Below are 71,899 nucleotides of genomic sequence, written 5' to 3'. Positions count from 1 at the left end.
GCAAAATCTCTTGTTTTGTGGTGATAGTCCTTCTCTCTGTTTCCCTGCAGAACGATGATTGCAGTGCAAATACATATGCAGCTCTTGAGCTCAAGTCCAGATCATCTGACCTCTACAACACACTCACAGTAAGAGAAATATCAAAAACTACATGTGCAAAAGAGTTTGTTCAAAAAAGTCAAATAATCAATAATAAATGTGTTTTTGCTATAGACTGTCCATCCCAGACCTGCTGTTCACCAGTTGGGCTCTCTTGAATATGAGAATCTTTCCCTGAGTTTCTCAAGTCTTCTCAATTTCATCAATAAAAAAATGAAATGTCCTCAGTAGTCAATCAACTAGTCAGATACTAAACAGTCTTTTCTTTCTGTTACGAGATGGATTATACGAGTCAATTCACTGACAAAAAATATATATATTTTTTCTGAGATTATTTGTACCATTTGTAGTGTTGATTTATGTAAATGTGTGTCTTATTTCTGTTGTAGCCACAGCAAGACGCCACAGTAAGATGAAGCACAAGCTAAACTTTACTCAACTTTTGTCTCATCGCTGGACACATCCACATCACAACTACTATACTGGCTTCGTACCCAGCAAGCTAAACACATTCACTCAATAAACAGTCTTGACACCGGAGTCGTAGTTCAGATTTACTGAATAAATGTGTAAAACAATAAAAAAACAAAAAGAATACATAAACTGTCACAAATGATGAGTCCAACAATGTACAACTGGAGAAAATAATACAGAATGTTCACACAATATAACACAGAATTTTGAAAACAATTACTTTTATATGCACTCCCTCATAAACATACAAAATGCCAAAATCAAGAATAATTAAACCCCACTTACAGGCAGTGCCTCGTTTAAGTGTTGTTGTTGCTATGGACTGATGGCAAATTCCACATGCACTTGTTCTTTTGAACCCAACCCCCGAAACTGAATAAAACCAATCAGTGCAGAATATATAAATACCAGCAGGGGGAACAAAAACGCTAAAATAGGCAAAGCCTTCTTTAAACGCATCTTCAGAGTTTCCATTCTGCAGAAAGCAATGGATTATATTTGTGTGACATTAATAAACAGTCAATGTGTAATTAATAAATGAGTTTAGAGTTGTTTCTGTAATATTTTATACATTTTATCTGTGTATTAAAGAGTGCATGTGACAGATTTATTCCTTTTCAAATAAAACATTAAATGATAAAAAGGTACGAAGACTCAACATTCTGTTTCATATCTGTGTTTTAAAGTGCGTATTAAACTGGCCAAGGCACGTGATTTCAGAAAACGAGGCTTTGTTAGGTCATACAATGTGAAACGAAACGAAACGAAATTTTAAACGAAACGAATGTTGACATGTCTAAGTTATAAATGAGATATAAAACCAAAAAGAGAAGTTAAAGGGTTAGTTCACCCAAAAATGAAAATTCTGTCAGTAATTACTCACCCTCATGTTGTTCCACCCCCGTAAGACTTTAGTTCATCTTCGGAACACAAATTAAGATATTTTTGATTAAATCTGAGAGCTGGATCACACTAAGGCATTATAACTTGCTGGCCCAGAAAATGTATTAAAGACATTGTTAATATAGTCCAAGTGACTACAGTGGCTCAATCTTAAGTTTATAAAGCGACGAGAATACTTTTTGTGCGCAAAAAAACCCAAAAATAACGACTTTATTCCACTATTCATTTCCTTCTCTCTGGGCCTCAAGTTTTTTCACGTAGTGTTTTAGCGCAGCGCTTCTGTGTTGTACGTCACACTAGGGCTGTAGTCAAGACCACCTTTGTCGAGTCCAAGACAAGTCCAAGACCAGGACTAGTCGAGTCCAAGTCAAGACCGAGTCCAAAGAGGTTCGAGTCCGAGTCAAGACCGAGTCCAAAAAGGTTCGAGTCCGAGTCAAGACCGAGTCCAGGACAGGGAAAAAAAAGTCTGCTAAAAAAATATAGGCTAGCCTATAGAAATTAAATCATTATGTAATAATGAAATAATGAATCATTTTAATTTTATTTAAAATAATTGACTAATTCAAAGAACAACAAAAAAATTATAATTATACAGGCCTAAAGGAGCACTAAACATTCGTTTCGACTGTCTGATCAGTCTTACATTCTGTTCCTGTCAATCATACACGCGATGTCAACCAATTAAACTGCATGAGGGAGGACCGAGACAACTCACAGACACGCACACACACACACACACAAGAGATGCGGATAAACCGTGGATCGGGCGGATGACGTGACGAAAAATAATATTTTAATTAAATTCGGGCGGGTGGCGGCTGAAGCAATCAAATGAAAAAAGTTAGCCAATAAGCAAACCTGCAAGTTATGAGCTGGGTTATTTTGTTTCGAATTAGCTATATTTTAAAACAGCCAGTCATTGCGCCTACCACTCGTGGAGGCAAAGAAAGAAAGGTAAGAAAAAAAGTCGGAAAACTTTGCCCATTAATTAGATGTGCAAGGCAAGCAGGCTAGTTTTCGGGGTGTTATGGACAATTAAAAATATGAATATTCACGTTGCACTAGCGGTGGACTTTCAGCAAGTTTATTTAAACATTTATTTTTTAAAGAGCCGTTTGTGAGTCAAAAGAGCCGGCTCGTTCAGTGAGCTGAGTGAAACGAGCCGGCTCACGAAAAAGAGCCGAAATGCCCATAGTTATTAGGTGGCCAGTGTTTCACTTTCCCTCCAATAATATATTGTTTTAATATCGCGGCGACGTATGTGTGATTACTGGGAACATAATAAAGAAACCTGGACTCGGTCGAGACCAAAAGCCATATTTGGCAAGACCAGTGGCCGAGACCGAGACAAGTCCGAGTCCGGATACCAGCGAGTCCGAGACAAGTCCGAGACCATAGAAAAGCGGTCTCGAGTCCGGACTCGAGTCCAAGACCGGACTCGAGTACTACAGCCCTACGTCACACGCATACACACATGACCAGCGTCGGCCAATAGTGAGCCTACGTGTGACGTACAACACAGACGCGCTGCGCTAAAACACTACGTGAAAAAACTCGAGGCCCAGAGAGAAGGAAATGAATAGTGGAATAAAGTCGTTATTTTTGTTTTTTTTGCGCACAAAAAGTATTCTCGTCGCTTTATAAACTTAAGATTGAGCCACTGTAGTCACTTGGACTATATTAACGATGTATTTAATACCCTTTATAAGCTATAAAACGATACTTGGTTACTCACGTAACCTCGGTTCTCTCTAGAGAGGGAACGAGTATTGCGTAAGCTGTGCTTACGCAGCGGGAAAAGCCTTCTTTTCTCGAGATACTGAAACCAAAAATTATCCTTAATTTCATATATTGTCAACGCAGTGCGGCTGCAGGCAGCTGAGCTAGAGCGGCATACTGCGCGCTCATTGGCTGCCGCGCGGCAACTGCTTAAGCCTACCAGTGAGCCTGGCGTGACGTCACGCCCAATGAGGGCGCGCGCGACCTCGCGCGTCACAGCCCGCCAGAATGGGCGGCGTCAGAGCGTATATAAGGAAGGCTCGTAGGCTATATTCTCTGTTTTCTGTCGACTGAAGCGACACGAGCGATAGGCTCAGCACGGTCAGGGAACGCAATACTCGTTCCCTCTCTAGAGAGAACCGAGGTTACGTGAGTAACCAAGTATCGTTCTCTTACGAGAGGTTCTCTCGTATTGCGTAAGCTGTGCTTACGCAGCGGGAACCCTTTGTCCACGCCGTGCGAGCCTAACAATCACATATGACTCATAGAAAAAACATAGAGGTGATTAAAACAGGTGGCCAGCGGTGCGGGCCAGCGCATGTTCATAAGCACACATAGGGAAAAAACACAGAACGGCACTGCCGGTTCATGTAACTGATACCCTGAGCGTGCAGCTCAACAGACAAGCTAATCGGTAATACAGCCTGACCCTTGGGCAGGACATGAAACACGACTAGACTGACAGAAGTTTAGCCTGCATAGCGGGAACTTCCAGGTTATAAAACCTAACAAATGTGGAGGGGGACGCCCAGCCCGCCGCCCTACAAATGTCGTCAATGGAAACCCCACTGGACCATGCCCACGATGAGGCCATGCCTCTGGTGGAATGAGCCCGTATGCCTAACGGACATTGCAGGTCTTTGGACGCATAAGCTGCTGCAATCGCGTCTACTATCCATCTGGATAGTGTCTGTTTCGAAGCGGCGCGACCCTTGGTGCGCCCGCCAAACGAAACGAAAAGCTGCTCTGAGAACCTGAAGGCTGCAGAGCGCGTCACATAACACCTTAACGCCCTGACCGGGCAAAGGCGGTTAACCCCTTCCTCACTGCTGGAGGACGGCAGGGCCGATAGGGTAACGACCTGAGTCCTGAAGGGAGTGCCTAACACTTTGGGGACATAGCCGTGCTTCGGTTTGAGAATGGCTAACGAGTCGTTAGGTCCAAACTCGAGGCACGACGCGCTGACGGACAGCGCATGTAAATCTCCCACACGTTTAACTGAAGCCAGAGCTAGCAGAAAAACGGTCTTAAGCGTTAAGTATTTCAACTCCACAGAGTCCAAAGGCTCAAAGGGATGCGCTTTTAAGGACTCCAGGACCAGAGACAGGTCCCAAATAGGAACCGACGGGGGCCGCGGAGGGTTCATTCTCCTGGCCCCGCGTAGAAAGCGGGTAATGAGTTCATTTCTGCCCAGTGCACGGCCGTGCGCCGACTCAGCGAACGCTGCTATGGCCGCGACATAAACCTTGAGCGTGGAGGGGGACCTGCCCGCGTCCAACATCTCTTGGAGAAATTTCAATACCTGTGGAACTCCACAGGTCCGAGCATTAGAACCCATATTCACACACCACTTGTTAAACACTGACCACTTAGACGCATAGAGCCGCCTCGTCGAGGGGGATTATCGTTGATTATCCACGCATGCAGAGACCAGTGCTCTGGATGGGGATGCAGAATCGAGCCTCGGGCTTGAGAGAGGAGATCTCTCCTCACCGGAATCGGCCATGGGGCTGTGTCTGCCAGTCTCATTAGCTCGGGGAACCATGGTTGGTTTACCCAGCGCGGGGCTATGAGGAGCACTGCGCAGTTCGCCTCCCTGATCCTCGCTAGCACTTGAGGTAGCATCGAGATCGGTGGGAACGCGTACAGCGGAGCGCTGGGCCAGGTCTGGGCCAGTGCGTCCTCCTGTTTCGAGAAAAACCTCTGGCACTGAGCGTTCTCGCTCGTGGCGAAAAGGTCGATCTCCGCTTCGCCGAAACGACGCCAAAGCGTCTGTATCGTCTGGCGGTGTAAAGACCATTCCCCTGGGGGAACGTTGTCCCTGGACAGTCTGTCCGGGCCGTCGTTCAAACGACCGGGTACATGAGCTGCCCTTAGGGAGCGCAACGGGCCTTGAGCCCAGGATAGGAGGCGCTCTGCGAGCGCGCACAGGGTTCTGGATTTGATTCTGCCCTGGCGGTTCACGTACGACACCACTGACATGTTGTCCGAGCGAACTAGCACATGGTGTCCCCGTAGAAGCGGTAGAAAGTGCTTCAGCGCTTTCTCGACCGCCAGCATCTCTAGACAGTTTATGTGAAGGTCTTTCTCCGTATTCGACCACGGGCCGCAAATCGGACTGCCTTCGTGAGTCGCTCCCCAACCCATGTTGGACGCGTCTGTCGAGATCACTTTGCGGTGTGCGATGGTTCCCATCGACACTCCCCGCTGATACCATTCGGCCGCCAGCCAGGGCTGCAGGGCTGTAACACAGCGCTGAGTCACTCTGATTGGAGCACGGCCTGAAATCCATGCTTTGCGGGGCATTTCCGTTTTTAGCCAGCGTTGAAGCGGACGCATTCGGAGTAAACCCAACCGCAGGACAGCTGCTGCTGATGCCATGTGGCCCAGCATCCTCTGAAAAGTTTTCAATGGAAAAACTTTTCCCTCCTGAAAGGAGGCGGCGAGGTGTCGAACACAGCGCGCGCGCTGTGCAGACAGTCTGGCCGTCATCGCCGCCGAGTCCAGATCTATACCCAGAAAAGTGATAGACTGGCTGGGGGCTAAAGAGCTCTTGTCCCAGTTCACGGAAAGACCCAAGCTTTGCAGGTGACCGAGAAGCGCTTCTCTGTGGGAAACTAGTTCCTCCGCTGAGTGCGCTATAATGAGCCAATCGTCCAGATAGTTCAGGATTCGCATTCCCCTCGATCTCAGGGGTGCGAGAGCCGCATCCATGCACTTCGTAAATGTACGGGGTGCCAGGGATAGGCCGAACGGCAGGACGGTGTACTGATATACCTGGCCGTCGAAGGCGAATCTCAAGAATGGCCTGTGACGGGGTATAATCTGAATCTGAAAGTACGCGTCTTTCAGGTCGAGAGATATGAACCAGTCCCCCGGGCGAATCTGCGCGAGGATTTGACTGGTTGTGAGCATTTTGAACGGCCGTTTCATAAGCGTTTTGTTCAAATATCTCAGATCCAATATAGGTCTGAGTGCTCCGCCCTTCTTGGGTACGAGGAAATAGCGGCTGTATACGCCTGCCTCGGAACCCGGAGGGAGAACCCGTTCTATCGCCCCTTTGTGCAGCAAATTCGCTATTTCTGTGTGAAGCAGATGCGCTGCATCCGCTCTCACTATAGTCTCGGCCCGAGCGCGATAGCGCGGAGGGCGGCGAGCGAATTGAAGCGAATAGCCCTTTATCACTGTGTTCAGTACCCACTTCGACACTCCCTGAATAGCTTTCCATGCATTCGCACTCATAGCTAGGGGTCGAATCGCCTCTGAGTCTCGCCCGCCGCACAGCGCGGGACGGGGGATCTGTGGCGGTGTAAGCGCGAGTCGCGCAGTGGCAGTGAGGGGGAACGGGGGTTCGCTGATGGCGGCAGCCGGCTGAACGGCGCTGTGAGAGAGCGTTGTGTGTGACGGCTCGCGGCGCGGAAGCGGGGCGGGCTCGCGCATGTTTATCGGAGAGTGTGCGTGCTGTAAAGCGGGCACAGAGCTCTTTATTATCACACAGCCGGTGGCTGACTCGTACGTGTTTACATGAGAGTGTGCGCGCTGTGTAGCGGGCACAGGGCTCTTTATTAACACACGGCCAGTGGCAGAATGTTCTGGTCCCCAAACGTGTGAGACAGAGCGAGCACTGTGTAGGTGTGAGCGCTGAAGTGTGGGCACGTGACCTACAGTTATCACTCGAGCGGCCGTAGCGCGCTTTATGTGAGTGCACTCTGTGGGGTACACAGGGGGATTTGTGCTTGTGTGTAGTGATGAGCACTGGGAAGTGGGCAAGCTTACTACACTCATAACACTGACGGCGTGAGCCGACTGACCAGATATTACACTCTTTATTCGATTTATCTGGGTCGCCGTAAAAACGGCGTTTGTGTGCAGGCGAGAGAGTTGAAAAACTGGCTCGTTGGCTGCTGTGGGCACTACTGCAGTAGCCTTCGATAAGGGGACTGGCAGAGGGATACATTTTAGCTTTGACGGTGGTCCGGCCGCAGCGGGACTCGACCGTCTTTTCCTCCCGGCGGATGCTAGGAGGACTTTGCAGGCTCGGGCTTCAGCGTTACCTTAGGCCGAGGCCCACGCGGGGGCGGCGGCCTGTGCTGGCTGGTGGAGCGGGACCTAGGGCGGCCGCGCTGGCGCTGCTGGGGGGCTGGAGGTCTAGATGGCCGTTGTGCGGAGCTGCGTGCAGGAGGCTGGTTAGAGCGGCCTGCAGCGGAGCTCGAGCGGCGGGGCAGGAAGAGGTTCATGGCCTGTGACGCTTTCTGTACCTCAGAAAAACGGTCCACGAGGCCACTCACTGCGGGGCCGAAGAGACCAGTAGACGAGAGCGGGGCGTTCAGGAAGACGGACCGCTCTTGTTCCCCCATGTCGGCTAGCGTTAACCACAGGTGGCGCTCAATGACGGTCAGCGAAGCCATGGATCGACCGATAGCTTGGGCCGCTGTCTTCGTCGTGTGAAGGGAAAGGTCCGTCGCACTGCGCAGGTCGGTTAAGGCCGATCTATCCAGTTCTCCCTCGTCGAGCTGGCGGAGGAGGTCCGCTTGGAGAACTTGAAGGACCGCCATTGTGTGCAGGGCTGAGGCGGCTTGCCCAGCGGCGGAGAAGGCGCGGCTGGCGAACGCCGAAGTAGTCCTGCAGGCTTTAGACGGGAGGGCAGTCTTTGAGCGCCATCTCTTGGATGGGGGGCAAAGATGCGCTGCAACCGCCTGTTCGACCGGTGGAATCCGGTCATACCCCCTCTCCGTGGCTCCGTCCACGCGGGAGAGAGTCGAAGAGGCTGGAGAACGGAGTCTGGCCGAAACTGGAGCGTTCCACGATTTAGCAAGCTCGTCGTGAAGCTCAGGCAGAAACGGCGCTGGTCTGGATGCTAGGGCCTGGCGACCGGAGGTCAGGAAGCATCCATCGAGCCTGTTAGGCGGGGGTACCTCTGGCGGTGACCACTCGAGGCCCAGGCGCTCGACTGCCATAGTGAGGAGGCGGAGAAGCTCGGCCTCCACCCCGGCGGGAGCCCTGCTGGAAGCTCTGGTGGAGGAGGCGGATCGGGCGGAGCCGGACCACACCTCGCTGTCCGACGCCATCAAAGAGCACGTGTCCAGTCGATCGTTGTCATCCGCTTCATCCGCTGTGTCGACGGCATCGAGGGCGAGAGCCGTCGGCTGCGCGTCGGGGAGCAGGGGCGGAGAGGGAGAGAGCGAGGCTCGCGGGAGAGGCTCCGGCGAGGCCTTGGCTCGTGTCTCAGGCTCCGGAGGGCGTTGTGAGCGGCGTTTCTTTTTACGCGGCCCAGCAACGGCAGGAGCGGTGTCTGTGAAGAGGGCGAGTCGAGCCCGCAGGGTCGACATCTGCAGCTCTTCGCAGAATTCGCAGCCGCCCGAGGACAACGCGACGGCTGCATGGTCCCGTCCCAGGCAGAGAGCGCAGAGGAGATGACGGTCTCTGTCGCTGAGCGGCGAGCGGCATGAGCCGCACGTGGTGCGAGGCATTTGTAACAACGCCTCGTGCTCTTTTAGAGTGCTGCGGAGAAAAGGCAAACACACACAAAAAGAGCTTATTAATGAAGGATATGTATCGCCGGATAGCTGAGCTGGCACGGCAGGTTGAAGGCGGCGAAGAGATCGTCCGGCTTCCTCAGGCTGTCCTAAGCTGGCTCGTTAGCTTGATCCAAGAAGGCCACGGCGACGGTTTCCTCTCAGAGATCAGCGATGCGAGTGCTTCGCTGAAAAGACAGAAATCAGAGAATATAGCCTACGAGCCTTCCTTATATACGCTCTGACGCCGCCCATTCTGGCGGGCTGTGACGCGCGAGGTCGCGCGCGCCCTCATTGGGCGTGACGTCACGCCAGGCTCACTGGTAGGCTTAAGCAGTTGCCGCGCGGCAGCCAATGAGCGCGCAGTATGCCGCTCTAGCTCAGCTGCCTGCAGCCGCACTGCGTTGACAATATATGAAATTAAGGATAATTTTTGGTTTCAGTATCTCGAGAAAAGAAGGCTTTTCCCGTTGCGTAAGCACAGCTTACGCAATACGAGAGAACCTCTCGTAAGAGAACTAATGTATTCATAAAATATCACACTTGCATATTAAGTTCTGCACATTCTGCAAATATTCAGCAGTGTATTTAAAGATATTGTGCTCTTTTATTAAATTGTATTGTATTATTTAGCTTGTTTCAGGTCTTTCCTTTGCAAATTTACATGTGCGATGAGTTTTCACTGTAGCGGCCACCTTGGATTTATTGATCAAGATGCAGAGAGTTTCAAACGGGTGTCGATTTATTTTTCCCTCTCTAAAAGCACCATGCACCACAAGCACCATGAACACTGTGAAAACTACAGAAGAAACAGAAGAAATACAAAATGGTTCTATGTAGCTTCACAAATAATTTGCACATAAATCGTGTTCACATATTAATCATGTTTACAGCCAATACAGATCATTTTAACATTTTAAATAATAACCAATATGAAATGTTTTTTAAGCCTTTATGACAAATAAAATATCACATATATATTGTTTTTATATTGATGACGTGCAATTAACCCATAAACAAATGAAGTAATGACATAATAATAACAAAGTAATAATAAAGTAAATCATGTGTAAACTCTTTCTTTACAAGATTCAAATGGATGAACATGATAACTAACGTGTTTACAAGTTTTTACCACATTGTGAAGAGAGAGTAGCAGGAACTTTAGCATCACAAAAACATCAGAAGAAGAAAAACGGCACTTTTCAAAATAAAAGCAGAATAGACAACACTGTAAAAAAAATCCCGTAGTTTTTACGGAAAAAAACTGGCAGCTGGGGTTACCAGAACAATTCCGTAAAATATACAACAAAACAGTAATTGCTTTTACCGAATAACATGTACATTTTACAGTTTAAACCAGCATATAACACACTGGAGTTCTGTTATATTTACTGGTTTAAACTGTAAAATGTACGTGCTATTCTGAACAACATGTCAATTTTACAGTATAATCCAGTAAATATAACAGTAAATTTCAGTAATATGATATAAAGTTAATTTACCGTCCTATTGAAGTATTAATATCTGTTTTGTACACTGATAACCACCAATCACAGCAGTGATGAGAGTCACATGATCAATCAAAGCTCAACACAAGCAGTTCTTCCACAAGAAAGTTAATACTAATATATATAGAAGCTGCACAGTGTCATTCACACAAACATTAAACACCATCATGGTAACACATGAAATTTTAAAAATGCAATAAACATTAATTTAACAACATTAAATGTAACATAAACCCCTAATGTACATAACTGATTAGAAAAAACGAAGAAAACTATGAAGAAACAAACATAGTTATTTCAACAAAAATACATCAAATGTGAAGTGTCACAGGGAATTGTGGGAATGTCAATTTACGGTTTTTCACTGTAAATTATACAATGAGTTGTTTTTTCACTTTCAAAAACTGTAAATTTAACGGTATGTTACAGTAAAATTACATTAAATGTACCGTTAGATCTATCACAGTTATTTACCGTATATAGTACAGAAACTTTCTGTTAACCAATTAACAGTTTTTCACTGTAGCATTTTTACAGTCTTTTACCGTTAAAATTACGATCATTTTTTACAGTGAAGGTGACACTGTAGAACATCTACAATTTTAACATATAAATTTAATACATATACATACATAACACAATACTGTGTAGGAGAATATTAATGCAGTTTATCAGACATTTACATGTTTAGCTAACAAAACTTGTCAGTGCAATAATAAATCTGGCATGACAGGGTTTCCACAATGAGAGTCTGCAAGGCTCCGATGAAGATATATAGATTGTAGATCCTTTGCCAGTGCCACTTGTTGTCGGTCCAGAAGGAAAGTTAGGTTGTTGCTGTTTGCCTGCCATTCTCGCTCTGTCTGCACAGCGTACTAGACTGGGTAAACCCAGCCTGATCTGCAGGTGATTTGATTTCGCCCTGCAGCTCAGCCTGGAAACCTGTACATTTATCTCTGCTGTTTCCTTTACAAATTTGCAAGAACCAATCACAAACTGGTTTATCCACATGGCGCACTATTGGCGGGTTTAATCCAATCCAATTCCAGAGCCGTTACAGCTCTGTCCAATTACTTTTAACCTCTCGACGATGCTCAATGGCTTCTTTTTAGCACACAAATCGCTCGAGTGGGTATACCACTAACTTTCATGTTTTTTTGTTTTTTTTTGGCATAACCTGCAAAAATCTCTCAATTTCATCACTGCTTCTGCAAACCGCTGATCAACACGTTTGGTTACACATTTCCTGCCTGGAGTTTTCTCGTTGCTCTGCAAAGTACATCACCCAGATCGTTGGTCCAATTGCGTACAGAGTCATTTGAACTATGCCCGTTGAGTAGAAAATACATAGCAGACTCCCCAGACCAATGTTCAATCTTAAAAGATTGAGCTTGGTCTGGTGATAGCCAGACTAACAACGTACATGAACGCGCTGATGACTTATGTGACTCATTATGTCTGTGTGAACAGCTTGCACAGTGGTATGCAAACACACATTGACCGACAGGGAACATATGCGATAGGACCGTTCGGACCGAACAATACGATTGAACGAACATTTTATGGTCCTACACCTTCCACAGATGACATATATTTATTGACGCTTGACAGAGTGATCAGGATATGAGGAGACTTTCAACCAGCATAACAAAAAAAAAAATTCTGCAGAGAATCACCAACAGCACCTTTAAGTTGTATTTACTCAGAATATTAAATACATTTCAGCTTTATAGTTATTTGTCAAGTTGAACATTCATGTTCATTTAACCTAATTTGTTTTTTGTTCCTCAGTTCAACCAAATAAATCATTCTTTTATTCAAATTGTTCTTTTATTTTAATAGTAAATACTTAATTTAAAATATTTCAGTCATGTTTCGAATGAATGATGAATGAACGAACAATTTTGAATTCCCATTTAAGTACATTTTCGAAGACATGCGGACATTCAACTGCAAGTCAAATCAATTAAATATCTTAAGGTGAGGAAATATCTTAATTCAAAAACTCCACTGTGGCGAGCAGGACGAGGCCGAGGGCCGTGAGAGAGCGGAATGAGGCCGGTGGCGTGATTACTCTGATGAGCGACACCTGCGAGACGCACCGGTCTCGAATCTCTCACGGAGGAGCGGAAGCATAAAGGAGGAGCGACGACAGTGAAGAGCGAGAGAGGAACAGGCCTGTGTTTTATTTGATGTTTTGTGTTGCCAGCAGTCGTCCGTGAGGGGCTGCTGGCTTTTACTTTCATTTTGTATTTGGTTTATTTTTATCATTAAAATGTTGAATGTTCGCCGGTTCCCGCCTCCTTCTTCCCGTAACATCTGAACTTCGTTACATCCACAAACAGCATTAACAGCTTCACTTATTACTAACCAGATTGTGGTTATGATGATCAGTGTTTGCTTCATTTGGGCTCTTCATCCTTGACTTTTCGATTTACTTTATGGCTGCTGTAACAGTGTGTTTATAAAGCGCATTTGTTGTGGCAAAGAAAGTCAAGGTGGAGTGAGATTAGGTGATGTTGGTACTAATTGATAATGATATAACTGTCATAAAGTGGTCACATTAGTATTATTAATGCATACAAATTTTGTTCTATTGACTTTGTGATAATGCAGCGTTAGCTCCAGCAGTGTTATGCAATCTGATAATTTGAAGAATTTTAAAAATATGCCGAACAACCACAATCCACCACCTCCTGTCACTTCTCTCTTTTTTTTGCAAATAAACTGAAGGCAAAAAGAACATCTCTCAAGAATGTCAAAAAATAACTCTCTATGGTCGAAGTGACAACATCCAGTCTTACTCAATATATGTTTCAAAATTATTCAGAAAATGTTTCCAGGAAGAAACCGTGGCCAGTATAAACAGCCAGTTTTATTTTTATATGATTTATAAATATCTAAACATCTCTTCATATTAAACATCTCTTAAGTTTTAATATGTGAAAAAGCAAGCAAACCTGTAAATACGTTAATATCTGACAATATGTCAATAAATCTGAGATTCACTGATCGGTTAAAGTGGTGGACCAACAAATTATAACAAAAGTCATTAAACCCAAAATGCCTTAACAATAGGAATTCCTATTGTTAAAGAATTTGGGGTTTAAAGACTTTTTAGATTACAATACATGCCATTGGATCATGATGAAAAGTTGTCTGAAGTTTCTCACACAAGGGCAGGACCCAAGAAAGAGGAAGGAACGATTTCTGCCTGCATGGGGATTTTAAAACTGTGTTAATCATGTGAAATCAGTTTAACTCCTGCCCGACATCAGACTCCCCAGAACACGGTAAGAGTTACAATGGTAAATATGTGAATATATTCAGATTAATACTTATGTGGAAACCTCTGGCCTATTCAACAGGAAATATTCTCTTTGAAATCTAATGCATGGAAATGTTTTGGAAGCTAAATCATTTTTTTTCTAATCATGTGTGTGTTAAATTGTAGTGATGTCAGTCAGAATGGCTCCTCGTCTTCCTCTGGTGATTCTGCTCATGATTCACAGTGAGTCATTGGAGAATTAACATAATTAACAATACATACTTACTTATTATATAAACCTGTTTTTTTGTGACTTTCTTTTGCTGGGAACTGCCAATCATTGAACCCCCTTTAATTTTTTTGTTTTTGCATTAATCAGATATACAATGTCATTTATACCATGGTCTGTCTGAATACTTTTTTTTTTTTTTTTTTTTTTTTACTACTTAATTCTTATTGGCTGAAAGGTGTGCAATAAAACCGTTTAATGGTAATTCCATGTCAGTTTAATATCACTGTTCTATATTAATGCGCTGCTTTCATTAAACTCTAAACTTCATTGCTATAGAGAGATGCTGCACAGATGCAATCATTCACACACACACGTCTCTCTCTCACTCTCTCTCTCTCTCTCTCTCTCTCTCTCTCTCTCTCTCTCTCTCTCTCTCTCTCCCGATAGGCCAATTCATTCACATAAATGTTATAATTCAATCAAATAGTTCATATAAAAAAATATTTCACCCAAAAATGAAAATTAGCCCATGATTTACTCACCCTCAAGTCACCCTAGGTGTATATGACATTCTAAATTAAATCATGGGCTAATTAGAAATTTTGGATGAACTATCCCTTTAATGTGTGTTTCAGGAGTTTATGGCCAGGATGATCCGCATGTGAGTTACTCTCCTTCACACATCTGTGCACTAAAGGACTCAACAGTGATAATGACATGCACTTTTACATACCCTGGATATTATATTACGAAAGTGTTCTGGACCAAACCTGCTTTAATATGGGGGATAGAGATCCCAGATCTGTCTGAGAACCCTGAATACAGTCAGAGGCTTCAGTATCTGAGTCTGGAAGACGAACAGTGGTACAGCACCATTAGACTGAGTCATGTGAACCAGAAAGATGAAGACATTTACTACTGCTGCAGATTCATCACTGATCAATACAAATGGATTGGTTATCCAGGAGTGACTCTTACTGTCACAGGTGAGTTTGGTGAGGTTTATCTCTTCTTCTGTGCATTATGTTGAATAATAATCAGTGTATGACAGCAGCACTAGATATAATGTGTGTGTTGTGTTCAGATCTTCAGGTGGAGTCTCCTGAGAGAGTGACAGAGGGAGATTCAGTCACTCTGAGATGTAAAAGCAGCTGCGCTCTGACTGACAGAGCAACATTCATCTGGTACAGAAACTCACAGCCATTAACTGAGAGAAGAGACAGAAACAATGAACTCCTGCTGCAGTCAGTCAGAAGAGAGGATTCAGGCAGATATAGCTGTGCTGTAGACGGACACACTCACATCTCTCCTGCTGTTCAGCTCAATGTCATGTGTGAGTATCTTATTATTAGTATTCTATTTAGTGTATAATATATCATACACCCGATGCAATGCAGCTCCAGGTGTTTTTTGTTAGTTTCAGCCCGACGCAGTTTTCATTTTCACGTCATGCCAATTTGTTTAAATAGCAAATACATATGTTCACCCATGGGCTGCTGGTGTCACGGTTTGGGTTTTGTTTATTGTTCCTGGTTCTTGTCTGTCATGTGATCCCCTGTTCTAGTCATGTGATCTTGCCTTGTGTTCCCCTGTCTGTTGTCATTTTGTCATTGGTTGATTGTTTAAATGTTCACAGGTGTCCCTTGTCTCGTCATTAGTCCAGTATGTATTTAAGCCCTGTGTCTAGTTCAGTCTTTGTGAGTTCTTGATGTTGTTAAGTGGATGTTGGTTGTTCTGTTCCTGAGTCCTGTTCCCTGTTCCTGTATTTGAGTTTGTAAGTCTGGAGTTTGTTTAATAAAGTGAGCTGCATTTGGATCCTGCTTCCTCCATGTTTCAACCGAATCATAACAGAAGAACTCACCACAAAATGGATCCAGCAGTGGTTAGCAACCAGGCCCTGAGGAAATTCCTTTCTTCATTGTTTCAGGATGGCCAGCCCATTGAGAGATATGCGAGGGACTTTTTGACTTGCTGTCATCTGGGATCATTAGATGACATCCAGCTCATGGAGCTGTTTTGGAGCGGGTTGGATGATGACATTGCTCAATTTATGCCGGAGGACTATACCGGCTGGACCCTGGAGGGATATGTCGACCTGGCCCTCTCCTTGAGCGGTTTGGCATTTACTGTGGGCTTGGCTAATGAAACACCCCTTGAGCTCACAGTACCCCCAGAGCCCTCACCGCTGGTCCCGTCCAGTCCAGAGTCTTCACAGCTTCACGTCTCATGTGCCCAGCCTGAGAATCTTCACGTCACGCCAACCATCAAGCCAGCCACTGGATTGGTCTATGGCCGTCAAGGACTGGTTTCCAGCGTGGCCGATTCCCCGCTGATGTCAGCACATGCCGCCACGAAGGCCATCGTTCCAGGGACTCGTCCCGCCGAGCCTTGGCTCCACGTCAGCCCTGCCGAGCCTGAGCTTCACGTCACGTCAGCCGATCCAGAGACTGAGCTTCACGTCGCTTCTGCTGATCCAGAGACTGTTCACGTCGCTTCTGCTGATCCAGAGACTGTTCACGTCGCTTCTGCTGATCCAGAGACTGTTCACGTCGCTTCTGCTGATCTAGAGACGGTTCACGTCGCTTCTGCTGATCTAGAGACGGTTCACGTCGCTTCTGCTGATCTAGAGACTGTTCACGTCACTTCTGCCGATCCAGAGCTTCACGCCAGTCCAGCCGAGCCTGCACTTCCCGCCAGCTCAGAGCCCTCTTCGCCGCTGGTCCTGCCCAGCTTAGAGCCCTCTTCGCCGCTGGTCCTGCCCAGTTCAGAGCCCTCTTCGCCGCTGGTCCTGCCCAGCTCAGAGCCCTCTTCGCCGCTGGTCCTGCCCAACTCAGAGCCCTCTTCGCCGCTGGTCCTGCCCAGCTCAGAGCCCTCTTCGCCGCTGGTCCTGCCCAGCTCAGAGCCCTCTTCGCCGCTGGTCCTGCCCAGCTCAGAGCCCTCTTCGCCGCTGGTCCTGCCCAGCTCAGAGTCCTCTTCATCGCTGGTCCTGCCCAGCTCAGAGTCCTCTTCACCGCTGGTCCTGCCCAGCTCAGAGCCCTCTTCATCGCTGGTCCTGCCCAGCTCAGAGTCCTCTTCACCGCTGGTCCTGCCCAGCTCAGAGCCCTCTTCATCGCTGGTCCTGCCCAGCTCAGAGTCCTCTTCATCGCTGGTCCTGTCCAGTCCTGACCTGCCCTCGTCACAGACCTCGTCCAGCCCTGACCTGCCTTCACCGCCTGTCTCATCCAGCCCTGACACGCCTTCGCCACCGGACTCCTCCTACCTGGCGCCTAAGTCCGTTAACCTCCCCAAGAAGATTTTGGGGGGGGGCAATAAGCCTTCTCCGCCGTGGCCGCCCGAAGGGTCTTCTCCGCCGTGGCCGCCCGAAGGGTCTTCTCCGCCGTGGCCGCCCGAAGGGTCTTCTCCGCCGTGGCCGCCCGAAGGGTCTTCTCCGCCGTGGCCGCCCGAAGGGATTTCTTCACCGTGGCCGCCCGAGGGGTCTTCTCCGCCCTGGTCCTCTGCACATCCTGATCCGCCCTGGCCGTGGCCGCCTGAGGGGTCTTCTCCGCCCTGGTCCTCTGCACATCCTGATCCGCCCTGGCCGCCCGCACACCCTGGTCTGCTCTGGTCCCCTGAACTGTCTGGTCCACCCACGCTTCATGGCCCAGGCCCGCCATTGCCATGTCCTGGATCTATTCCTCTGCACGGGCCTGGCCCTCCATCCCTCCCCCAAGACCGCCTCCGCTCCACCACCCTCCTGAACTTATGTTTTTGTTTTGATGGGCGTCGGGAGCCGCCCATAGAGGGGGGGCTATGTCACGGTTTGGGTTTTGTTTATTGTTCCTGGTTCTTGTCTGTCATGTGATCCCCTGTTCTAGTCATGTGATCTTGCCTTGTGTTCCCCTGTCTGTTGTCATTTTGTCATTGGTTGATTGTTTAAATGTTCACAGGTGTCCCTTGTCTCGTCATTAGTCCAGTATGTATTTAAGCCCTGTGTCTAGTTCAGTCTTTGTGAGTTCTTGATGTTGTTAAGTGGATGTTGGTTGTTCTGTTCCTGAGTCCTGTTCCCTGTTCCTGTATTTGAGTTTGTAAGTCTGGAGTTTGTTTAATAAAGTGAGCTGCATTTGGATCCTGCTTCCTCCATGTTTCAACCGAATCATAACAGATGGTCTGAAAACGAGGTGTGTTCAGGCGCATTGTTGGCACGTTGCTATTTTGAGGAACTGAAATAAACTGAGCCATTGACCAACTGAAATCTGGTCTAAAGTCAATGGCATAATATTTTGTTTGTTATTTAAAGAGCATGTTAGTAAAATGAGCATGTACGTGGGTCCACAACGCGCGTACACTCTGCTTATTACACACACAGGGATGCGCAGCAGCACACAAACATGCCAAATATAAAAAATAAAAGGATTGCAATATAAAAAAAATAATATTGTGTTCATAAAGATATGGTGGAATCCGGCTTGTCCCGTAGATGGTCTGCTTGAGCTTTAACCTCGCGCATGAGCAGATCCGTTTGCTCTCTAGAGACGTGTTCAGTTAGCCTGGTAATACCAAACTCTGCTACTTCGCTTTGCTTCATAGACAGAGTCTGGCATGGCATAATTGAAAAGGGTTTTCTTTCTCGCGGGGGGCGCTTGTCTGAAGTTTAAAATCATTGGTTACCCGTAAGCCAATCACATAACGTTTGGTTATGGCGTGTGTTATGCGCATGCTCAGCCGCATCTAACTTCCACTGTAAACACATGTATGATGCGAAAACAAAACCATTGAGCGAAATACCGGAGTGAACATGGCTGTGATCGACTTTTGCAGATTATGTGAAGTAAATCTACGCTTCCACGGTACAATCAGCATCTACGTCACGGCTCTCAGCCCGCCCTCTGTTCGTTGATTGGCCGGCTGTTTTCAGGCCGGAGGAAAACGGGGAAAACGGTCGCTATCTCAGACTGAGTACAGAAGCGAAATGAAATTGAGCGGAAGTACGAAGTCTGACGTAGTCAGGCTAGTGTTCAGTCTTTCCGCTTGCAGATTGCGCCATGTAAATAGCGAATATGCCGCAAGCACAACTGGCTTTTAAAGGGAATGGGAGATGAGACTCTGATTGTTTTTTTGCACGGTACGCCCAAAGCACACTCATGACAGATAATGAGGGCTTTAAAACTGCAGTGAGCTAAATGAAGGAACGTGTTTGCTCTTTTAAAAATGTGAACAAAATGGAAAAGAGCGCAGTAATGTCAAGACAAGCAGACATGGCATTTTAAAACACGGAGGGAAAAAGATGCATTAAGGTCTGTGTAATGCATAATGTTTAGATTGAAAACAATCTCTTTTTCATCACCACTTCGCTAGGGTGAATAATTTATATTAAAATCTATATTATTTTACGTTTATAATGTGAGTGAATCTTAACAAATATCAGGGGCATTTGACAATAATCAGGGGCTTAAGCCACAAAAGTAGCGACTCACCAATTGCAGATTACAAGAGTATACAGTCTTATCTTCTGAGCTATTCTGAGACGAGTCTTATGCTTCATATTTAAAGGTGCAGTATGCATTTTCCAAGAACCGTTGTTGAACACTGTTGATATTTGAAATAAACCCAAACAATCGCACGCCTCCCTTCATTGCTCCGCCACCGAAATGCAGGTGTGGGTATCTGTTTATCATAGCTAAAGCACAGCAGAATAATGCTTTGTGAAAAATAAAAGGAAGATGACAAACGAACAACAAGTAAGCACAAACAATGAACATACAGTACACAAGAGTATATACAAACAAGAGTTGGTTATTAGTCGCCAGCAGCACAGCAGCTCCAGAAAACCAATGACACCCAAAACCAGTGTTACTCACATATGGAGCAGAAACAACGAAACCTCAGCATCTGTTTTCAGGCCTTCCCGCTGAGGTCTCTCCAGCACTGGAAAGATTTTATTATATTAACATGGGTTCCAAAGCTCCTGATTATAACCCTTTTTTCCAGTGATATTCCTCTGACCTTTTCTCTTTTGTAATGTCTCTCAGCCATCTCTCTTTCTACACTCTTTCTTCAAATCTCCCTATTGCTCACTCTCTCTCATCCCCTATCATGAGTGGAAACACCTCCTACTGCTGATTGGCTATAAGGTGCGATATTGGTCAAGGTGCAGTTGTTGTTTGTACAGCTTACTGCACCTTTAATAGAGCTCCATTATGATCGCTCTTGATTTGCTATTTGCTAATGTTTGCAGTACATAAGCTTGGCCTAATCTACTACTCCCCCATCAAGACCATTGTTTATGCATTTAGGCACAGTTAAACGGTTATTAAATCTTAGAGTAAACAACAGGAAAATCATTAGGAAATCCTTAGGGGGATTATATAGCCCCATCAAACCCCGCTGTGAGATTTATAAAGAAATGACTTACTGACTCTGGTCTGGAAGAATTTGATTGCATGAAGTCTGTGTGAGTCAGTGTGAGTGAATCAAAATACTAATAAAAAAATGTTCAATTTAGAGTTTCCCTTGACACTTTGAGGCTTTTGATGATGAACTAAAGATAAAAATATAAAATATTTCACCTGTAGATCCTCCAGTGAATCCTGTGATATCCATCAGTCCATCTGGTGTAATAGTGGAGGGAGATTCAGTGACTCTGAGCTGCAGAAGTGACTCAAACCCTCCTGCAGAAATCAGCTGGATTAAAGGAGGACAAATTTTAATATCTGGAAGAATCTGCAGCTTCTCAAAGATCAGCTCTGATGACAGTGGAGAATACAAGTGCAAGTCCATCAATAAACATGGAGAGAAATACTCCACTGTGGTTTTAAATGTCATGTGTAAGTAACTGTGACATTAAATCCTTTAAACATAGTGATGGCAGCTTTATTGTGATTCACTCAATGATTAATTTTTTTTCAGACCCACCAAAGAGCGTCTCAGTGTCCATCAGTCCATCTGGTGTAATAGTGGAGGGAGATTCAGTGACTCTGAACTGCATCAGTGACTCAAACCCTCCTGCTCTGAACTTCAGCTGGATTAAAGGAGGAACGATTGTAGGATCTGGAAGAATCTTCAGCATCTCAAAGATCAGCTCTGATGACAGTGGAGAATACAAGTGCAAGTCCATCAATAAACATGGAGGGAAATACTCTGAAGCTGTGACTTTAAACGTCATGTGTGAGTAAATGATGGTTCAGTAACTGTGATCAACAAATTAGTGGATTAACAAATGCAAAACATGAGTATAGAGTTTATTTTGTGACATTAAATCCTCTAAACATCTGTGATGTCAAGTTTAATATGATTGTTAATGATATCAATATTTCTCTGTGTTAGATCCTCCCAGGAGTGTCTCAGTGTCCATCAGTCCATCTGGTGTAATAGTGGAGGGAGATTCAGTGACTCTGAACTGCATCAGTGACTCAAACCCTCCTGCAGAAATCAACTGGATTAAAGGAGGACAAATTTTAATATCTGGAAGAATCTACAGCTTCTCAAAGATCAGCTCTGATGACAGTGGAGAATACAAGTGCAAGTCCATCAATAAACATGGAGAGAAATACTCCACTGTGGTTTTAAATGTCATGTGTAAGTAACTGTGACATTAAATCCTTTAAACATAGTGATGGCAGCTTTATTGTGATTCACTCAATGATTTATTTTTTTTTCAGACCCACCAAAGAGCATCTCAGTGTCCATCAGTCCATCTGGTGTAATAGTGGAGGGAGATTCAGTGACTCTGAACTGCATCAGTGACTCAAACCCTCCTGTTCTGAACTTCAGCTGGTTTAAAGGAGGAACGATTGTAGGATCTGGAAGAATCTACAGCATCTCAAAGATCAGCTCTGATGACAGTGGAGAATACAAGTGCAAGTCCATCAATGAACACGGAGAGAAATACTCCGCTGTGACTTTAAACGTCATGTGTGAGTTTATGACGTTTCCTTTTCAGTTCGGTCACGTTCAACGTAGTCGACGCACCGACTGATTGGGATCACGCTTAGGGAGACTGTCGTCTTCGAGTTTTGTTAAAATGAGCCAATGCACATTGGCGTGAGAGATTTGCATCTCACGCTTTGCCCCGCAGCACGGGTATAAATATGGAAGTGGATGCACGCACCAGTTGTCTTTCGCTTCGGAGTCGATCAGTGTTGATGTCTCTGAAGAGTGTTGCTGTTTTCAATGAACGGGTGTGTCGGTGTTCTTCTGAAAGAGTCTCCCAGTGCTGGTGGTTCTACAGAGCGTGTTCAGCGGTGACCGCGAGCCCTCTGAGCTCTCAACTGCTGTTTTAACAACATCATTTCTGTGTGTTTGTTGACGGTTGGTTAGAGGGCAAAGACGTGAGTGCTTCACTGTTACAGGCTGCACCATCTCCTGTCAGTGTTGCCGCGGTAATTCCCCTATGTGCTCCGGCACTGGTGAAGGGTCCCATTTCCTGAAAGAGCAACATGGGTGCGTTTGCGTCTTTTTCAAGATGCCATTCCATCTGTGCATTTCTGGATGCGGTCATACCCTGTCCCCCTCTGAAGGTCACAATAGTTTCATCACGTGTTTGGGCTTACAGCACGCTGAAGCAGCTTTTGTGGATGAGTCATGTTCCCACTGCGGGAACATGACCATTGTGGTGTTGAGATTGAGACTCACCTTGGACTCGTGCCCTTGTTATGTGTGCGGACATCGCAGTCCTACTGGCAAAGGATGCAATAGAGCCGGTCCCTCCGGTCCCATTCTACTCTCCGAGAAGACCCCCGGAGGTGTTCCTTATCTCTGGTCCTGACCGCACTGCAGAGACCTCCCTTTGAGCCCTGCAGGCAGCTGAGTTAAAAGTCCTGTCTTTAAAAACAGTTCTCCTGCTTGCTTGGCCTCTATTAAGAGGACAGGGGACCTGAACACATTTTTGGTCGACGAATCGTGCCTGGGTTTTGGGCTGACTAACTCTCACGTTATCCTGAGACCCCAGCCTGGATATGTGCCCATGATTCCTACCACTCCCTTTCGGGACCAGGTGGTGAGCCTGCAAGCGCTGCCCCCGGAGGAGGCTGTTACAGAGACCAGCAGAAGGGGAAAGTCTGTCTCCAAGCAGAGGTTGGCCCACTGGATAGTGGATGCCATCATCTTGGTGTGTCATTCCCAAGATGCACCATGCCCCCTGGGTTGCGAGCCCACTCCATTCGGAGTGTAGCTGCTTCCTGGGAGTTGGCACAGTGTGCCTCACTGACAGATGTTTGTAGAGCTTTGGGCTGGACAACATAAAACACGTTAGCTAGGTTCTATAGCCTACGTGTTGAGCCGGTTGCTTCCCTTGTGCTCCCTTCGCATAGAAGCTAGTTACACTGTAAGCCCTGTTCAAAGTGTCGGCTTGCTGCACCATTCCCCTGGACTGGATACGTGCACCATTCTTGCTCCAGTAGAGTTCCTCTTTTGCCGATCCCTGTTGAGTTCCTCCACACCCTTCGGCAATGGACGTGGCGGAGCATCCGATTCCAGGCCTAACACTCGTATGCACTGGTGGAACCAGTGCTTGGCTGGGTCCATATGTTGTGATCCCTACGGCGGTCACATATTTGTATTCTTCCACGGTACGGCTCCCTTTCTCTTTGCAGAGCCCGCTCTGCCATCTCTGACCAGTGCGTTATAGACTGGAACCACCTCAGTGACATTCCATATGTTGTACTGCCCGGTAACGCCAAGTCCATATGTTTAACCTCCACATGTATACCTCCCTAAGGGCAGGATGTGGCTTCCACAGTGTCTTCCTTTCCTCCAAAAGGGCACACTTTCCCAGTGTTGTTCAAGTCTGACTTAATGGGTCTTGCAGAACAGCAGTGACTTCCCTGGCCTAAGCCCTGTCCTATCTACACCTCAATAATGCGGGGGGAGCAGGAGGCTTTTGTCTAGGCACTGGTATACCTTCCTAAGATGACAGGCTCCCTAAGCGTGATCCCAATTAGTAGGTACGTCGACTAAATCTCTGTTCCCTCCTTCAGGGAACAAGGGTTAAAAACGGAACCGAGACGTTCAGTAACTGTGACATTAAATCCTCTAAACATTTTCTGTGATGTGAAATTTGTTATGTTTTCTGCTTTAGACCCTCCGAAGAATGTCTTAGTGTCTGTCTCTGGTGAAATAGTGGATGGAGATTCAGTGACTCTGAGCTGCAGCAGTGATTCAAACCCTCCTGCTCTGAACTTCAGCTGGTTTAAAGAGAATGAAACCTCAGCTATTGGATCTGGACAGAGTTTCAGTGCACTACAGAGTGGACGCTTCTACTGTCAGGCTCGCAATCAACATGGATCTCAGAGATCAGACACTGTAACTGTCACAGGTAAAGGTAAACACACTCCTGTATCTTCACATCATTCATCAGTTTGGAGAGTTAATCATGATGATCTTCCTCTTTCAGTTCATCATGGTGCTGGTAGGAATGTGATTGTGATCACAGCGGCATCTGGAGGATTATTCATCATCATCATCTTCATCACCATACTATTTATAATGTAAATACAATATTAGAGATTATAAATATCATCTACTTTCAAACTAATGCATAAGGATATTTGATAATTATTTATATATGAAACTGTTTCATATTTCTAGTTCCCCTTCAGTCGGTCATGTTCGACACTAAGTCGATGTGCCGACATAATTGGGATCACTTCAGGGATCTGTTACGGATGGATGGCCTCCAAGCAGAGGATAGCCTACTGGATAGTGGATGCCATCGCCTTGGCGTACCAGTCCCAAGGAGTGCTTTGCCCACTTGGGTTGAGAGCTCACTCCACTAGGAGTGTTGCCTCTTCCTGGGCGCTGACGCATGGCACCTCGCTGGCATATATCTGTAGAGCTGTGGGCTGGGTGACACCTAACACGTTTGCTAGATTCTATAGCCTACGTGTAGAGCCAGTTTCTTCCCTTGTGCTCGCCTCAAGTAGCCAGTAACACTGAAGTACCCGCTCTAGTGTTGGCTTGCTGCGCCATTCCCCTCCCCATGGAGCAGAGACGTGCGCTTATTGCTCCAGTGTGTTCCTTCACACCCCTTGACAGTCAGACGTGGCAGAGTGTCCGATGCCAGGCTTAACACTCGTATGCATTGGTGGAACCTGTTTTAGGCTGGGTCCTATATGTAGTGATCCCTGCAGCGATCCCATATGTGTATTTTTCCATGGAATGGCTCCCTGCGGTGAGCCCGTCACTGTCCGGTGTTGTGTCCCCCTACTATGGTGACATTCCATATGTTGTACTGCCCTGCTTGGCCAGTCCATATGTGTAACTTCCACATATTACCTCCCAACCCCTTCCTCTCCCCTGGAAGGTGCACACTTTCCCAGTGTTATCCAAAGAGTCTTACTGTGTTGGTTATAAGGAACAGTTATCCGACCCAGTCAGCTGAGGGGCTGAGAGACTTTTGTAGGGCGCTGGAGGTGGCAGCAATGGTGGCATTTTCCATAGGGATCCCAATTACATCGGCATGTCGACATAGCGATGAACATGGCCGACTGAACGGGAATGTCTTGGTTATGTATGGTAACCCTCGTTCCCTGAATTAGGGAACGGGAGACATTACGTCCTGTTGCCACGGTTCCTGTGCCATCGCTGTACGGCCGTCACTATCTTGGCTCCTCAGGGAAAAAAACAAAGGTGCGTGCATCCTCTTCTGTATTTATACCCATGCTGTGGGCCGGGCACAAGATGCAAATCTTGCAAACCAATATGCATTGGCTCGTTCTGTATACACTCGAAGATGATAGGGCCTCCTGAAGTGATCCGAATTATGTCCGCATGTTTTAGGGAACAAGGGTTACCATACATAACCGAGATGTTTCTTTTTTTCTTTTTGACAGTCAGAGGAAAGTGATGAACAGAAGATCTGCAATACATGAGTATGAGGTGAGATGATCAAAGAATCACTGAATAAAATCAATAAAAGAAGGAAATTAGCCTCTTCATCCATGCAGAGATTGTGTGCGTGTGTGTGTGTGTAATGTATATATATATATACATATGTGTGTGTGTGTGTGTGTGTGTGTGTGTGTGTGTGTGTAGAATGATGATCCCAGTGCAGGCTCATATGCAGTTCTTGACCTCAGGACCAGATCTTCTGACCAGTACAACACACTCACAGTAAGTGAAATGTCCAAAACTACATGTGCAAAAGATTTGCATTCCAAATTCAGGTAATAAATAATCGTTTTTTATGTAGACTGTTCATCCCAGACCTGCTGTTCACCAGTCGGGCTCTTCTGAATATGAAAATGTGTCAGTAAGTGTGAGATCCTCAGGTCTTCTCAATATAAGCAATAAAGAAAGTTTCCTTGTACTCGTCAATAGATAGTGAATATCACTTTCATTTTCATTACTTTTAATCACTTAAATGATCTTCTCTCCTTTCTGTTGTAGCCACACAAGAAGTCGCCACGGTAAAATTAAGCACACTTAAACTTTACCCAACTTTTTGGCATCACTGGACAAGGCCACGTCACAAGCGACTTTATCTGTGAACGCCACTGTAGAGTTTCTGTTCTGCAGTGAAGTATGTTTATAGATTTTGTCAAATAAAGTCATGGATTATGTTCAAGTGTGTGATGAATGAACAGTACTGTAATCAATAAACATGTTTCCACTGTGAGCTATTGCTGAAAGGACCTTACACATATTATAGTGTGGCTGAATTGTGTGCAAATATTATCTGTTTATTAAAGGAACTGTGTGACTGATATTTTATCTTTATTCTTTTTAAATAGAAATTAAATTTGCAAAAATAAACGGACCAATTTCAGCCCATTGTTTCATATTGGTGCTTTGAAGCTTATATCAACCTGTCACGTGATTTCAACAAACAAGAATTTAGTACGTCATTAGGCTTGTTTGACTTGAACCGGAGCTGCACAGACCGATCGGTTTATGACGTCAAAGTACCTCGAGAGCGATTCAAAAGCTCTCGAATCGCTCTCGCGGTAATTTGATGTCATTAATAGATCAATCTGTGCAGCTCCGGTTCAAGTCGAACAAGCCCATAATGTTTCAAACCATGTTTTGTAATTGTGATGATTTGGTGCTAGAGGGCGATGATCCCACAGCAAATTTTAAGTCCACCCCTCATAAATTTCTATCTATTTTATTGCTGTGTCTCTGTGCAGATATTGCAGTTAATATCCTTATAAGAGTCTGGGAAAACTGTTCATGATTGTTTAAAAATAATATATGAGTTTTATGTTTGATTGATGTCATTTCCCATTACTGAATTGCCCAATCGTGTAGCAAACCAGCACAACCATGTGGGGCCAAGATGGGTTTGGCCTGGGTTATCAAACTGGGTTCCAGCCAGTTTTGTCCACAGTTTCCATGTAGACCCCACATGGGTTAGCTAGATGAAATGAACACTGCTCAGTGTGCACACTACAGGCAAAATGTCAGAGCTAATGAGATAATTAAGTAATAACAAGCAGAAGGAAAGAGGAACAACAATAACAGAAACTACAACTGACTTCAGCCACAGCCTTAGAATAAATCAACTGAAATAAAATAAGACAATCAATCTCTCAAGATCTTGTAGGGAACTCAGAAGCGAAGACTAGGAGAAGATATCTTTCAAGCAGAAGTTACTCTTTATTGAGGACTTGCTGTGCGTCGCTGTAGTCATCCAAGTCTGACTAGGGGGACTTTACAGTGTAGTTTATATACCTTTCAAGGGGGAGGGATTTACATAGAGGTGGCATGTAAATGAAGCACTGGAGTCAGCTCGTTACCTGATCTCATCAGCATAACAGTGTCCTTCAAATGCATAGATGCTAATTCAATCAGCCTGACAGTATCACCCATACCTTCACATTATCATAGTTTAACTTGGGACATTGAGACTGTTCAGGAGGTGCATAAAGACAAAAGGTTAATGTCAGACACCTGGGTTGCTTGACTTAATCTTCTTTGAATCTCATCATCTATGACTCAAAATGTAAAACACAGCCTACAGAACTTTCTTGGCTTATATACTATTGTATTGGAACCTATATGTAACATTTTATAAATTTGTAATACAACAATCTCATCAGAGGAGGATTAAACAACTCCACAAACAGCATTACCAGCTTCACTTATTACTGACCAGACTGACTTTATTTCTGTCAGACGTCTACAGAAGTTCTTATTGAGAATTAACAGAGGTTTAGATGTTGATGTTTTATTGAAAATAATAGTTTGAAATCACCATGTTGTGTATCAGTGTTTGCTTTAGTTGGGCTCTTGACCCTTGACTTTTGTTGATTTTTTTTTTTTTTTCAGCATCTGCAGTTGTGTTTTTGTGTTGTAATATAAATAAAGAGAGATCATCTGAAGAAGGTTAGTTTATGACTTACAGTTGGTTGATATAATATTAAATAAATCTGTATTTTGTATAACAATTTAAAATAACAAGTTAAAAAATATTACTCTGATCACTACCATGCATTAACACTATTAGGAGAAGCTGAGATAATTTCAAACGCGTGGTTTAACATTTAGAATGATGATTCTTGATGTCTGAGAGTGATTGACTATAACAAAAAACAAAAACTTATGCAGAACATTTTATAAAATCCTTTGCTGTGTTTTACAGTACATGTCATGCTGTAGTTATACAAGGATGATAGCCTGACATCGTCATACTCAGATTCGAAAACACATTCGACCACATGAGTGTTTACACTATGAAAGCGATCCGGTCGAATGTGTTTTCGATGGTGGAAAGTGGTAGCCTGAAGTCGTCAAACTCAGATTCTAGTCAGAATATGAGTCTGATACTGCTCCATTGGGCTGTGATTATGAGGCGTGTTTCAACCGAACCAGGAAGGAAAATGCCTCTGCACTCAATTGGATAGACCTACAACCAATCAGAGCAACGGAGTAAGTGACACATGTTCTTCATTCATCTTTCCGATCGACAAATGCCTTGATCGCGGTTCTCTGTTCCTCTTTTAAAATGAATGCGCTGTCGATATCATCTATAACAGACGCGATGGCGGAATCTACACATAATGTTTCATAAACAAAGTTCGGGAGGAGCACGTTCAGATAATCAATCCAATCAACTTGTCATCAAACAATTACCATGTCTACCCTATCAGCATGAGAGGAAGCATATATTCACTCTGTCAACTTACCTAACACAGCCAGGAATACGGGGGGAGAAGGCTACTTTGGGTTCGGGTCGAATACCGAGCCCGGAGCCTCTCCTTGGACAGCACGCCAAATATGCATTTATTCTATCTGACTTATTTGTAAGTGTGAAATCTCAATTCTCCAGCGGCAGTCATCTTTGTTGTAAACAAATTCAACCTAAGCTCTCTTTGGTGACGTGGATGATTACGTTACTGTTGATCATCTGTCCATCGTATAAAGCCCGCCCTGACAATTTGATTGTCCAAACAGCTTTGGTTCGGGCCCAATAGCTCCACAACGGATCAAGTCCAGACCGAACTTCCCGACCTAAAAATGTTGTGGGAGGGGCTAAGTTTGGCTGGCATCCAGGCTACAAGGATGATAATTCAAAATTTTAAAATGTTAAGGGCAAACCAATGAGCATCGGTTATTAGATTATGAATGAGATCAATGAATCAGACTCAATCAAAAGTTAAGTTTTATCATTTTAAGTTGCCAAAACAACCTAAAGCGTAATAGCTAATTCGGATCATGTGTGCCTTGATAATCACATTAGAGCCAATTACATTGATCATAAAGAACATTTTTTGGAATTGTTCTACAATCAACTTAGTATTTAGGGAAATGCAGCCAAGATCATGACAGTAATGTTTTGATGACATTTTCATCATGTAGTTGCTTGAATCACAGATCATATCTACCATTATTAAAGGGATAGTTCGGAGTAAAATCAACCTAGGGTCCTTTTCCTTCTGTGTATCATACATACCTCAGTGGACATGGCTCCGTGCGTTCGCCGGGTTCTTTGAAAACAAATGCACATGACCAGCGGGAGAAGATGGGAGGGGGGAGAGTCGCCAATGAGTTTTGACGACAGTGTTGTCAAATATCTATTCCGAAGCTGTAGGGGGAGCTCTATAGAGAAACCCGCGAGCAAAAAGCGAGAAAACAGCGAAGAAATCGGCAAAGCTGCATAGAGCTGCTTTAATTTAACACTGATGATTTTGCTGTGTAGATTTAGTCAGCAACAGCCACCGCAGTATCATTTGTTCGCACAACTTTTTTAAACGACTTGCTTTAAATGACCGTCGCAACTTGAAAAAAGAAATTGCTGTATAATGTTTTGTGTGGGTTTTTTTTTAGTTGAGTTTACGCTGACGTCACAGCAGTAGAGGTGGCGAACAGAGCAAAAGTAAAGTGAGCCTTGAAAAGCACCATAATTGCAACGCGAGGAGGCGAGGAACGAGGAGCATGAATGAGGACACACAGGTGTATCCTTCCCTCACATCCTAAAGGTAACGGAAGCGAGGGAAGGAAATGAGGATGCACAAATAAGAAATGAGAAGCACCCACTGTTTGTGGAGACCATAGAAATGAATAAGAAGTGCTTCAAAAGATGTGATGGGAAAAAGACTGCGATGACAACAACGCACATATCCGTCTTTAATCTCGTAGGTGTCTGAGCCATTATGAGAAGTGAAAACTGTCCGTCTTGACTACACTATTTCACTCCTCCACTGACCACAGCCATCTCTTCTCATCTATTTTGAAGGTGAGACGCATCTCAAACGAGCCTATGGAAACAACCCAGCGCTAAGCGCCCTTTACAGGAGAAACCTCAGATAACGTACTCTTTGTTACGTGTTAGACAAACAAATACCATTTGGATTAAATAATACATAAAAATTTGTTAACAAACAAGTATTCATTACTTCAATGAGCTCAAATATATCTGCATTAAATTATTGCATTTGTCAAGCAATTATTTTATTGGTCCTATAGGAACCAGTTAAATATGCATGTTTAAAAACATGCTCATGAGCATCTCTACAGACTGACATAAAGTTTATCCAGTTTAAATTTTATTTTATTACTTTAGTCTAATGTTGTCTCTGATGTTGCTCTGTCGCTGTGTTTAAACTTTGCTTCCGCTATCAGCAAGGGTTGAAGTGTCATTTCCTCGTGTTAAATATAAGGTGACCACATAAAAACCTAATGCTGGTTTCAGCCTGTTCATTTGTCATTGGTATGAGTGTTGGAGAAACGGGTAAGAGCATCATTTACTTAATCAATCTTTACATTCAAATATGTTATAGGGGAGACTGGGTCTAGTTGTCACACAGTCACTATAAGGTTAAAGGTCAAAAGTTCTAGTGTGTTTGCATGCTATGACGTTATGAAAATTGCGAAAGTAGCTGCAAACCAAGTCATGTATGCGTAATGAGTCAAATGTTTTTATTTTATTTCATTTGTTGCTTTTATTATCAACTTAAATATAACACCCAGCCTGTATATAATTGCTTCCAGGAAATAATGTGTGGGGGTGCTATGGGAGTGCTTTGGTCTTTCTCAGGGGTGCTAAAGCCACCGCTAGCCCCTCCCTAGACCGGCCATGCCCAAGTCTTTAAGCTGTGTCTCTATACAGAAAGTGACTTTTAAAAAGAAATCTACCTTTAGAAATATTCACTGGAGTAAAAGTGTGACAACTAAACCAAGTTTGTATATGTGAACACTGTAAACACACATTTGTACTAATTGTTCTGATTTTTTTAGATAATATGCTGTTGTTGATCAAATATTGTATTTTTCCAGCTCAGTGAGTAAATATCCTTGTGGTTAAAACTTTAAAATATTTATGTGATGATTAGATGTGTGTGTTTTTTTTGTTTTTTTTTGTAAATATAAGCTTATTGAAAAAATTATAAATTTTGTAATTTTCTTATATGAAAATTACAACAGAATGAAACCATTCAATTTAACAGAAATAAGCCACTGTGCATTTGTTGTAGGTGTTGCTATGGTAATGTCAGTCAGAATTCCTCCTCATTTTCCTCTGATCTTTCTGCTCATGGCTTACGGTTAGTCAGTGCAACACTTCAGAAACTCTCCAAAGATTTTGCATACCATACATTTTTTATAAACAACTGCTGCTATTTTGTTCAGGCTGATTTCTGTGTTTCAGGGGTTTCTAGTGCTAATTGGGGTGTGAGTTACAGTCCTTACAGTGCACTAAAGGACTCAACAGTGACAATGAGATGCACTTATACATACCCTACTGGACATCAGATCATGACTGTATTCTTTAGCGAAAAATATTATTATTGTTCAGACATGTCTGACAGACCTGACATTGGAGAATTTCTCACTACCACCTGGTCAATCTGACACATTTGCTCATTCCGTTCACTTGTCCATCTGTAGTCAAAAGCTACGTTCAGACCAAATCTGATTTTTGTGCATATCTGATTGAAATCTGATCAGATTTAGCAAGTGTGAACAGAAAAAAAAAATCCCATGAAATGTGATTTTTACAAACCCGTTTTGAGCTAAATCCTTTTTTAAATCACATTTCTGGAAATCTGTTTCAGTCTGACCGCTCTGGTTGGATTTCGAGTGGTTTATGTGATTTATGCGCTCATCCCAGCCTCATACAGTTCTGCCTCATAAGATGCAGTTGTTCAGCACGGCAACTACACGTTGTCTTGTTGTAAATAAGACAAGATCTGTATTGTAATCCCCTCTATGTTAGCCTGGAAATCCACACCTAAATCTAAAAGCTTAATGGTCTGGCGTCGACTAATGAAAATCAGCCAGCTTGAGGGGCGGCACCAAGCATGCGTTTGAAAATCTCACTGCACGCAATTGGATAACTCTGCAACCAATCACAACAAGTTATTGCTTAGCTACCAGCGGAGCTAACTAGATTAGACTCTTACTGTATCCGGTCGGCAAAACAGCCAAAACGCCCCTCTTGCAAAAGAACGATTCGAGTGCCGTCTTCTGTTCCTCTTTTGGAGAAAAAGTCTAACTCGTAGACACCATCCACTCTTACACAAGACATGTTCCGAAATCAGAAAATATACTCAGGAACAGAAAGAAAGAGTAAAGACATTTTTTTTTATCAATACATTATCATTCTCTAAATCAGAATGGTCTATTAGTTGCACTCAGCTGTTCCTTGTGTGCGCAGGAGATAAGAAAGAGGAAGAAACATTTCTGTCAGGGCTTTTTAAAATAAATACTGTTAACCATGTTAAATTCATCAGTTTAATGCCTGCTGATCAGACACACCAGAACACGGTAAGAGATCCTCAGGTTACAATGTGAATATAGTCAGATTAATACAGTTGAAGAAATATTCTCATTCTAAACTCTGCTCAGAGCATGACAGTGCGTTATGGCAATGCTTTTGAAGATAAAGATTGTGTTTTTATCCTGATGCATGTATTATATTCAGGCCTGGTTCAACGGGGTGCTATAGAGCAGTTGGAACTATATTCATTCTGAGCACGTAAAAGCAATGGCCAATCAGATGTGTTTCAGTTAGTCAGAGTTCACTCAATACAACACTGACTTGAGTTCTGCACTCTCGTGAATCCTCTCATTATAACCAACAAAGTGTAAATAAGAGTCAATTAAGAGTTAATTGATTAGAACGGTAATTTAGCAGGGATGCAGAGCTCACTCTAAACTGAAGTGATTGACAGCTTCAGTGATTATAAAGGGATTTCTGTGTATAATCTAATCACAATTTTAATGAAAGTTTTGTTTTTCATGCTGCTAATAGGATCAATGGCCACGTACACGCTGTACGTGTACTAACTAGTGCTAATGAATACACTAAATATTTGTTCCGTGAGTCAATCCCGAAATTGCGATGATTTGACATAGTGATAACCATAACGGACAAGACAAAATTGTCCAAATTTATTTTTTTTTTTAAATCAATTAAATTAAAAAATAAATAAATAAAGAATATTAACAGAATAACAGATTAAGAATACAGAATAACAGATTAATAAAACAATATCTGAGAGTTACATAATTATATAAGTAAATAATATTAGCATTTACTTAATTATTATTATTATTTTATTTTAATTTTTTTCAATTTCAAATAGTTAAAAAAATTCGTAAAGGGTTAAAGGGAGTGTGATCCAATTATTGTTTGCTTTGAAGTGAAATTGCTACCAAGAATCCTGAAATTTTACTGGTCTTGATATTGACTAATGAAATCACTTATTAGCCAGCAACACATGCCCTAATAATACTATTGAACGCTGTTGCATAATTATTTGTTGAAGTTATGACTTGTAATCTCGTAAGTTCCCCATGTACATTATGCTATTGCTACGGTGGTGCAAGGAGCCGTTGCTTACACACTTTGAGCACTGTAACTAATTTCAGAAGCGCCTTCAGTGATCTGATTCTGGAATCAAGCCTGATTATATTGTTGATCTTGCAGTGATGTCAGTCAGAATGGCTCCTCCTCTTCCTCTGATACTTCTGCTCATGATTCTCGCATTTCACGGTGAGCCACAAGTTAATTTTAACTTTAATCAATCATCCTTTTGAACCCCTTCACATTTTTTCTATGAATCAAAAATATAAAATATAAAATATAAAATATTAAATATAAAATTAAGCAAATGTTAGTCTTTAGTTTAGTAAAAACTAAAATTCAGCTAAATGTTTAATTGTTTCCCCCAAACTAAAACGTACCATTATAAAAATAAATGTACAAGTTATGTACTGTACATAACTACACTGTTAGACCTTACCGGGTTTTTTTACAGTAAAATACTGGCAACACTGTTGCCAGTAAAATACTGTTAATTGTACAGTTCTTTACTGTAATCTAGTTTGTTTCTGTAAAAATGCACTAAATTATAGTTAACTAATTACACTTGCAGAAACCGACTGCCTTAAATTGACCAACTATCATTTAAATGTATTAACTAAAATGTATAATGCATTAATAATGTGAGCAAAGCATTACTGTGAACTTCTTTTATTTGAGACCACTAAAAAACTATTGTACATAAAAAGATTTCCACTGGCTCAGCAACTACACAGTCACCGCCTGTTAAATAAAGCAACATGCAGCAAATCATCAATGTTTATAGATCTTCTGCTGGACTGAAGCACAGGCTCTACTCTTCTGCACAATGGTGACCCAAAAAATAAATTTTACAGTAAACTACTGGCAACAGTGTTGCCAGTATAAACCTGTTTTATAACTTACAGTTTATTACTGTTAAAAAACATTTTGTGGGTGTGTCTTTTTTATCTTACACAGTTAACCCTTTCAACCCCACAGGGAAATCCACACTACGAGTAAAAAGTAACGATGCAGTGAGATAATTAAGGGAATATGTAAGTGATTGTAAGCAGAATCACTGAAGAAAAGAGAAACACAAGAACAGAAAATAGAGAAACACAATAACTACGACTGACTTCCAGTCATTACACATTATTACACTTATTATTAACCAGTATGACTTTATTTCTGTCATACTTCTACAGAAGTTGTTATTGAGATGTTTAATTGAAAATGTTTGGTTTGAAGTTACCGTTATAGAGATCAGTGCTTGCTTTAGTTGGGATGCTGATGCTAAAACATTAGTTTTTCTTTTGCTGCTTGAGCTGTGTTTTTGCAAGTCACACTTGCGCACACACAGTTTATGAATGACTGCAGTTATAATGATTATGGTGACAAAATCATCATATTGCCTGTTCATTCACTAAGGAATTCATTCTCACTTATTCAGAGTTTAATCCTCAATCAAAAGTGTTACATTACCACCACTGTGAAAACACAGCAATAAGATACAATGACTCTTTTTTTTTAACACATGATGCATAACCAGAGACACAGAGCTACACTGTGTTTTAGAAACACCGAGATATCACAATTTAGCACATGAATCTCAACAATGGTGGCAATATTTCTTTTTTATTATTATTATTATTCATGCAGCAGTGCATGCTGGGAGTTTTATATTATCCTGGAACCCAGCATGCATTGCGACATGAAACTTTTCACCATTGTTGAGATTCATATGCTGATTGTTGATGTCTGTGTGTGTCTGAGTAAAATAAAATTGAATGCACTATATGATTACAATATTCTTCAGAAGACCTGATTACAGAAATATTGATTTCATTTAGTAGATTCACAGATATATGCTAAACATGAGATAACTATAATTTCAATGACTATATACAGGAAAAATCTGAAAATCAGGCATGTCCAGGATGATTGTGACATCATCACAAAAGAATAAAAACACCTGATCATTTTCCTCTTGACTCTTTCTTGCCATAACAAATGTGTTTTATAAACTCACCGTTACAGCAGCCAGAGAGAGATGAATGGTAAGAAGTCCAGGGACAAGAGACCAACTAAAGCAAATACTGATCTCCATCATGGTGACAACAAATTTTATTAATAACTAAATCTCTGTTAATTCTCAACAAGAACTTTTGTACATGTATGAAAGAAATAATCGTAAACTGGTTTGTAAACTGGTTTCACACTCAGTGTTGCTGGAAGTCAGTTGTAGTTTTTGTGTTTCTCTTTTTTCTGTTCTTGTTTCTCTGTCCTTCAGTGATTCTGCTTATCAGGTGTTCATCAGTTTCTCAATTCACTCACTTCTTTTCATTCAAGTGGACTATATTAGTGAACTAATGTAGGGAATAGTGAATGAGGGTATAGGGTGTGATTTGGAAAACAGCCTCTGAGTGTCGATTTTGAGCGCTGTTAATTCACAGTATATTCCTGTAGGCTAGTTTTATTTTCTACGGTATATTACTGTTTTAATGGAAAATGGTATAATATTGTCAGAATTTTACAGCAAGGGTTAACAGTGTAGGCTAAACTGCCTCTAATCATACATATAAATCATGTGAAAATATAGGTCTTTTTCTTAAAAATTTCTATTACTGCGTCCCTGAAGTCATCTTCCACCCTGTTAGAATGCACTTTTCTGCCTTCCAAATCCGACTGCAATTTCATTAAAACCATTTTCAAGAAGTGACATCATTTCTTTTTCCCGCTTGAATTCAACTGTACAAACTGAGATAAGCTTCAACTCTCACTCCTAACTTTTTTTGTTGTTTTTGAAATGTTATCCTGCTTGTCCCACCCTTAAAGTTCCACCCTGTTAGGCTTTGTTAGTGAGAATGTTTGTCCTATCAAAAAAATGTAAAAACAAATCTGACATAGTTATAAAAGTTCTGTTCATCTGTAGAAGGTTAGCTAGCTAAATGTTGATCACTCAAAGAGCTATGACTAACTTAGCTCAGAATTTTCCACCCTGTTAGATTCCACCCTGTTAGATCTATAAACCTAACAGGGTGGAATGTGAAACTAACAGGGTGGAAATTCTAATGGGATTTTGTATATGTTTGTTAATCTAGTTAATTCAAATTAATTATAGTATCTTTATTTTTAATCAAATATAAATAAATAAAAATTTAATTTATTATGTCTGTCTTCTCTCATTTGTAAATATGTCCATAGCCATCTGAAGAGAGAATTGTTTAGCCACCATGATTGATTGTGATAAGAAACCACATAGCTATTTTTTGTGTCCCTCCCCCAAAGGAAATCTGGATTTTTTTTTATTTTATTATTTTGAAACAGTATTATATAGGTGCAATTACACACATTACTGATGGCAAACCATGCAGGACAATGACAAAAAGCTCATCCACTGAACCTTTTAACACTGGTGTTCCACCCTGTTATATTCCGTTCCACCCTGTTATGCTCCTTTCCACCCTGTTAGACAAGTCATTTTAAATAATAATTTGACAGCAACGTTAAATGTTTGGTATACTTTTTTGTCTTATTTTGTGAGGTGAGGAGCACGAACAGCATATATATGTTTTTGAGCCAATTTTTTTTTATTACTTACCATATTATTTGCAAAAATGGGCACAAAAAGTACCTGTTTTTAATAATCAAGACATATACTATTCATCAAAAATTGTTTTGCTTGTTTCAAGAAGAAAAAAAAATTCTAAGATGGCATAAGGGACATATACTACCCAAGAAAAGTTCATTATTGTTTAACATTTACATTATTAACATGTTGTGATAACTATGTATATGTCCCTAACAGGGTGGAATATTTTCATGGACAGTGTCTGAACAGTCTACCCATAATTATTATTTTTTGAGTCCCTGAGCTTGACCAATATGTATTCCTTATAGGTAAACATGTCACTATTTTGGTAGAATGCTAAAAACATGAAAATCATGTACTTTTTTTTCCAACACTTATGAAGCCAAAATGTCACCGCATACCAGGAATGACCCAGCTAGTGGCTATAGTAAAGTGACAAATCATTAGTCCTATTTTTGAACCTTCCGGCCCGCCATACCCAGCAACATATTTCTGCATCAAATGTCAGCGAGTGGTGCAGAAGCTCATTAAAGTGGGATTTGAGTGTGCCGTATGGACTCTTAGTCTGGCTGTACTGAAGACGAAGCGGTTTGACCAATCAGATGAAAGGGGTGTTTCAGCGCCGCCCACATGTGCGAACGAAATATCAAAGCCATAAACCGATTTGTAAACCACAAACTAAAATTGAGAAATCGAGCAGAAATCTCATTTTCCGTTTATTAAACTAAACAAAAAAACAAATCAACGATTTGTCTTTTAATTTCTCGTTATTCCATTCCAAATAGGAAATGAAATGATCAGATGATACACGGACCGAGCTCATTTAAGATGTCCTGTAGAGCTGGATGTGGTTAGAGAGACGGAAGGGGAAGGAAATGTTAATATTAGTTGCTGACTCTCATTGTTCTCTCAGGACTGAAGAGAACGACAGTAACGTTTGTCACACAGAATTTGGTCTTTTATTTAAGAGAAACGCTTGTCAAATTTCATCATGTTGGACGTCCTGCTGCTCTTTTCCAGCATCTGTACAGGTGAGTTTGAGACTCTCAGCTCTTTTACACAGAGTTTGACATCTTCTCTTGTTTTTCCTCTGTTATCACATGATCATCAGACTCATATGGATGATATTTGTCAGTTATTATTCTGGCCTGCTTATGTCTCTTGCTCACACATAACAGCTCTATATAATGATATTTGTGTTTTCAGCTGTTGTTGTTGGAGCTCCAGAGACAATTACTGGATACAGAGGAGAGAGAGTTGACATCAGATGCTCATATAAATCTGGATTTGAATCAAATTCAAAGTATTTTTGTAAAGGGGAGTGTTACTATGGAAATAAAAACATCATGGTTAAATCAGGATCTCCAGATAAAGACGAGAGATTCTCTCTGACTGACGACACGACGGCCAGAGTTTTCACCGTCACCATCACTGATCTGAGAACAGAGGATGAAGGCCAATACTGGTGTGTTGTGAAGAGGACTGTGCCTTTGACTGATGTCTACTCAGAGATTTTGTTGCTGGTTAAACTGGGTGAGTGATTATATTTATTAGAAGTGTACCTGTAGTAGAAATGAACTATAAGGGAATAGGCCAGTTGGCTATTAAATAAAAGAAGGCCACAATATTTTTTTCAAAGCAGCTTCACAGTAATAAACAGGGAAATAACAGTTTCATTGGTGCAAAGTTGATAAATTATAAAATCACTTCATTTTCAGCTACAGGTTGTATTGTCTCTTTCTCCCATCATCCTGTGCATCAGCTGTTGCACAACTGTGCTCCATTCTCTAATGTAGAGCGTCTGGGTAAAGCTGAGCTACTGTGACATTTACTGTACAGACTGGGAAAAGATGTGTGTGTGGTGGAGGACGCTGGCCTTTCCTCATGTCTAGAAGCAGTGTAGCAGATCTATTACGCCAAGAACAAACACATTAACATTGTCAAATCCGTTACCATGCCAATCACTCCAAGAGTTGTCATGACAGAAATGTAATATATTTAATTCAACTCTAATTGTTAACTAAAACACGAGCTTAATGATCAAGCAAGCTGTAAAGTGTGAGTGTTTTCTGTAGTTTATGCAGAAGTAAATCTATCCATGAATACTTCAATAGAGAGCAAGAATGTGGAAATTGGGGGAAATTGAGATAGGAAGTAAAGTGAAATTATGAGAAGTGTGTTCACCTACTACTTCATGTTATTATATTTTTTTTTTTTTCAAAAGCCAGAAGCGTAAAAAAAGAGGAACTTATGAAAATTGATTACAGTCATGTGAAAAACATGCTCAACTTCATCCACAAAGCTTTATATGTCAACTGTACAGTTCTGTGTTATGCAGTCTAGATTGTTCTTATTGTTTTTTTTGTTTTTGTTTTTTTGCAATCTCTCTCTAAATTCAGTTCAGATGAGCTTTATTGGCATGACTGTGTGAAATAGCACAGTAATGCTATTTGGCTCGCTTGCTGAAATTCAGGTAAATTGTGAACTAAATGAGTGAAATAAGTGTCTCTAATGTTTTTATATTTGCTGCACTCAGTGAGGAAGAGCAGCTCGTCCTCTACGACTCCTTTCTCTCTCTCTCTCTCTCTCTCTCTCTCTCTCTCTCTCTCTCTCTGTCTGTCTCAGTGCAGCTCGTCCTCTACGACTCCATCAGTGCAGTGTGAACACAGTCTGAGCTCTCTCTCTCTCTCTCTCACCAGCTCTGCTTGTGTCAGCCCTTCTCTACACATAGACTGTGCCGTACCTCGTCAGGAGTACACACTCTCACAGAATTCACAGAAATAGGCTTTAAGATAATCCACAGAAAACAGGTTTGAATTACAGGGTAACATTCACATAGTAAGTACACCAGATAGCAAGCAACCTTTGAAATAATGTTCAGTCAATGTTAAAGTGTCAATGTTAATCACATTGAATCAACATCACTTTTGCACCCGCAATTAATGTTAAATGGCTATGTTAAGATGCACAACTTTTGTTTCAATCGCACTGAATTCATTCAGATTGATGAATCTGAACGTAGTGTTTACATGAACGCTAAACATGTATTCGGGTTGATGTGTGTGTTTATATGTCACAAGCTTCAACTCAGGATAGATTTTTTTTACATGCGCACACTGAACTAATATGCAGAGTTTCCCGCTGTTTGCACTTAACAACCTTAACATTTGAACTGTTGTGTCGTGCTGCTTATATTGACCATGCATTACAAATGCCTAAAACCAGTCGTCTGTGGATGAGAAGCAAGGACTGGTGGGCCGTTGTCCTGCTCCACTTCACAGACGCAGTCAAAGGAGGATTATAGAATGACGACACACTCATTTATACAACACTTTATTAATTATTAATTATTAATTCTTTATTTATAAAAATCAACAGAGTATTTTGAGTCTCATTTGCACTGATAAGAAAAAAAGCGCACCGACCCTAGGGGGTTAACATCATGCTGGCAGAGATAAGATTGGTGAATCATTTTACTTTATGATGATAAAAACTATATCACCTGATCATCTTTGTCTCTGGCTTCCTTTGCAACAAATTATGTGTTTCTATAAACACTGTTACAAAGACCACAAACTCGCATAAAAAGCCAAGAGTCAAACTGACCAACTAAAGGAAACACCGATCACCATAACAGCGACCAAACATTTCAATAAAACATCAACATCTGTTGATTCTCAATAAGAACTTCTGTAGACGTCTGACAGAAATAAAGTCAGTCTGGTTAGTAATAAGTGAAGCTGGTAATGCTGTTTGTGGAGTTGTTTAATCCTCCTCTGCTGAGATCTTCACAGATTTAATGTCTTCTTTTCTCTTCAGTTGATTTCAGGCTGTGTGCTTTAAGTCAGTTGTAGTTGTGTTTCATTTTCTGAGAGTGCAAGAATGATGTTGAACCAACATCATAACATTGATTCAATTATTACATTTTTTCAACATTAATTGTCAGGTGCAGAAGTGATGTTGATTCAATGTGGTTAACGTTGACACACAAACATTGATTTAACAATTTTTTGATGGTTGCTTGCTTTCGGGGTACGACACCAGACAAAGAACAGAACCAAACAGGGAGAATAAATACACAAGAACTAATGAGATAATTAACAGGACAGGTGGATGGAATCATTAATCAGACACACTGGGAAACTGGGTCAAATGATAAGCACAGGCAGAGCAGAACCAAAAGACCTGGAACAAAACATTCCCCTCCTGCCGATCGACTGTCCTGCACAGTACATCTCCAACCCTAATCAAACACACCTGCCTTTCATTTTCAAGTGATCCTGAAGACATTAATTGGTTGCTTCAGGTGTGTTTAATTAGGGTTGGAGATGAACTGTGCAGGACAGCCGATCGGCAGGAGCAGGATTGGGCACCCCTGCACGGCTAAACTTTTCCCCTGACGCCTGGTTCACACCAGACGTGTAAGCGACGCGGAACGGAAAATCACGCGCGGTCCGGCGCCTTCCTGTTCACACCAGACGCGTATTCTCTGCGGCGGTCGACAAGCGCTTCTGCTCAGTTGTTGTTTATTCAGAGCTATTTTTTACATCATGGGTAAGTAAATAACCTCATAAAATGAATACACCATGTTTCTGTAACCAAGAAGTTTGTACACTTCTTTTATTAATCCGTTGTCGAGACACACACGCAGCCAGAGAGAGAATATGGTAGACAGTAGTAGTGTAGATATACCGTTGAAATATACATCCTCTCTTCAAATTTATTAAATCTATTTTGTTGTGTTTTTTCTTTGTTTGTTTCCATCTTTCTAGTCTGTTTAGATACACAAATATGATCGCATTTGTCACTCGCGGTATTTTAATTTTTGAAAATTGCTTATATTTTGACAATTGACCGGATTGTCTCGTGTTTCTTGGTGTGACTTCCTGCCGGAATTGACGCGGATCACTCGCGGCTCGCGCAAAAAATAGACCAGACGGCGAAACTGGCGCTTCACGGCGCGGGCCGGCCGCGGAGCGCCGGTGTGAACGACACTATAGGTTAACATGGGCGCCGAAAGGAAGCGGCCTCCGTTCCGCGCCGCTTACGCGTCGCTTCGGCGTCCGGTGTGAACCAGGCCTTCACGAGAACACTAACGTGGAAAAGCGTGTTTTGAGTGTCTGTTCTAGAGACACACTGTATGTATTTATATAATCCCTGTAGTAGTGTAAGATATTTATAGCTGAAGGTGTAGTATGATCATACACTCTCAGAAATAGGGGTACAGCAGGAGTCCATTTCTGTCCCCCAAGGTACATATATGTACCTTTTTGACCCTCATATGTCCCCAAGCATTAAAAGGTACAAATATATACCGTTTCTTTTAAAGGTTAAGGTACAATATCAAAAGACAGCCTCTGCTAAGTAATTTTTTTTTTTTTAAAGGTTTTAATGATACCTTAATCATTAAAGGTAGATTTTAACTTATCACTATATTTGAGTAGCCTTGAAATAAAGGAAATAAAAGTTGTGTAAGTCAATTTACTGATATTAAATCATTATAACACAGCAAAAACTCCAGTGTTAAATGAACTTTCCTGGGAGTTTATTTGGCTCCAGACTCAAGAGTGTTAAAGTGTTAAAATATGAGTGTTAAATTAACAATCAAGAGTGCTAAAGTTAATGAGCTAATTAAGTGATTCATTGAGTGATGATTGAGCATTATTGAAGACACCTGATGTTAACAAGCAGAATCACTGAAGGAGAAAATATATGTTTTTAAGACACCGTTATGGTGATCAGTGTTTGCTTTAGTTGGTCTCTTGACCCTTAATCTGTTAACATTAGGTTTTGTTTGGCTGTTGTATCCGAGTTATAATGGCTAGATGAACAAAGAGATAAGTTGATCAGGTGGTGTTGGTTATGTTTTGACTTAATCATAATTTGACCTGAATCACTGAACTCATTTAAAGTCTAATCTCTGACTTAAATGCATATTGTTGATTACAGCATCACTGTGATTCTACAGCATAAGATCCAGAATTTTTGAAATAATCTAAAGGATTTCTTAAAAGTTGATCTGATAAAACAAATATTTCTTTTAGGCACACACAGACGTCAAGAATCAGTGTATGAATCTCAACAATGGTGACAAACAGAATATTCAATTAGGGAAAGGAAATTAGTAAGACAATTCAGATCATAATTTATTCATACCGCAATGCATGATGGGAGCCATGAATGAGTTTTGATTGGTGGCAGCCACTGCAACATGCTTTATTATTGTCACCATTGTTGAGATTCACAGGCTGATTATTGATGTCAGTGTTTCTTCATAAAGTAATTTTCAATGTCTTTTGATCAGAACAACTTTTAAGAATTTTTGGATTACATCGAAAATGCTGTAAATCTTTTGCTGTAGAATCACAGTGATGCTGAAATCAACAATATACATTTTAGCCTGAGATTAGATTCTAAATGAGTTCAGTGATTCAGGTTAAATTATGATTATGTCAAAACATAACCAACACCACCTGATCAACTTTTCTCTTTGTTCATCTGGCTGATATAACTCAGATACAACAGCCAAACAAATTCTAAAGTTAATGATTAAAGGGTCAAGAGTCCAACTAAAGCAAACACTGATCTCCATAACGGTGTCTTAAAAAATTAAATTTTCTCCTTCCGTGATTCTGCTTGTTAACATCAGGTGTCTTCAATAATGGTCAATCATCACTCAATGAATCACTTAATTAGATCATTAACTTCAACACTCTTGAGTCTGGAGTCATATAAACTCCCAAGAGAGTTCAATTAACACTGGAGTTTTTGCTGTTGGACCTCAAGGTACATATATGTACCCTTTTGAGGATCAAAAAGCATTAAAAGTTACATATATGTACCGTTTCTTTTAAAGGTTAAGGTACAATATTGTACCCTTGAGGGTACAGCCCCAGTGACAAGCCATTGTACCCCTAAAGGTACAATTATGTACTTTATTTTCTGAGAGTGTAGGCGGGATGTTTGCCTCATCTAGTTCTCAATAAACTTGAGGTTTATAAAAATCAAAGTTTATCAAGATTTTCCAATTATAAAAAGGAAAATGTATGGGGTTTCTGGAGTTTTTAAAGCTTGAGAATGTTCATACTGTTTGTCACAGAATGCTTTTCTCTATTTTTAGAGCAAAACACATCACCACCACCTTTGTCATCTTCTTCATCATCATCATCTTCATCTCTGATCATCGGCGTGACTGTGGTTCTGCTTCTGCTCATCACTGGATTAATGTTATGTATAGTTACTCTCTACAAGAAGCATCAGACTCGAAGTAAACCAGCTAACAATGTTTTCAGAAGTTTAGAAGTTTATCAGTCATTTATTTGTCAGAATAATGTTTATAGTTGTTTGCCAGTCAATTACATTGTTGTCTGTGGAATGAGTGAATAGAAAGATGTTGCTTCCCCCTGCTGGTCACAACTAGTCAATGCAAGACTGATATATTTAGAATCAATGTGAATTATTATTGGAATTATTTATGACTATATTTAATGTACTATATTTGTTTTACAGACCCCGATTTAGCCTTTAAAATATCTGAACCTGGAACAGAAAACAGTGAAGCGGTGTGTAAAGTCAAATTGTTGATAAGAATGTGTCTGAATGAACGACCTTCATCAAAAGCTGTAAATAATTTCTCTTTCTGTTCTCAGGTTCCTCAACCGCTGTATGAGGAGATTAAAGACGCCAGACTTCACACTGACTGCAAAACCACCCAGTTACCCATAATACCCTCTGATTCTTGTAACACTGTTTATGCTACTCCACAATTACCCACAAACCCCTCTGATTCTTCTAAAACAATTTATGCTACTCCACAATTACCCACAAACCCCTCTGATTCTTCTAAAACAGTTTATGCTACACCACAATTACCCACAAACCCCTCTTGATTCTTCTAAAATGGTTTATGCTACTCCACAATTACCCACAAACCCCTCTGATTCTTCTAAAATGGTTTATGCTACTCCACAATTACCCACAAACCCCTCTGATTCTTCTAAAACAATTTATGCTACTCCACAATTACCCACAAACCCCTCTGATTCTTCTAAAATGGTTTATGCTACTCCACAATTACCCACAAACCCCTCTGATTCTTCTAAAATGGTTTATGCTACTCCAGAATTACCCACAAACCCCTCTGATTCTTATAGTACAGTTCATGCTACAGTTTAACAGTTTGCCTTTTTAAAGGTGCATTGTGTAACATTTAGAATGATCTATAGACAGAAATGCAATATAATATACATAACTATGTTTTCAGTGGTGTATAAAGACCTTATATAATGAACCGTTATGTTTTTATTACCTTAGAATTAGGGCTGCACGATTAATCGCAATAAAACCCCATGCATATTTTATGCGCAGCTTGTCAGTGGAGTGCGGCTGACTGGTAGTAAATACTGCCCCATCTGAACACCAGAGGGCGCTCTCAAGCAAACACGATAAATATTCCCCGCCGCAGAAGTACAATAATGCGCATCATTCCAGGAAATCCCTCTCGCTGTAGCTGAATAAACAGAAGATCGAAACGCTTTGATTAAACATGACTTATAAATACACGACTGCCTTATTCTGTGTAAGAAGCTCATCATCTCACAGAAGGAGGAGCTCAGCTGTCGTTATGAAGTGAGTTTGGAGTAAATGCATGTTATTAAATGTTGTCTGTTGTTGGACGAGGTTCATAAATGCTTCTCATGTTTTGGAAAGATGTTTGACGCCTGTTGTTTTTTTCAAATGCAGGTTATAAGTGACTCAAACTCACAGTGCTTTCAGAGTGAGCAGCGTTTACAGAGCCGTACATCAATGACAAACTGCGCATAAAAAAAATAATTGCAGCCTTTGCGATTTTAAAATCAGAATAAGCCATCTCGATTTAAGTGCGATTACATGTAAATTGTGATTAATCGTGCAGCCCTAATTAGAATGAGGCATTTCTCTACACACACACCGCGGGTCCCCTTAAATCAACATGTTTCTACAGTGGCCCTAAACGGACAAACGCGTTTCGTGTAATGAAGCTAGCTAAAGTCAGCGAATAAAACACTGACACAATGATGAATAAGTAACAATAATATTTGCAATAACATATCGTTTTAATGAATAATAAAGTAAACATAATGTCTTAATTTATCTTTGTAAAGAAACCTCATTGTTTAACTGGCCACTTTCTGCTTTATTTTTATTTATTTTTTTATTAAACATTACACAGCATTAAAGCAATACAGATAGACATGGGGGAAAAAAACTAAACAAAAAAGATACACAGACACAAATAATTTGCCAGGGTAACAAAAAAAACAAACAAAAAAAAACAATGCAATGCATTTACCTTAAGAGGACAAAAAGGATGAATACAGAGATACAGTTTTCATTGCTTTGGGATTAACAGAGTTTTGGATAGTTTCCATGTATTTGTCTAGATCATCTTTGAATAGAGAAAAGAGAGGTTTAGAGGCAGTCAATTTTTGTTTATGTATGTGAAATTTAGCTAGTAGGAAACACAAATTAATTATGTAATATTGACCTGTTCTCTCTCTTGGGTAGTCAAACAAGCCAAAGAAAACATCTTTAAAACAGAAAGAAAAGTCACTTACAAAACAAGATTGGATAAAAGTTAACAAATCTGACCAAAATTTCTCAGTGTGGGTACATTGCCAAAACAAGTGAATGACATCTTCCTCAGGAGAGTGACAAAAACAGCAATTCACTTCAATTTCTGACTTATATTTCCTAAGAAAGGCTTTGGTTGGGTAACATTTGTGGATTAATTTAAATGTTATTTCTTTTACTTTATTGGTAAGCAGATACTTATGAGGCAAAGACCATACTTTTTCCCACGGTAAATTCTCTACAATATTATTCCAGTATGGTATTACATAAGGAATTGTCATTATTTCTTTCTGGAAGAGTGCTCTGATTTTATAATTTCTTTTTTGTTGCTCTACAGAAAAGCACACATTTCCAATCATTGTGTCAGTTAGGTTCAAAGAGTAAGTACATGACCATGGAAATGTAGAACCTTGCAACAGAAAAGACACTCCAGAGGGAATTGCATTGAAAACAATAGCATATTCATTAGCAGTTATAGGAATTTTATATTTCTGTAAAAAATCTAAATAGTTGTAAAGTCTGCCCTGTGAATTAAAAAGCTGTCCAACTAAAAGAAGGTCGTTTTTGAACCAGTTGTCAAAAAAAGTGATTTATTCTTGTAGAGAATATCCTTATTGTTCCATAAGCAATATCTGTGTGGGGAAAAGTTGTGTTTGTATATTAGAGACCATGCCAAGAGCATCTGCTTATGAAAATTAGAGAGTTTGACAGGGATCTTTGTAACATTGTAATTACAAAGTATGAGAAAATTCAGGCCACCTACTTTTGAGAAAATATAATTAGGGATGATATTCCAAAGTGAGGAAAGATTATTAAGGAAATGTTTAAGCCAATTAATTTTAAAAGTGTTGTTTAAAGTAGTAAAATCTAAAAAATCCAACCCCCCCTGTTTAATTGAATTCATCAGAACTGATTTTCTAATAAAGTGGGTTTTATTTTTCCAAACAAAATTATTTAACATGCTATCAACCTTTTTTAATGTTCCTTTATCAACCTCCAGGGAGAGAGCTGCATACGTTAGTCTCGACAATCCTTCAGCTTTAGAGAGCAGAATTCTTCCTCGTATCGACAAGTCTCTCTGCAGCCAAGAATTGAGTTTCTTTTGGGTTTTCATTATTAGAGGATCGAAATTTAGTTTACTTCTTGTTTTTTGGTCTTTATTAATTACAATTCCTAAGTATGTTACTTGATCTTTCACAGGGATATTGCATATAGAGGGAACATTACAGCTTTTGATTGACAGTAACTCACATTTTTTAATATTTAGATACAGACCCGAAGCTCTGGAAAAGGAATCAATCAATCTTAAAGCTAAAGGGATTTGAGAGGCGTCATTCAAAAACAAAGTGGTGTCATCAGCCAGCTGGCTAATAATAATTTGTCTATCGTCAATTGTAATACCTTGTAAATTACTACTGGAAATATGAAGAGCTAAAAATTGCGAAGCAAGCAAGAATAAATATGGAGATATCGGACAGCCTTGTCTTACTCCACGTGACAAATTGAATCTTGGTGAGGTTCCGAATTTTAATTTAATAACACTATTATTATTTCTATACAATGTCCTGATGGCTCTACAAAACGAATCTCCAAACCCAAATTTGGTAATGGCTTGAAAAATGAAATTGTGCTCAAGTGAGTCAAAGGCTTTGTAGAAGTCTAGGAAAAGCAAATAGCTATCATTAGGGATGAGTTCTTCGTAATCTAAGATATCTAGGACTAATCTTACATTATTCGTAATGTGACGTTTTTCCATAAAACCTGATTGTGATTCATCGATAATACAGTTAAGGACATCTTTAATTCTTTTTGCTAAAATTAAAGCTAGAATTTTATAATCATTATTCAAGAGGGTTATCGGTCTCCAATTTTCTAAACATTCTTTATCTTTATTTGGTTTGGGTATCAAAGTACATGCTGATGAATACTGTGTACTGCTGTACGTTATGTGTGTGTGTGTGTGTGATGGACTGATGGACTTTGTTACTTGTGTGAATAATGCGTGTGATTTGTATTATTTATTGTTATTTACATGCTGCTCTTAATCAATTGCCCCTTGTGGGATCAATAAAGTTGATTGAATTGAATTGAAAGTGATGACCCCTTGAGTCATGCTTGGTGGAAGTGTTTCCGATTCCAGACTTTCTTCAAACACTTTTAGTAAGAAAAGGGATAAGCAAACATCTTATATAACTCAGAGGTTAAACCATCACTGCCGGGACTTTTATTATTTTTTAAACTCTTAATAGCCTGTAGAATTTCTGATTGGGATATATCATTATCACAAGCTTCTTTATCTTCTAAAGCAAAGGTCACTAACAGGCGGACCGCGGTCCGGGTCCGGACCCAGAAGCCGTCCAATACGGACCCGGACCTACAGCCAAAACCATAGGCGTTTTGTCCACAAACTAAGTCCTTTGAACAAAAAACAATAACAAAAGAAAGCATAAAGTGAATTTCTTTAAAGTGAATTTCGTTTTGTATTAATTGTATCTTAATTTTAATCAATGTTTCATTATAAATAAGTAAATATAAATATAACTTCTCAGCTGCTCGCTTGCAATAGTCACAAGCACAGTGACAGGCTGGTAGCAGAGCAATCAATTCTGTGAATTACACTGCGCAAATAAAAGTAATAGCAGGCTACCCATCGGATGAAGAAGGGTTGGCTCTCCACAGAACAATAAAATATTAATTTTTATTTCATTTTATTTTTCGTGTTCGCATTTATGAGGAAAAAACAATGTTACAGACGCGACCGCTCTGTAACGGCACTTAAAGACTGTTTTAAAACGTCCACAGACCTCAAATAGAAAGCACAAAGCCTTTCTTTAAAGTGAATTTCGTTTTGTATTAATTGTATCTTAATTTTAATAAATTTTTCATCAACCAATTGATTTAATAAGTAATAAGTAGGCTATATAACAGACAATAGATAATCATGACGGAGGCGCCGGCGACTGAACTGGAGTGCGTCTCATAAATGAACCGAAACTCAACATAAGCCTACTTGCCTCACAGACCTGATAAATACATCTATAGAAAGCTTGAATTTTTAAAAAGAACAATTCAAAACGAAAGAAAAAACAGACTGCTCTCTGCTTATGTAATCCGTTAGTGTGCATTTCTCTCTGGTGCCTTCACTACTGCGTGCCTTCATAACTTCATCTTTCCATCCGACACTGACAGAAAACACTTGTTTATTAATAAACAATTAAAATGTCTGCTATATTTTACATAGGCCTATTCATAATCATTACTTTCGCTGGTTCTTTGTGACAGCTTTTAGTTGCTTTATTGGCAGCGCCACCCATGTTACATGAGCGTCACATCCGCACCGCACCGCACCCCGCATTTATTTAGATTTTTGTCTGAAAATACGCTCAAGTCCTGTTAAGACTTGTAGCCTATATAAAACCCATGAGAACCGTGGGGAGTGAAAATGTGAAGCAGAAACGCTTAATGTCAGATAACGTGCATAATAATTGGACTTTGGGTTCGAGTTTTTTAACCGTTTTTAGTGGTTATGAGGAGCAATATGAGAGAGAAATTTGGTAATCATTATTTAGGTAGGCTGCATTAAACCACGTCATGTCATATTGTCAACATAGCTTATGAAGCTGAATAGTGGGTCATTATGTCTAATAATGATTTTTGAAAACTTAAGGCTTTCTTCTTCATAAAACGAGTCATCACATTTTGTATAGGCTACATTTTTATTTTATTTACATTAGTAAGCAGGACATCGTCTTTTTCAAAACATGACATGAGCGAAAGAGGAAAAAAAAATGAAGGCGTCATTGTACCCAGCACTTCTGAAAATGCACTTACGAATGTGTGTCTGTCCCCAGCACATTTCAAACCAAACTGACGCCCATGGCCAAAACAGAAGGTTATGATTTTAAACCGGACTAGGCGCTTCTATTTTCACTGGCACAGCTTTTGTAGTCTTTATGGTAGTGGTGTAGCGGATGATGAAACTCACAGACCAATTGCATGCGAGTAAAGACATCCCACGTGATAACCCTCAGCCAATCAAGTTTGAGCATTCCAGGCAGTAAACATTGCGAGTTTACGGTGCAGACAGATGAGAGAGAGGCAAGTTACACAGGAAAAGACGGTAGAAATAAAAAAGAAAGATAGCGATACATGAGGAAACCAAAGGGAGCGAAACAGGCGAGTGAGGCGGATAAAGTTGAGGAAAAGACTGAGGCGGAGAAAGGGAGAGAAACTGACGAGTGAGGCGGAGGAAGTTGAGAAAAAGACGAGTGAGGCGGAGAAAGTTGAGGAAAAGACTGAGACGGAGAAAGGGAGAGATACAGACGAGTGAGACGGAGAAAGGGAGAGATACAGACGAGTGAGACGGAGAAAGGGAGAGATACAGAAGAGTGAGGCGGAGAAAGGGAGAGATACAGACGAGTGAGGCGGAGAAAGGGAGAGATACAGACGAGTGAGGCGGAGAAAGTTGAGGAAAAGACTGAGACGGAGAAAGGGAGAGATACAGACGAGTGAGACGGAGAAAAGGAGAGATACAGACGAGTGAGACGGAGAAAAGGAGAGATACAGAAGAGTGAGACGGAGAAAGGGAGAGATACAGACGAGTGAGGCGGAGAAAAGGAGAGATACAGACGAGTGAGGCGGAGAAAGGGAGAGATACAGACGAGTGAGACGGAGAAAAGGAGAGATACAGAAGAGTGAGGCGGAGAAAGGGAGAGATACAGACGAGTGAGGCGGAGAAAGGGAGAGATACAGACGAGTGAGACGGAGAAAGGGAGAGATACAGACGAGTGAGGCGGAGAAAGGGAGAGATACAGACGAGTGAGACGGAGAAAAGGAGAGATACAGAAGAGTGAGACGGAGAAAGGGAGAGATACAGACGAGTGAGACGGAGAAAAGGAGAGATACAGACGAGTGAGGCGGAGAAAGGGAGAGATACAGACGAGTGAGACGGAGAAAAGGAGAGATACAGAAGAGTGAGGCGGAGAAAGGGAGAGATACAGACGAGTGAGGCGGAGAAAGGGAGAGATACAGACGAGTGAGACGGAGAAAGGGAGAGATACAGACGAGTGAGGCGGAGAAAGGGAGAGATACAGACGAGTGAGACGGAGAAAGGGAGAGATACAGACGAGTGAGGCGGAGAAAGGGAGAGATACAGACGAGTGAGGCGGAGAGATACAGACGAGTGAGGCGGAGAAAGGGAGAGATACAGACGAGTGAGGCGGAGAGATACAGACGAGTGAGGCGGAGAAAGGGAGAGATACAGACGAGTGAGGCGGAGAGATACAGACGAGTGAGGCGGAGAAAGGGAGAGATACAGACGAGTGAGGCAGAGAAAGGGAGAGATACAGACGAGTGAGGCGGAGAGATAACGTTACAGACGAGTGAGGCGGAGAAAGGGAGAGATACAGACGAGTGAGGCGGAGAAAGTTGAGGAAAAGACAAGTGAGACGGAGAAAGGGAGAGATACAGACAAGTGAGACGGAGAAAAGGAGAGATACAGAAGAGTGAGACGGAGAAAGGTTGAGAAAAATAAGGAACAAATGGCGCTCTCCAAAAAAAGAAAAGTGGACAGTGAAAATAGAGCATTTAATCCAGAATGGACAGACTCATTTCTGTTCATACTTCCGACTGGGAGCACTAAACCAGTGTGTCTCATATGTTCAGAAACCGTGGCACTTATTAAAAGTGGCAATGTGAAACGCCATTATGAGACAAAACATAAAGGTTATGAACAAACATACCCACTCAAATCTGAATTAAGATCACAGAAAATAAGTAGTCTCAGAGCCCAATATGACCAGTCCACCAGGATCCTGAGCCACACATTCACTGCCCAACAACGTGCTCATGAGTGTTCCCTCAGAGTTGCTTGGATTTTGGGTCAACACAAAAAGCCATTTACTGATGGAGGGGTTGTCAAAGAATGCATGAGTGCAGTAGCTGAAACACTACTTGAGGGAAAACAAAAACAAGAGCTTTGTGATAAAATAAAGCAAATACCCATGTCAGCATCATCTGCCACAAAGAAAAGTGAAATATTAACTCAGGATGTGCTAACCCAGCTAGATGAAGCCATGCATAAGGCACCATGTGTAGGCTTAGCTGTGGATGAGTCCACTGACATGTGTGACAATGCTCAGCTGTTAGTGTATGCCAGGTTTTTCAACACAGACCAGAAAGCATTCTGTGAAGACCTGTTAGGTGTCACTCCCCTTCAGACCAGTACAAGAGGAGAAGACATCTACCTGGCCATTAAGGAGATGTTAACAAAAAGAGGAATAGAGCCAAAACAAGTGGTTTCAATAACCACAGATGGAGCCCCTGCTATGATAGGGAGAGAGAAAGGAGCTGTAGCAAGACTGAAAGAGGACAATCCTGAGCTCATAGCTTACCATTGCATCATTCATCAATCTGTCCTCTGTGCCTCCCTGTCAGATGAGCATGCTGAGGTGATGAATACAATGATGAAAATGATCAATTTTCTCAGAGCATCCTCTTCCTACCAGCATCGCATGCTTAGGGAATTCCTCAGAGAAGTTGATGCCAATGCTGATGATCTTTTGCTGCACAACAATGTGAGATGGCTCAGCAAAGGCAGGGTGTTAGCGCGCTTTTGGTCCATCAGGAGGGAATTAGCATCTTTTTTGGCAGAGCTAAGAAGTCAGAAGGCAACACAGTTTTCTCTCTTTATAGAAAATGAGAAATGGATGGATAATGTGGCCTTTTTGGTTGATATCACTTCACATCTGAATGAACTGAATTTGAGGTTACAGGGCAAGGACAATTCAATTTGTGAACTGATGACAGCTGTCCGCTCCTTTCAGAGGAAACTTGAGGTTTTCAAGGAAGACCTGCAGGGAGACTGTGTACACTTCCCAGCAGTGCAGGAACAGGTTCAGGGACAGAGAGATTTGTCTTCTTTTGTTAAATTTATTGATAAGCTGATTGTAAACTTCAGCAACCGTTTTGACAGCTTCAGCTTTGGAGAGCAGCTCACCATGTTCATTCAGAATCCATTTCTGATCACAGATGTCAGGGGGTTCTCGAAGGAAGTCACACAGCACTTTAAATGGGTAAATGCTGGGCCTCTCCAGATGCAATTGGTTGATCTCCAAGCAGATGTGGCCCTGAAAGAGCAGTTTGTAAGAACTGACCCTTCCCTTTTCTGGCTCCAAATGGTCCCTGAGACAGCTTTTCCAGGTCTGAGGAAAGTAGCCCTATACATCTTGACCATGTTTGGCTCCACATACAACTGCGAAGCAGCTTTCTCCACAATGAACTTTATCAAAAATAAATATCGTTCCAGGCTCACGAATGAGCACCTTCACATGTGTATGAGAATGGCCCTGACTCCATTCAAGCCCAGGTTTAAAATCCTGGCAAGACAAGCTAGAGCTCAATTCTCTCACTGAGCAAAAAAGTGGGGGAGTGGGATATAAGATGGGAAGAAAGTGATACTCTAAAACTGTTCAATTGTTAAGATGTGTTGAGATTTATTATCTGTAAAATTGGTTGAGACTGTTGAGTCAATATGTGAAACAGAAAAGGGGACATTTTCCTCCCTTTTATTATTCTGAAGTTAAGCACTTTTTTTGAACATGCACAATTTTCACATTTTATTTATTTTCTTATTTTGAAATGCAGCCCTACTTTTATATAGTTAATGAGAGAATATTATACATATCTACTACAGTCATTCATATATGTTCAGTTCTATGTTATGTGACAATAAATATTGTCAAAAAGTTTTTGAATTTTACTGAATTCATTTGATTTGTCAGTCAGGTATTGATTACATGCAGATGTTGTTACAACTACTACGCTACTTGAATATATATGACACTAAATAGTTAGACATTATGATCTTCCGGACCTTTGCTTCAAGAAATTTTCTCTAACTGGACCTCTTTAAATTTTAGTTGAATACCCCTGTTCTAAAGGAATAACTTTATTATGATTAATAAATTCAAAAAAAGATTTGGCTGAATTGGCACAATATATTGACGTATAGAATTTGGAGCAAAAAGAAGCTATTTCCCTAGGATTCTCCAGAACTCTATCGTTTGTACGGAGACGATCAACCGAAACATTCGCAGCATTGGATCTTTCCAACCTAAAAAAGTAGGCTGAATTTTGCTCTCCTTCTTCCAGCCATTTTTTCCTGGATCTAACATAGGCTCCTTTAGCTTTGGATCTATAGAGGTCATCTAATTTACTTTGAAGTTTGGAATATTCAATGCTTTGAATGTCTGTCAATGGTTCCTTAAATGAAATAGCAGATAGTTGTGAAAGAACTTCATCCTCTATTGATCTATTTTGCATGCTATATTACTTCCAAATTTTCTTAAGAATTTCCCTAATTCATATTTTAAAAGTTCCCAGTTACTTCCAAAAGATTTTTGTGATTTAGCCCTTTCCCAGTAAATTTGGATTAGTTCAATAATCTGTTGTTTGGCCTTTTCATATTTAAGGAGGGAGCTATTTAATTTCCAGAATGAAGGCTTGCAGGCATTAATTACGATATTTTGCGATAAATTAACTAAAATGTAAATGGCATTATGGTCAGTAAGTGGGCTGTTACTAATATTAATAGAGATATTATTGCTACACAATGTTTTAGAAATCAACCAATAATCAATTCTGGACTGCCTTGAATGGTCTTTGTTACTCCAGGTGTACTGTATTACATCCGGATACATTTCTCTCCAGATGTCAACTAAGTCAAATTTATCCATAAATGCTACAAGATTTGAGTTTGGGGAAACTGTTTTTCTTGGTGGGTGCCTATCTAGCATGTTATTCATTGCAATGTTAAAATCACCACCTAAAAGCAGAAAAGCAGAAGGATATTTGCCTAAAGCATATGAAAGTTTTTGATCTAGGGTGTTAAAGAAAGCACAGTTTTCTGTAACAGAGTTGTAACCATAGATGTTGACAATAATCAACATAAAATGATTGACAACTACAACCATTAGCAAGAAGTGTCCTGAAGGATCAATGAGTCGCCCGCTGTGTGAGGTGAATCGCTCGCTGTGTGAGGAAAGTGAGTCGCCCGCTGTGTGAGGTGAATCGCCCGCTGTGTGAGGAGAGTGAGTCGCTCGCTGTGTGAGGTGAATCGCCCGCTGTGTGAGGAAAGTGAGTCGCCCGCTGTGTGAGGTGAATCGCTCGCTGTGTGAGGAGAGTGAGTCGCTCGCTGTGTGAGGAGAGTGAGTCGCCCGCTGTGTGAGGTGAATCGCCCGCTGTGTGAGGAAAGTGAGTCGCCCGCTGTGTGAGGAGAGTGAATCGCCCGCTGTGTGAGGAAAGTGAGTCGCTCGCTGTGTGAGGAGAGTGAGTCGCTCGCTGTGTGAGGAAAGTGAGTCGCCCGCTGTGTGAGGAAAGTGAGTCGCCCGCTGTGTGAGGAGAGTGAATCGCCCGCTGTGTGAGGAGAGTGAGTCGCTCGCTGTGTGAGGAGAGTGAGTCGCTCGCTGTGTGAGGAAAGTGAGTCGCCCGCTGTGTGAGGAAAGTGAGTCGCTCGCTGTGTGAGGAAAGTGAGTCGCCCGCTGTGTGAGGTGAATCGCTCGCTGTGTGAGGAAAGTGAGTCGCCCGCTGTGTGAGGAGAGTGAGTCGCTCGCTGTGTGAGGAAAGTGAGTCGCCCGCTGTGTGAGGTGAATCGCTCGCTGTGTGAGGAAAGTGAGTCGCTCGCTGTGTGAGGTGAATCGCCCACTGTGTGAGGAGAGTGAATCGCCCGCTGTGTGAGGAAAGTGAGTCGCCCGCTGTGTGAGGAAAGTGAGTCGCTCGCTGTGTGAGGTGAATCGCCCACTGTGTGAGGAGAGTGAATCGCCCGCTGTGTGAGGAAAGTGAGTCGCCCGCTGTGTGAGGAAAGTGAGTCGCTCGCTGTGTGAGGTGAATCGCTCGCTGTGTGAGGAAAGTTGAGTCGCTCGCTGTGTGAGGTGAATCGCCCACTGTGTGAGGAAAGTGAGTCGCCCGCTGTGTGAGGAAAGTGAGTCGCCCGCTGTGTGAGGAAAGTGAGTCGCCCGCTGTGTGAGGAAAGTGAGTCGCCCGCTGTGTGAGGAGAGTGAGTCGCTCGCTGTGTGAGGTGAATCGCCCGCTGTGTGAGGAAAGTGAGTCGCCCGCTGTGTGAGGAGAGTGAGTCGCTCGCTGTGTGAGGAAAGTGAGTCGCCCGCTGTGTGAGGAGAGTGAGTCGCTCGCTGTGTGAGGTGAATCGCCCGCTGTGTGAGGAGAGTGAGTCGCTCGCTGTGTGAGGTGAATCGCCCGCTGTGTGAGGAAAGTGAGTCGCCCGCTGTGTGAGGTGAATCGCTCGCTGTGTGAGGAGAGTGAGTCGCTCGCTGTGTGAGGAGAGTGAGTCGCCCGCTGTGTGAGGTGAATCGCCCGCTGTGTGAGGAAAGTGAGTCGCCCGCTGTGTGAGGAGAGTGAATCGCCCGCTGTGTGAGGAAAGTGAGTCGCTCGCTGTGTGAGGAGAGTGAGTCGCTCGCTGTGTGAGGAAAGTGAGTCGCCCGCTGTGTGAGGAAAGTGAGTCGCTCGCTGTGTGAGGTGAATCGCCCGCTGTGTGAGGTGAATCGCCCGCTGTGTGAGGAAAGTGAGTCGCCCGCTGTGTGAGGTGAGTCGCCCGCTGTGTGAGGAGAGTGAGTCGCCCGCTGTGTGAGGAAAGTGAGTCGCTCGCTGTGTGAGGTGAATCGCCCGCTGTGTGAGGAAAGTGAGTCGCTCGCTGTGTGAGGTGAATCGCCCGCTGTGTGAGGTGAGTCGCTCGCTGTGTGAGGAAAGTGAGTCGCTCGCTGTGTGAGGTGAATCGCCCGCTGTGTGAGGAAAGTGAGTCGCCCGCTGTGTGAGGTGAGTCGCCCGCTGTGTGAGGAGAGTGAGTCGCCCGCTGTGTGAGGAAAGTGAGTCGCCCGCTGTGTGAGGTGAGTCGCCCGCTGTGTGAGGAGAGTGAGTCGCCCGCTGTGTGAGGTGAGTCGCCCGCTGTGTGAGGAGAGTGAGTCGCCGGCTGTGTGAGGAAAGTGAGTCGCCGGCTGTGTGAGGAGAGTGAGTCGCCCGCTGTGTGAGGAGAGTGAGTCGCCCGCTGTGTGAGGAGAGTGAGTCGCCCGCTGTGTGAGGAGAGTGAGTCGCCGGCTGTGTGAGGAGAGTGAGTCGCCCGCTGTGTGAGGAGAGTGAGTCGCCCGTTGTGTGAGGAGAGTGAGTCGCCCGCTGTGTGAGGAGAGTGAGTCGCCCGCTGTGTGAGGAGAGTGAGTCGCCGGCTGTGTGAGGAGAGTGAGTCGCCCGCTGTGTGAGGAGAGTGAGTCGCCCGTTGTGTGAGGAGAGTGAGTCGCCCGCTGTGTGAGGAGAGTGAGTCGCCCGCTGTGTGAGGAGAGTGAGTCGCCCGTTGTGTGAGGAGGGTACGTATACAGATCCACCGCTGGCCTATCAGTGTGAAAGTCAGTAGCTAGTGGCTATAGTAAAGTGACAAATCATTAGTCCTATTTTTGAACCTTCCGGCCCGCCATACCCAGCAACATATTTCTGCATCAAATGTCAGCGAGTGGTGCAGAAGCTCATTAAAGTGGGATTTGAGTGTGCCGTATGGACTCTTAGTCTGGCTGTACTGAAGACGAAGTGGTTTGACCAATCAGATGAAAGGGGTGTTTCAGCGCCGCCCACATGTGCGAACGAAATATCAAAGCCATAAACCGATTTGTAAACCACAAACTAAAATTGAGAAATCGAGCAGAAATCTCATTTTCCGTTTATTAAACTAAACAAAAAAACAAATCAACGATTTGTCTTTTAATTTCTCGTTATTCCATTCCAAATAGGAAATGAAATGATCAGATGATACACGGACCGAGCTCATTTAAGATGTCGTGTAGAGCTGGATGTGGTTAGAGAGACGGAAGGGGAAGGAAATATATATTAGTTGCTGACTCTCATTGTTCTCTCAGTACGGAAGAGAACGACAGTAACGTTTGTCACACAGAATTTGGTCTTTTATTTAAGCGAAACGCTTGTCAAATTTCATCATGTTGGACGTCCTGCTGCTCTTTTCCAGCATCTGTACAGGTGAGTTTGAGACTCTCAGCTCTTTTACACAGAGTTTGACATCTTCTCTTGTTTTTCCTCTGTTATCACATGATCATCAGACTCATATGGATGATATTTGTCAGTTATTATTCTGGCCTGCTTATTTCTCTTGCTCACACATAACAGCTCTATATAATGATATTTGTGTTTTCAGCTGTTGTTGTTGGAGCTCCACAGACAATTACTGGATACAGAGGAGAGAGAGTTGACATCAGATGCTCATATGAATCTGGATATGAATCATATTCAAAGTATTTTTGTAAAGGGGAGTGTCCAATCATTGGAAATAAAAACATCATGGTTGAATCAGGATCTCGAGCTAAAGACGAGAGATTCTCTCTGACTGACGACACGACGGCCAGAGTTTTCACCGTCACCATCACTGATCTGAGAACAGAGGATGAAGGCCAATACTGGTGTGTTGTGAGGAGGACTAAGCTATTGCCTGATGTCTACTCAGAGATTTTGTTGCTGGTTAAACTAGGTGAGTGATTATATTTATTAGAAGTGTACCTGTAGTAGAAATGAACTATAAGGGAATAGGCCAGTTGGCTATTAAATAAAAGAAGGCCACAATATTTTTTTCAAAGCAGCTTCACAGTAATAAACAGGGAAATAACAGTTTCATTGGTGCAAAGTTGATAAATTATAAAATCACTTCAGCTACAGGTTGTATTGTCTCTTTCTCCCATCATCCTGTGCATCAGCTGTTACACAACTGTGCTCCATTCTCTAATGTAGAGCGTCTGGGTAAAGCTGAGCTACTGTGACATTGACTGTACAGACTGGGAAAAGATGTGTGTGTGGTGGAGGACGCTGGCCTTTCCTCATGTCTAGAAGCAGTGTAGCAGATCTATTACGCCAAGAACAAACACATTAACATTGTCAAATCCGTTACCATGCCAATCACTCCAAGAGTTGTCATGACAGAAATGTAATATATTTAATTCAACTCTAATTGTTAACTAAAACACGAGCTTAATGATCAAGCAAGCTGTAAAGTGTGAGTGTTTTCTGTAGTTTATGCAGAAGTAAATCTATCCATGAAAACTTCAATAGAGAGCAAGAATGTGGAAATTGAGGGAAATCGAGACGGGAAGTAAAGTGAAATTATGAGAAGTGTGTTCACTTACTACTTCATGTTATTATAATATTTTTTTTTCAAAAGCCAGGAGCGTAAAAAAAGAGGAACTTATGACAATTGATTACAGTCATGTGAAAAACATGCTCAACTTCATCCACTAAACTTTATATGTCAACAGGTCTGTGTTATGCAGTCTAGATTGTTCTTATTGTTTTTTTTTTGTTTTTTTGCAATCTCTCTAAATTCAGTTCAGATGAGCTTTATTGGCATGACTGTGTGAAATAGCACAGAATTGCTTATTGGCTCGCTTGCTGAAATTCAGGTAAATTGTGAACTAAATGAGTGAAATAAGTGTCTCTAATGTTTTTATATTTGCTGCACTCAGTAAGGAAGAGCAGCTCGTCCTCTACGACTCCTTTCTCTCTCTCTCTCTCTCTCTCTCTCTCTCTCTCTCTCTCTCTCTCTCTCTCTCTCTCTCTCTCTGTCTGTCTCAGTGCAGCTCGTCCTCTATGACTCCATCAGTGCAGTGTGAACACAGTCTGAGCTCTCTCTCTCTCTCTCTCACCAGCTCTGCTTGTGTCAGCCCTTCTCTACACATAGACTGTGCCGTACCTCGTCAGGAGTACACACTCTCACAGAATTCACAGAAATAGGCTTTAAGATAATCCACAGAAAACAGGTTTGAATTACAGGGTAACATTCACATAGTAAGTACACCAGATAGCAAGCAACCTTTGAAATAATGTTCAGTCAATGTTAAAGTGTCAATGTTAATCACATTGAATCAACATCACTTTTGCACCCGCAATTAATGTTAAATGGCTATGTTAAGATGCACAACTTTTGTTTCAATCGCACTGAATTCATTCAGATTGATGAATCTGAACGTAGTGTTTACATGAACGCTAAACATGTATTCGGGTTGATGTGTGTGTTTATATGTCACAAGCTTCAACTCAGGATAGATTTTTTTTACATGCGCACACTGAACTAATATGCAGAGTTTCCCGCTGTTTGCACTTAACAACCTTAACATTTGAACTGTTGTGTCGTGCTGCTTATATTGATGCCTAAAACCAGTCGTCTGTGGATGAGAAGCAAGGACTGGTGGGCCGTTGTCCTGCTCCACTTCACAGACGCAGTCAAAGGAGGATTATAGAATGACAACACACTCATTTATACAACACTTTATTAATTATTAATTATTAATTCTTTATTTATAAAAATCAACAGAGTATTTTGAGTCTCATTTGCACTGATAAGAAAAAAAGCGCACCGACCCTAGGGGGTTAACATCATGCTGGCAGAGATAAGATTGGTGAATCATTTTACTTTATGATGATAAAAACTATATCACCTGATCATCTTTGTCTCTGGCTTCCTTTGCAACAAATTATGTGTTTCTATAAACACTGTTACAAAGACCACAAACTCGCATAAAAAGCCAAGAGTCAAACTGACCAACTAAAGGAAACACCGATCACCATAACAGCGACCAAACATTTCAATAAAACATCAACATCTGTTGATTCTCAATAAGAACTTCTGTAGACGTCTGACAGAAATAAAGTCAGTCTGGTTAGTAATAAGTGAAGCTGGTAATGCTGTTTGTGGAGTTGTTTAATCCTCCTCTGCTGAGATCTTCACAGATTTAATGTCTTCTTTTCTCTTCAGTTGATTTCAGGCTGTGTGCTTTAAGTCAGTTGTAGTTGTGTTTCATTTTCTGAGAGTGCAAGCATGATGTTTAACCAACATCATAACATTGATTCAATTATTACATTTTTTCAACATTAATTGTCAGGTGCAGAAGTGATGTTGATTCAATGTGGTTAACGTTGACACACAAACATTGATTTAACAATTTTTTGATGGTTGCTTGCTTTCGGGGTACGACACCAGACAAAGAACAGAACCAAACAGGGAGAATAAATACACAAGAACTAATGAGATAATTAACAGGACAGGTGGATGGAATCATTAATCAGACACACTGGGAAACTGGGTCAAATGATAAGCACAGGCAGAGCAGAACCAAAAGACCTGGAACAAAACATTCCCCTCCTGCCGATCGACTGTCCTGCACAGTACATCTCCAACCCTAATCAAACACACCTGCCTTTAATTTTCAAGTGATCCTGAAGACATTAATTGGTTGCTTCAGGTGTGTTTGATTAGGGTTGGAGATGAACTGTGCAGGACAGCCGATCGGCAGGAGCAGGATTGGGCACCCCTGCACGGCTAAACTTTTCCCCTGACGCCTGGTTCACACCGGACGCGTAAGCGGCGCGGAACGGAAAATCACGCGCGGTCCGGCGCCTGCCTGTTCACACCAGACGCGTATTCTCCGCGGCGGTCGACAAGCGCTTCTGCTCAGTTGTTGTTTATTCAGAGCTATTTTTTACATCATGGGTAAGTAAATAACCTCATAAAATGAATACACCATGTTTCTGTAACCAAGAAGTTTGTACACTTCTTCTATTAATCCGTTGTCGAGACACACACGCAGCCAGAGAGAGAATATGGTAGACAGTAGTAGTGTAGATATACCGTTGAAATATACATCCTCTCTTCAAATTTATTAAATCTATTTTGTTGTGTTTTTTCTTTGTTTGTTTTCATCTTTCTAGTCTGTTTAGATACACAAATATGATCGCATTTGTCACTCGCGGTATTTTAATTTTTGAAAATTGCTTATATTTTGACAATTGACCGGATTGTCTCGTGTTTCTTGGTGTGACTTCCTGCCGGAATTGACGCGGATCACTCGCGGCTCGCGCAAAAAATAGACCAGACGGCGAAACTGGCGCTTCACGGCGCGGGCCGGCCGCGGAGCGCCGGTGTGAACGACACCATAGGTTAACATGGGCGCCGAAAGGAAGCGGCCTCCGTTCCGCGCCGCTTACGCGTCGCTTCGGCGTCCGGTGTGAACCAGGCCTTAACGAGAACACTAACGTGGAAAAGCATGTTTTGAGTGTCTGTTCTAGAGACACACTGTATGTATTTATATAATCCCTGTAGTAGTGTAAGATATTTATAGCTGAAGGTGTAGTATGATCATACACTCTCAGAAATAGGGGTACAGCAGGAGTCCATTTCTGTCCCCCAAGGTACATATATGTACCTTTTTGACCCTCATATGTCCCCAAGCATTAAAAGGTACAAATATATACCGTTTCTTTTAAAGGTTAAGGTACAATATCAAAAGACAGCCTCTGCTAAGTATTTTTTTTTTTTTAAAGGTTTTAATGATACCTTAATCATTTAAGGTAGATTTTAACTTATCACTATATTTGAGTAGCCTTGAAATAAAGGAAATAAAAGTTTTGTAAGTCAATTTACTGATATTAAATCATTATAACACAGCAAAAACTCCAGTGTTAAATGAACTTTCCTGGGAGTTTATTTGGCTCCAGACTCAAGAGTGTTAAAGTGTTAAAATATGAGTGTTAAATTAACAATCAAGAGTGCTAAAGTTAATGAGCTAATTAAGTGATTCATTGAGTGATGATTGAGCATTATTGAAGACACCTGATGTTAACAAGCAGAATCACTGAAGGAGAAAATATATTTTTTTAAGACACCGTTATGGTGATCAGTGTTTGCTTTAGTTGGTCTTTTGACCCTTAATCTGTTAACATTAGGTTTTGTTTGGCTGTTGTATCCGAGTTATAATGGCTAGATGAACAAAGAGATAAGTTGATCAGGTGGTGTTGGTTATGTTTTGACTTAATCATAATTTGACCTGAATCACTGAACTCATTTAAAGTCTAATCTCTGACTTAAATGCATATTGTTGATTACAGCATCACTGTGATTCCACAGCATAAGATCCAGAATTTTTGAAATAATCTAAAGGATTTCTTAAAAGTTGATCTGATAAAACAAATATTTCTTTTAGGCACACACAGACGTCAAGAATCAGTGTATGAATCTCAACAATGGTGACAAACAGAATATTCAATTAGGGAAAGGAAATTAGTAAGACAATTCAGATCATAATTTATTCATACCGCAATGCATGATGGGAGCCATGAATGAGTTTTGATTGGTGGCACCCAGGATGCACTGCAACATGCTTTATTATTGTCACCATTGTTGAGATTCACAGGCTGATTATTGATGTCAGTGTTTCTTCATAAAGTAATTTTCAATGTCTTTTGATCAGAACAACTTTTAAGAATTTTTGGATTACATCGAAAATGCTGAAAATCTTTTGCTGTAAAATCACAGTGATGCTGTAATCAACAATATACATTTTAGCCTGAGATTAGATTCTAAATGAGTTCAGTGATTCAGGTTAAATTATGATTATGTCAAAACATAACCAACACCACCTGATCAACTTTTCTCTTTGTTCATCTGGCTGATATAACTCAGATACAACAGCCAAACAAATTCTAAAGTTAATGATTAAAGGGTCAAGAGTCCAACTAAAGCAAACACTGATCTCCATAACGGTGTCTTAAAAAAATAAATTTTCTCCTTCCGTGATTCTGCTTGTTAACATCAGGTGTCTTCAATAATGGTCAATCATCACTCAATGAATCACTTAATTAGATCATTAACTTCAACACTCTTGAGTCTGGAGTCATATAAACTCCCAAGAGAGTTAATTTAACATTGGAGTTTTTGCTGTTGGACCTCAAGGTACATATATGTACCCTTTTGAGGATCAAAAAGCATTAAAAGTTACATATATGTACCGTTTCTTTTAAAGGTTAAGGTACAATATTGTACCCTTGAGGGTACAGCCCCAGTGACAAGCCATTGTACCCCTAAAGGTACAATTATGTACTTTATTTTCTGAGAGTGTAGGCGGGATGTTTGCCTCATCTAGTTCTCAATAAACTTGAGGTTTATAAAAATCAAAGTTTATCAAGATTTTCCAATTATAAAAAGGAAAATGTATGGGGTTTCTGGAGTTTTTAAAGATTGAGAATGTTCATACTGTTTGTCACAGAATGCTTTTCTCTATTTTTAGAGCAAAACACATCACCACCACCTTTGTCATCTTCTTCATCATCATCATCTTCATCTCTGATCATCGGCGTGACTGTGGTTCTGCTTCTGCTCATCACTGGATTAATGTTATGTATAGTTACTCTCTACAAGAAGCATCAGACTCGAAGTAAACCAGCTAACAATGTTTTCAGAAGTTTAGAAGTTTATCAGTCATTTATTTGTCAGAATAATGTTTATAGTTGTTTGCCAGTCAATTACATTGTTGTCTGTGGAATGAGTGAATAGAAAGATGTTGCTTCCCCCTGCTGGTCACAACTAGTCAATGCAAGACTGATATATTTAGAATCAATGTGAATTATTATTGGAATTATTTATGACTATATTTAATGTACTATATTTGTTTTACAGACCCCGATTTAGCCTTTAAAATATCTGAACCTGGAACAGAAAACAGTGAAGCGGTGTGTAAAGTCAAATTGTTGACAAGGAAGTGTTTGAATGAACGACCTTTATCAAAAGCTGTAAATAATTTCTCTTTCTCAGGTTCCTCAACCGCTGTATGAGGAGATTAAAGACGCCAGACTTCACACTGACTGCAAAACCACCCAGTTACCCATAATACCCTCTGATTCTTCTAAAACTGTTTATGCTACAGCACAATTACCCACAAACCCCTCTGATTCTTGTAACCCTGTTTATGCAACTCCACAATTACCCACAAACCCCTCTGATTCTTCTAGTACGGTTTATGCTACTCCACAATTACCCACAAACCCCTCTGATTCTTCTAAAACAAGTTATGCTACTCCACAATTACCCACAAACCCCTCTGATTCTTCTAAAACGGTTTATGCTACACCACAATTACCCACAAACCCCTCTGATTCTTGTAACCCTGTTTATGCAACTCCACAATTACCCACAAACCCCTCTGATTCTTCTAGTACGGTTTATTCTACTCCACAATTACCCACAAACCCCTCTGATTCTTCTAAAACAGTTTATGCTACACCACAATTACCCACAAACCCCTCTGATTCTTGTAACCCTGTTTATGCAACTCCACAATTACCCACAAACCCCTCTGATTCTTCTAGTACGGTTTATGCTACTCCACAATTACCCACAAACCCCTCTGATTCTTCTAGTACGGTTTATTCTACTCCACAATTACCCACAAACCCCTCTGATTCTTCTAAAACAGTTTATGCTACTCCACAATTACCCACAAACCCCTCTGATTCTTCTAAAACTGTTTATGCTACTCCACAATTACCCACAAACCCCTCTGATTCTTCTAGTACAGTTCATGCTACAGTTTAACAGTTTGCCTTTTTAAAGGTGCATTGTGTAACATTTAGAAGGATCTGTAGACAGAAATGCAATATAATATACATAACTATGTTTTCAGTGGTGTATAAAGACCTTATATAATGAACCGTTATGTTTTTATTACCTTAGAATTAGGGCTGCACGATTAATCGCAATAAAACCACACGCATATTTTATGCGCAGCTTGTCAGTGGAGTGCGGCTGATTGGTAGTAAATACTGCCCCATTTGAACACCAGAGGGCGCTCTCAAGCAAACACGCTAAATATTCCCCGCCGCAGAAGTACAATAATGCGTATCATTCCAGGAAATCCCGATCGCTGTCTCTGAATAAACAGAAGATCGAAGCGCTTTGATTAAACATGACTTATAAATACACGACTGCCTTATTCTGTGTAAGAAGCTCATCATCTCACAGAAGGAGGAGCTCAGCTGTCGTTATGAAGTGAGTTTGGAGTAAATGCATGTTATTAAATGTTGTCTGTTGTTGGACGAGGTTCATAAATGCTTCTCATGTTTTGGAAAGATGTTTGACGCGTGTTGTTTTTTCAAATGCACGTTATAAGTGACTCAAACTCACAGTGCTTTCAGAGTGAGCAGTGTTTACAGAGCCGTACATCAATGACAAACTACACATAAAAAATAATTGCAGCCTTTGCGATTTTAAAATCAGAATAAGCCATCTCGATTTAAGTGCGATTACATGTAAATTGCGATTAATCGTGCAGTGTAGAGGCATTTCTCTACACACACACCGCGGGTCCCCTTAAATCAACATGTTTCTACAGTGGCCCTAAACGGACAAACGCGTTTCGTGTAATGAAGCTAGCTAAAGTCAGCGAATAAAACACTGACACAATGATGAATAAGTAACAATAATATTTGCAATAACATATCGTTTTAATGAATAATAAAGTAAACATAATGTCTTAATTTATCTTTGTAAAGAAACCTCATTGTTTAACTGGCCACTTTCTGCTTTCTCCCGACAACTCATATTTTCCTGTCGGCCACCGTAACTTCTGTTGGTTGTAATACCAATCTCACCACTAGATGCCGCTAAAAATCACACACTGCATCTTTAAATAGAACCTTAAAGAGAGGGCCTAAAATTAACACTCGCCAAGTGCCAAATGCAAGTTGCCAGTTGGCCGATAACATTTTTATAAATTCTACCCATGCATGAATGTGAACAAACATGAGCAATGCTCTGGACAGTTGCATCTTTACGAAAGTTATTAGTATATTAGATCCGTGCATTGACTCTTAAAGTGACAGCAGCCTAATATTGCTGCTGCTGTCTGTGTTTTTAATGTTAATCAAACAACAGGACAATGGGAAAATCACTCCCTGCTCTTGACTGAATAACTTTTGTAACTTTAGTAAGAATTACAAGGATGTTTAATTTATATAGTGAAGACTATGCAGTGTAATTTTACATTTGCTTCCTTATTTAATTTCTGTACCTGAAAACTACTATTAGATATACCTGAATAACCTGTAAAGCACTGTTTAATTCATTTGTATCTGTAATATTGTCTTTATTTGTGCTTTTGCTTGTAATTTGATTATTTGTTCTTCTATTTTATTACTGACTGTTTACTTGTCTTTCATAATGTTTGAAATGTATAATAGGCTTGTAGTTTTAGCTGTGGTATTGACATTGGAATAGAGAATTGTTCAATTTCACTGGTATCTACAGTTTTGATGTCATTATTTCCTGTTTTTGCAAAAACAGTTTCATAGCCGGAAAAAAATATATATTTATGGCCTTTACATTTTAAGTCACTGGCCATAGACAGGTGTGGCAAAAAGTTAGTTTTAGTCCCTGTTTGAAGAGTTCTGTCAGGTGATTCATACACTGTAAGATCTAATTAGTCTTAATTAAAAAAAAAGCATGCAAACCGATTGCCTTTAAAAAACAAGTGAAGTGAAATAGTATGTTTTACTAACAAATGCTTAGATAGTATAGTGCACTTACACAAGAGTACTGTTACAAAAAATACTAATAATAATTGTTACCATTGTTGTGTTTTGCATGCTGAATGTTGAAGTCTGTGTGTGACTCAAGCATGATCAATTGCAAAATATTTTCACAAATATAGAGAGATTATATCAACCCAATTAAACGTTTCACCATTCACCTTGTTTGACTACATCCAGCGCAGCACAGACCGATTGGCGGCTGACTTGAAGCAGTGCATGCCGGTTAGAAATTGTGTCTGACTTGAGACAGCGCCGAATCCACGTTACTGTGTCTGTGACGTATGCCATCAAAGCACGCGAGAGCGATTGGAGAGCAGCCGGAGGACTCAGCCAGGGCAGTTTCTCCAGAGCGACTCTGATGACTCTGAGCTCTGATGACGACACAACTGATTCATGATTGGCTGGATTCATCGCATGACAACGATCAAGTGTTTTTCGTGTTTATTCTCCCATCTTCAGTTCCACTAATGCTCTCAAATCTGTTTTTTTATAACAGTAAACACTCGTTTCATATAGTAGCGATGTGATATTGTGTCATGTTTATCAAAATAAAAAACGTAGGCCCCACTTCATTGACAGTATAGGCTAATTTAAACTCTATTCTTGATCACCGCGAGATGCATGCCGGTTAGAAATGTGTCCGAGTGTGGTCCGACTTGCTCTGATGTCATGCTGACGTATGTAAAATATACGCAGTTTCTCTCCACCGACTGCGCTGATCTAAAGCACGATGGGAAACGACTTGCTGACGACACAGCTTAATGCTCATTGGTTTAAACAACCGTGATGTATTGATCTCTTTTAAAATGTTTGATTTTAAAACTCTGATATTGTGATTTTATGTATATATTATGTGTGATTATTCCCAAACTCTCTGACAGCACAATCTGTGATTGTTGTCATATTTCTAAAAAACATTAAAAAAGGTGTCTGTATAATAGTAAAAATTATGTATTTCGAATGGAAATAAATAACAGTACTTTGGGTGTCTTGTTCATCATATTTATTTTCATATAAAAGCAACAGAACTTAAATTACATCCAGTTTATTAGCAACACCGTACATGAGTGTGAATCCCGCGATCTCCACTATTGATCTCGTAGACGTCTGATCCACTACGAGGAGAGAGAACTGTCCGGCTTGCCTGGGCTTTTTTCACTCTGTCCCTCACTGACGTTTCTAGTAGGGCTGGGCGATTTAAATCGCGATATTGTTATGCGCATCTCGTCAGTAAAGCCGGTTCCTTGATTAGTAGTAAATCGCCATCACCTGCTTTCAGATGGAGCGGCATTTACTACAAAGAGCCGTAGTTAACTGACAAGCTGAGCCAAATCACATCAATATCGCGGACGTATCGCCAGCGATATTTAATGCGATATGGCTCAGCTTGTCAGTTAACTACGGCTCTTTGTACACAGCAAACACTCCTGTGTTAAATTAACACTCCTGGGAGTGTATGAGTCCACACTCAAGAGTGTTAAAGTTAATGAGATAATTAAGTGATTAATTTAGTGATGATTGAACATTATTGAAGACACCTGATGTTAACAAGCAGAATCACTGAAGGAGAAAATCTCAAATTGTAAGCCACCATTATGACGATCAATGGTTGCTTTAGTTGGACTCTTGACCCATATATTATTAACTTTAGATTTTGTTTGGCTGTTGTATCTGGCTTATAATCGCCAGTTGAACAAAGAAAAAAGAGATGGTGTTGGTTATATTATAACAATCATCATTTGAACTTGATCACTGAACTCATTAAGATCCTTCTTTCTGACTTCGATTTATGTTGTTGGTTACAGCATAACTGTGAATCTGCATAAATGCCCAGAATTTTTGATATAATATAAAGGATTTCTTAAAAGTTGTTTAAAAAAAAAATCATTATTTTAGGCACACACAGACGTCAAGATTCAGCCTATGCATCTCAACAATGGTGACGAGCAGAATATTCAATTAGGAAAAGTCAATTACATAGACAATTCAGATCATAATTTATTCATACCGCAATGCATGATGGGAGCCATTAATGAGTTGTGATTGGTGGCAGCCACTGCAACATGTTTTTATTATTGTCACCATTGTTGAGATTCACAGGCTGATTATTGATGTCTGTGTTTTAAATGAATTTGTCCGAATATCTTTTGATCAGAACAATGTTTATTAAATATTTTGAATTAAAGTACTGATAATCGTAAAATATAATCACAAAACTGCTGCTAACAAGTTAAACCAAACTATCTCAGTAAGTTTCCTTTTTCAGATCACAGCATGATTATGTCAAAACATAACCAACACTATAAGATAACATTTTACTTTGTTCATTTAACTGGTATAAATCAATAACAGCAGACAAACAACAATAAATATTAAATTAAACATATAATGGTCTAGAGCCCAACTAAAGCAAACACCCATCACCTTAATGGTAACTTACAATTTGTGATTTTCTCCTTCAGTGATTCTGCTTGTTAACATCAGGTGTCTTCAATAATGCTCAATCATCACTAAATTAATCACTTAATTATCTCATCAGCCCTAAATGCCGCTCCATCTGAAAGCAGGTGATGGCGATTTACTACTAATCAAGGAACCGGCTTTACTGACGAGATGCGCATAACAATATCGCGATTTAAATCGCCCAGCCCTAGTTTCTAGTTAACTCATTAATTAATTTTATCATTAACATTCTTTTTTAAGCGGACTCAAACAAAATATGTTCACAGTAACAATATACTCGCATTACTAACACAGTATATGAGTGTTAAACAGTGTGATGAGGTGCACCAGTGGGCAGGCGGCCACTCACACGCCTCAGCACTCTTCTCAAAGAGGTCCACGAAGGCCTCTGGATTATCTTGTGGCCATATTTTGGTCAGAGGCACGCGAGCGGGGGTGGATGGAGACTCTGTGGCCCGGATCATCCGGCTCCGGGACGGTTAGCAGTCCTCTTGCTCCGCATGGATGAGGGCTTGGAACCGATGCTTGGTTGTGTTCCAGACGGAGGCCCTCAAGCAACTTAATCAAATCCGCTAATGGCGAACTTGGCGGGGACTGCGTTCTTCTCCTCCCCAGGT

At 41.4% G+C, this 71,899-nt stretch overlaps 4 protein-coding genes across 7 annotated transcripts in view; all 4 read left to right on the top strand.

The window, feature by feature from the left end:
* The window catches only part of LOC311077683 (B-cell receptor CD22-like), a 28,402-nt gene extending 1,721 nt beyond the window's left edge, over nt 1-26,681 (top strand). Inside the window, exons 1-14 of one of the 4 annotated variants that reach the window (XM_084106266.1) lie at nt 13,740-13,794; nt 13,956-14,012; nt 14,637-14,987; nt 15,086-15,334; nt 20,553-20,804; nt 20,887-21,144; nt 21,304-21,555; nt 21,639-21,893; nt 24,056-24,292; nt 24,371-24,464; nt 25,809-25,854; nt 26,011-26,088; nt 26,168-26,227; nt 26,365-26,681. In XM_084106266.1, coding sequence (XP_083962392.1) covers nt 13,958-14,012; nt 14,637-14,987; nt 15,086-15,334; nt 20,553-20,804; nt 20,887-21,144; nt 21,304-21,555; nt 21,639-21,893; nt 24,056-24,292; nt 24,371-24,464; nt 25,809-25,854; nt 26,011-26,088; nt 26,168-26,227; nt 26,365-26,388 — 2,211 coding nt within the window. In that variant the 5' untranslated portion in view covers nt 13,740-13,794; nt 13,956-13,957 and the 3' untranslated portion in view covers nt 26,389-26,681. Of the gene's footprint in view, nt 1-13,739; nt 13,795-13,955; nt 14,013-14,636; nt 14,997-15,085; nt 15,335-20,552; nt 20,805-20,886; nt 21,145-21,303; nt 21,556-21,638; nt 21,894-24,055; nt 24,293-24,370; nt 24,465-25,808; nt 25,855-26,010; nt 26,089-26,167; nt 26,228-26,364 lie in introns of those variants that run through there. The other 3 variants (XM_084106265.1, XM_084106268.1, XM_084106267.1) reach the window with 3 other exon arrangements.
* Nucleotides 26,682-38,696: 12,015 nt separating this feature from the next.
* LOC311078463 (uncharacterized protein) lies at nt 38,697-49,489 on the top strand. The gene is made up of 5 exons (XM_084107290.1): nt 38,697-38,824; nt 39,000-39,326; nt 44,914-45,060; nt 45,303-45,355; nt 45,443-49,489. The coding sequence occupies exons 1-5, from the start codon at nt 38,785-38,787 to the stop codon at nt 45,680-45,682; spliced, it is 807 nt and encodes a 268-aa protein (XP_083963416.1). The 5' UTR covers nt 38,697-38,784; the 3' UTR covers nt 45,683-49,489.
* A 3,456-nt stretch (nt 49,490-52,945) lies between these two features.
* LOC311077933 (SCAN domain-containing protein 3-like) lies at nt 52,946-54,817 on the top strand (the record flags this gene model as incomplete). The annotated part of the gene is made up of 1 exon (XM_084106578.1): nt 52,946-54,817. One exon carries the CDS (start codon nt 52,946-52,948, stop codon nt 54,815-54,817), a length of 1,872 nt encoding a protein of 623 aa, XP_083962704.1.
* Nucleotides 54,818-62,945: 8,128 nt separating this feature from the next.
* On the top strand, nt 62,946-69,798 carry LOC311077932 (uncharacterized protein; the record flags this gene model as incomplete). Its single annotated transcript, XM_084106577.1, has 4 exons — nt 62,946-62,949; nt 65,522-65,668; nt 65,911-65,963; nt 66,046-69,798. The coding sequence occupies 4 exons, from the start codon at nt 62,946-62,948 to the stop codon at nt 66,823-66,825; spliced, it is 984 nt and encodes a 327-aa protein (XP_083962703.1). The 3' UTR covers nt 66,826-69,798.
* Between the last annotated feature and the right edge of the window lie 2,101 nt (nt 69,799-71,899).

The sequence above is a fragment of the Abramis brama genome, assembly GCF_963993115.1.
Source record: "Abramis brama genome assembly, chromosome: 2".
NCBI lineage: Eukaryota > Metazoa > Chordata > Actinopteri > Cypriniformes > Leuciscidae > Abramis > Abramis brama.
Note: the sequence above shows the minus strand (reverse complement) of the source record. Positions and strands in the feature narration are given on the sequence as shown.

What these genes read in the sequence shown, in the direction of transcription:
- LOC311078463 (XM_084107290.1), top strand. Translation starts at nt 38,785, where the DNA reads ATGTTGGACGTCCTGCTGCTCTTTTCCAGCATCTGTACAG. An exon ending in CAAGAAGCATCAGACTCGAA is followed by an intron (nt 45,061 to 45,302) that starts GTAAACCAGCTA and finishes TTTGTTTTACAG; the next exon opens with ACCCCGATTTAGCCTTTAAA. An exon ending in GAACAGAAAACAGTGAAGCG is followed by an intron (nt 45,356 to 45,442) that starts GTGTGTAAAGTC and finishes TTCTGTTCTCAG; the next exon opens with GTTCCTCAACCGCTGTATGA.